Here is a 72,089-nt window from a genome sequence, read left to right on the forward strand (position 1 = left end):
CACAAATCTGGAGTTCAGTCCTATGGAAAACAGCATCTTCTTGTGACACTGTGCCTGGGCCCCAGAGGTAGGGCTGTTCCTTATGTCTGCATTTCCTGTTTTTCTTTGATTTTCTTATGTCATGGTACCTTGTTCATAGCAACTCATAAAATCATTAAACTTTGTGTTGCAATCTGCAATTATTGCCTGGCCAAACTCCAGGAGTGGCAGGAGCCTGCTGTGTGAGGCTTTAGGGCAGGAATAGACACATTTATCTCCTGGATTAGCTTTACCTGCCCTTTCTCTGACTAAGCTTTCGCCTCAACAGACAAAAGAACAGAAGAGATGTTTCAAGGTTCCAGATTCATGTTTGCAGGGCAGACAGAAGTTACACATATAGAAATGAGAATGACCGATAACTGGCAAAACTTCAAATGTCACTCAACATCAGGAACACTGGCAATATGGTGAGATGGTGTAGGAGAATGAATGGACGCCTATCACATAGCATGGACGTCCATCATACCCATGGTTCTGCGTGAAGGTGGAGTGAAAAGTCCTCTCTGCACAATTCCATTAATACACAATTCAGAAACCAGCAGATGTTGCTGTTAAGAGAGCAGCCATCGTATGCAAGTGAACACACAAGAGAAATACTTTCTATGCCTTTTCTAGGGAACCTTCCCTAGACTCTGGGTATGTAACCTATGTGAATCCTGTTGTTTTGGCCTCTGCATTAGACAGGCCTTCAGCCACACCTGGGGTTGGTCAAACATCTTTTGGATTCTGTAAGACCAGTTGTAAGTGGACTTCATCCAGCCTGATTCCTTCTCTGAGAATGGTGCCAGTGTGGGGACACTTTTTGCACACAGTTGTTTTAGTCCAGGAGAGAATGTAAATGATCAGAACCAGTTTTGAAAATAAGCTTGAAACACACTTGCAGTGATTTTGTGGTGTGTCAGAACCTTCTCTGAGTTCTGAGCTTCTAATGAAGCTCCCCCATGGGATCTTTCATCATGGCCACCTTGTACTTTCTGGGAATTAACAGCCCATCTAAGGCTGTGGTGGCATGACATGGCCATTGCCCTCTTGAACTACCAGGAGCTGTGATTCTGAAGGACGCCTTTTACAAGATTTTACAAGACTGAGTTGGTCAGATTTCTGTCATGAAGCAGCAAGAGGCTCATGAAGAACCTCCCTGAAGATGGATAGGCGGTCGTTAATGGTTGCTGAGAGAGACTTTGTTTTCTTCATCATGTAGCCACACATGTTCCTAGAAATAACACCAACTAAACTCGCAGGGTCACCAAACTGCACCTGGGTGGAATCGCGTTTGTTTCTATCACTGGTGCCTATTTGCAACGAGAAGATGTTTATTCAACTCTGCCCAGAGGAAAGTTCATACACTGAAGGCCACATTTCTGGAGAGCAGAAAAGGTATTGTTTAAGGCCACGTAAACCAACATCTCGGTTGGTAGCCACAACCAGCGAGTTCTCTGCAGCTCCCTGCATTCTAGATTGAAAAATTAAACAGGGAGAGAGCAAGGCACCAAGAAGCTGGGGACAGAAAAGGTTCGGCCCACTTATGTCAGGCTTTGGTGCAGAAGGGGGCTCATCTCAAGCCTTGTGTGAGGGAGTCTATATAACCACATCAGACCTCTTTCTGGGACCGTGAGGAGCTGGGGTGTAGCAAGAGCCCCCAGCTCTTCTATCCTTCTATTCTTTCTCAGATCCTCCTTGGTGTAGTTTCCTGGTCCATTAGTTCCTAGATGAGCAGGTTCTTCTGGCTCCAGTCCGCTGACCTGGGTGGCTATGTAAGTGCACAGACCAGACCACTGTGTCAGATGCAGTGTAGAAAAAGAAGGTAGAGGCAGCAGCCCCTAAGACTGGGTCAGGTGCTCCTCACACAGAATTTCAAGGGAATTTCTCAGAACGGCAGGTCTCATGGGCCTCGAGATCATGATTTCGCTGTGGCTGGTGCTACTGACAAGCCTGTCCATCTTTGTCCTGCGAGTGTTCGCATGGGCTGTCATTTGGCACTTTCTTACTGTAGAAATCCCTTCTGCCTTTCATTGTCTGACACTGTTTGCTCCTACTCTGGCGAGTCTGCTTTTGTGGGAACTGTGGGTTAAAGGTATTATCTGTAGCTCTTTCCTTCTTCTCTTCCTCCTCCTCCTTCCATTCCCCTTCCCATTCTTTTTGTACTTCTCCAAGATTGAGTTGGGGGAAATTTCATGTTCCCCCCTTCTCTTTCTTCCCTTCATTTTTATTCCTACCTCTTTCCTTCTCCTTTCTCTTTGTTCTCCCATCCCATTTTTTTGACACAGAGTCTCACATTCTAGCCTAGCCTGACCTTGAATACACAACCCTCAGCTTCCTGCTCTTGAGGGTTGGAATGACAGGCATGCATCACCACTATAGTGTACTATGCTTTTCTTCTGAGAACTGAGAAAATAATTTCAGACCAGTTGAAAGTCAGTGAATACTGTCAGAGGTCTAACATCTTCAACAACAGCCTGTTTCTCCCTCCCTCCTACTTCCTCATCTCCATGTGTTTCCTTACATGGATGTGAGATCCTATGGCCAGGGACTACCTTCTTAGCCTTGTCCTGAGCACAGAGAAGGCATTGCTTGTCATCAAATTACCCATGTGACGTATTCAGCCAGTCTTTCAGCATGGGTGCACTGGTCAGCTAAGTTGGCTGACTAACATTGGTTTGGCCTCGGAAGGGAGGCAGGGAGCTTGAGTTAATTACAGATGTCCTAATTCTCAGTGGAGACCCAGCAGGAGCCAGAGAGTTCACTGTGGATTCCTCAGGGGACATTTGGGAAGGAGGAGAGGGATGAGAATTTCTTGTCCAGGCTGTCTTGCATGCAGTCTTATTCTGCTTTCACTGCCCATGATGGATGGGAAGTTAAGGCAACAGGGTTGAAGCAACAGGTCAGGTCACGTTGCATCCACAGTTAGGAAGAACGAACACTGAATGCATGCTGTGATGTTTTCTTTCTCCTCATACAAAGCTCAGGATCCCAGCCAGGGAATGGTACAACATACAGTGGACAGGCCTTCCCTCCAGAATTAGTGCAACGAGCACATTCCCTTACAGCCCTTCTCAGAGGTCCGTATTCTAGATTCTAACAAGTTGATAATTAACGCCATCACAGTATCACGCCAATCACTGAGAAGGCATGCTTGGGGCCTGTGTACACGGACCTGTGTACACAGTTAATATTCTCCCCTTTCGCAGCGCTAACCCTTACCTCTTATAAGGTCATCATTCTTATCTTCACCCTTTGGGCTGAAGTTCCAGGGAAGAGTCTCAATAGCCCCAGAGAGTGAGATCACAGCACAACTAGGCAATGGATTATAGAGCGGTTCCCATCTACCAACCAAACTTTCTCAGCAGCAGGCGTTCACTTTGGGGGTGCTTTCTGCTTGGGTGTATCTGTTCTTCCAGTTGTGAACAGTTATGTATCAGAGGCTCTTAGGACAGAAGTAACAAAGTGGCGAGGTCGAGGCTCTCTCTTCTCAAACGAATTTGAATTTTTAGGGGATGTTTTTGATGGGCCGGGACTTATCCCCAGGACCCTTTCTTATTGTCCCAATACAGAGAAGGAAGTTTCTGTCCTTTCTTTTTTTTTTTAATTTAAATTTTATTTTATGTGGATTCTGGGAATCAAATCTGGGTCTTCTGCAAGAGCATCAAGTGCCCATCCCTCTGTGGTGGCAAATGCCTTTAATCCCAGTGCTTGGGAGGCAGGTATCTCCAAGTTCAAGGTCAGTCTAGTCTACAAAGCAAGTCCAGGACAGCCAAGGCTACACAGAGAAACCCTGTCTCAAAAAACAAACAAAGCAACATCAAGCACCCTTAACCGTTGGGCCATCTCTCCAGCTCGAGGGCGTTTCTCCTTAATTGTGATAATCTCTAACAATTACATCTTCTTTCTAAGCTCCATCTTTTCATATAATTTAAAATTATTTTCTTTTCCTACCGAAAGGAACATTTTCCATATTCTTTTGTGTCCCTTATTCTCTCTGTGTGTCATTGTAGCGCTGGATGAGGATAGTGAGTGGTAGCCATTCCACAGCCTGAGTGCCGTCCTGTTGTGAAATTTCCTCTTCCAACAAATTAATCCTTTATCCTTATATTTAGCCTCATTCAGGTTCTCAGGACATAGACAGAACACAGTCACACACACACACACACACACACACACACACACACACACACATATATATTGGCTAGAGTATTATGTGAACGCCATCTAAGTTTCCCAGCATAGTGTTTTCTCCCTTCTGAAGCTTCACAATCTGGATCCCCACTATTTGCTTCTAAACTTACTCACCAGAATGGCCCTCTAAGTTCTTCTAAGAACATCCCAGGACTTTCCTCACTTAAAGTTTTCCACATTCTTCCAGCAATCCTGTTCTAAAGGCCTCTAAACCACATGGTCACGTTTATCACAGCAAGGGCTCCACTTCTCTATGTCAGTTTTTGTATTAGTCTTTTTCTTTTTGATACAAGAAAAATATCTGCTGAGATGGCTCAGTGCTTAAGAGTGTGCAAGTTTGAAGAGGATCCAAGTTTGGTTCTCAGCACTCCTAACAGGCAGCTCACAACTGCCTACAACTCTACCTCCAAGAGGATCCACAAGGCCTCTGGCCTCCATGGCCACCTGTGCTCAAGTGCACATACCTATAGACAGACATGTACACACAATTAAAAATATATCCTGAAAAAAGCGAAAGAAAGATGAAAAGGTGTATTTTAGTTCATGGCATGGACATTTTTCCATCTTTTGATATCTTCTTCAATTTCTTTTTTCAGAGACTTGAAGTTCTTATCATACAGGTATTTCACTAGCTTGGTTAAAGTTACACCAATATACTTTATATTACTTGTTATTGTGAAGGGTGTAATTTCCCTAATTTCTTTCTCAGCCTGTTTGTTGTTTATATAGAGGAGGACTACTGTTTTGTTTTTGTTTTTTCAATTAGTCTTGTGTCCAGCCACTTTGCTGAAGGTGTTTATCCTCTGTAGGAGTTCTCTGGTGGAATTTTTGGGGCCACATATGTATACTGCCATATTATCTACAAATAGTGATACTTTGACTTCTTCCTTTCCAATTTGTATCCCCTTGCTCTCCTTTAGTTATTTTATTGCCCTGGCTAGGACTTCAAGTACTATATTGAAGAGCTACAGAGAGCGTGGGCAGCCTTGTTTTGTTCTTGATTTCAGTAGGATTGCTTTAAGTTTCTCTCCATTTAACTTGATGTCTTGCTGTATATTGCCTTTATTGTGTTTAGATTTGTGCCTTGTAGGCCTGATCTTTCCAAGACTTTTAACATGAAGGGGTGTTGGATTTTGTCAACTGCTTTTCTGTCATGTAATGAGATGATTGTGTTTTTTTTCTATCATTTTGTTTTTATGGTTTGGATTATGTTGATAGATTTTTGTATATTGAATCACCCCTGCATGAAAAGGCTGATTCTTTAATTATATATGTATTAGAAATTATGGTTCTTATGGGAATACCTGTTCAAATTAACATTGACAATGCTCTAGCATATGTCTCTAGTAAAATGAAACCGTTTTTTTCCATATTACAACATGAAGCATATTACAGGTATATACCATACAATCTTACAGGACAAACAGTTATAGAGGGATCTAATCACATTTTAAAATTTATACTTAATAAACAGAAAGGTAATAAACCCTCAGAGATAGATTCTACAGAGCTTTATTAACTTTAATTTTTTAAAATGCTCACAAGAAAATAACAGAAGCAGTGGAGAGATTTTTTGGATAGTAGAAACAAAAAGCTGCTGAATTAAACAGCCTGTATATTTTAAAGATGTGTTGAATGTGCTGACCTCAAAATAAAAACTGAGATATGTGTTACCTTGGGGAAAAGGTTTTTGCCTTTGTTTCCACAGGAGAAGAAAAACTGAATATCACCAAGGTTGAAAAAGATTAGATTCAAACAGGAGAGACCTCCTGAATAAGGAGAGGCAATGGTTCATCAGACAGCTTGGCCATTCAGTCAAAACCAACTTATAAAGACTAACAAATACCTTTCATTTGATCAGGCATAAAAAAATAAAAGTAAAGAAAATATTTTCAAATGATAATTTACCAAAGGTACGCTTGTCTTACTGTCATGAAATGAAGACTAGGTTTTCTTGAACCATGTGTCTTAATTTCATGTTAGATTGTCAATTGCCATGCAGCCCACACCACCTTAGACATCAGCTTTTGAGTTTTCTTGTTAAATAAAAAGAATATTTTAGTTGTTTGTATTAAAAGCACAATTAGGAGATTTTAAATGTTTTAAATAAATTCAAAGTGTTACTACAGTTTAAACTTGTTCTCTAAGTCTCTAAGAGCTTGAGTAACTTGGAGCTAAGATAAAATATCTGAGCTGGTCAGTGGTAGCTCATGCCTTTAATTCCAGCAGAGACATGCGGATCTCTACAAATTAGTTTTCTAAATTTTAGAGTTACAGTGAACAAGGTGGCCATGGTGAATGCCTTTAATCCTACCATTCAGGGACAAAACTCAGATACAGTTCCTAACTGGTATGTTTGCACACTGGAGAAATCATCTAGCATCTTTACAGATTGTTATAAAAACCTTCTACAGGGTTACTGTTGGCCTTCCTGATCGGGTGGGAAGGTGTCCAGGAAACCCACAACTCCGAGGCTTGGGGAGGTATCTCAGTTCTGAGGGGGGGCAGTGTCCCAAGGGAGGAGTATCCTGAGACACTGGAGCCCAGGAACCACACAATGTCCCCAGGGTATCCTGAGACATGGGAGCCCAGGAACCACACATCTCTGAAAGGAGGCCTCCTCAGCAGAGGTGTGGCAGCTCCTAGGTGGAGGTGATCCCGACCTCTAAAGAGCTGAGGAGCTTAGAAACCTTAGTTCTGCTCCTCCTTCATTTCTTCTCTTCTGGGCTTCTTCCGATGAGAGAATCACACCAGACAGAAAATCTCTTAAAAGAGATTTCTTGGAGGGACAAATCCATGTGTGGTTGCTTCTACTCCCAAGTGAAGAGAGCAGAGAACTGAGCAGACACAGGGTTTATAGAGGATTTCTTAGGGGGCAGAGCTTTCTAGGGTTGAGATTTCCAGAGTGAGGAATGGTGGGGTTTCAAGTCCTGAGCTTGGGAGAAGCTTAGGGGTTGGTGGGTTTTGTCCAGCCTTTTTACCTAAAATTAGCATAAATCTGGGAGGGGTCCCACTTAAGGGCTAGAGATGGCCCCTGTGACAGAGGCTGGAACTGCAAGTTTGACAGAGAGGTGTGGAGGGGGGGCCTATTAACTCATGCCCTAATGGTTTTACACAGACTTGAACTCTAAACTAAACAAAACAACTTTCCTTAGCTAAACTATGAACTTATACCAAGGGGTCAGATTTCTAGTTCTGGTCCCTGGCTGGCAGTGCCAGACCTTGTAAAGCTCCCTGCCTCAGAGGAAGGGCTAGAGTGTACCTTGTTGCCACAGAGACGGCACCTGGAACTCACAGACTAGCTCCAGTTAAACATACCTCCCTCCCTCTGAGTTTCCTGTCAGCAGCAGCCATAGCTCAGGCCTCAGGTGCTGCTGCTTTCTCTATGGCTTTAGCTTCTCAGTTTCTCTAGGTGTCTCATCTCAGGTCCCAGGGCTGTGGAGATTTAGTCTCAGCTGCTCTGGAGTCCTGAGCTGTTGCTCTCTGGAGGTGTAGAGAGGCCAGCAGCCTAGCCTGAAGATCCCAGCACCCCTTTCAGGGACCACAGAGGCTGGCACCTAGGAAAGCTGAAGATCTGAGGAGGGGGTACCCAGGGAAAGATGTAGGGGAGCCCAGAGGCAAAACTTGAAGTGGCCTGGCCTGGCTGCTCTGAGTTCCTCAGCAGGGGTCCTGACACTTTCCTGCAATGTATACAAAGTTTACAAAGGATGCAAAGTAAAGAAAGGGAGTCTGGTAGGGAAGGCTTTCTTGGCTATGAATAGTCTACAGTTACTGGAAAGCCATCTAATTTCCAATTGGGACAGGAACAAAGAGCAGGTTTTGTGACTGCCAGTAAGCTCATTTCTGTGCCTGAAAATCTGACCAACACTAAACCAGATGATGTCCTAATTATGGATATCATATTTATTGGTGAATTGGCAAGTGGGGACTCTTCATAAAGCAAAGAGGAGTCGACCAACATTTTCTGCTGGCTTCTATTGTAAACCCTTTCCATATAAAGCAAATAAATATTCTATCCTTGAGAAACAAATCTGGACATTTTACGAGGCACGGAGAACCTTATACTCAGTTACTGCCGAGCACCCTATGGTTATAAAAGCATCCCTTACAATGATGGATTGGACCCATTCAAATGCAGAGACCTTCGTAGGCTTAGCCATGGAAGGAGAGGTATAACAATGGAACTGGTACATATCTGAATTCCTTTGTGACCAGGATGTGGCAGCAAAGGGGTCTGTGCCTTCCCACACTGAAGAAATAACTCTTTTATTTAAACTGCTCTCTCTTCCTCCCCAACCCCCGAAAAACACCTATTGAACTGTGGGGGCCGATGGAATGGTCACAACATTTGGGTGATGCATGGTTTACTGATGGTTCATCAACCACTGATGGAACCCAAACAATAGAAAGCGGCAGCCTATAGACCAGGGATGGAATGGCCAGTACTGAGGAAGGAACCACAAAATCAGCACAGCACTATTGGCTACAAGACAAACAACTAGGAAAGCAAAAGGAAAATCTCTGTCTTCCCTAATTCATGCTGCATGTCAGTGGTATATTTATATGGTCATCAAAATGGAAAACTACCAACTGGTGGATCAATAGCAAAGATTTGGTCACCGGAGGCAGGTATGTAAATGGCAACACTTAGCCAAACTTAGCAAAGACATAAAATTTTATGTAACTCATATAGGCAAGACAGACAGAATGTCTGAAAATAGTGCAATAGCTGACAAATTGGCAAAATGTTTAATAAGACTAGAGTATTAAAATTTACCATGGAACAAATTCAGAATAAGTCAGCAAGACTAATAGATTACACATTCAAAAAAAAACCCTGAAAGTTTACCCCTAACACTAAAAACTAAGGGAAACTGAAATGAAAGTTTCTGGTTTCTTTGAAGACTCAGTTGAGCCATGTGATGTTTTGCTGGAGGCTGGATTGTGAAAGGGCACATGATGTTTTGCTGTGAGCTCTCTCATGCGAGTGGTGTGACTTTGGCCAGCTGAGAACATACATGGGTGAACTCTAGGGAGGGGAGATATACAGAAGCCCACAGACAGTGAGCTATCAGTTTTTGGATCAACATCATTGCACTGATCTTTGTGCTTTGACACTTCCAAGAGAGAAACGGTCCAGAGAGCTTCTCAGGGCAATCCAGCCAAGTCTTGTAGCTTTCGCTGACCTGTCCTGATCTTCTGAATCGTGCTGATTTGTGTTGCTGCTTGGTGTTGGCCTTTGGACTGGACTGCTGGTGTCTGGACAACAAAGAGTGAGTGGACTCATTCAAAGGAAATACTTCTAGAAAGGTCTACAACCCCCTTTATATAATAACCTTTTTTCCCTTCCCCCACCTCTGGTCAGCGGGTGGAAGGGAGGTAGAAGCATTTAAGAATACTAAATAAAGTAGGTTTGTTGAAAACTCTAAGCCTACAGGAAACTGAGAATGAATTTAAACCAGGACAAATCAATGAGAGTAACTATTATAAGAAAGGTATAGCTAGGTGGTTCACACCTTCAATGGGAGGCACACTCCTTTGATCCCAACACTTGGGAAGCAGAGGCAGGCACATAAGAATTTCAGTGGTTTAAATTTAAAAGCTGCTTGCAGAAGGCAGATGGAAATTCAAAGTGAATGTCCTTTGTGATCTAAAAATATATACATTTAAACCTAGAGATTTGTATATAAAGACAAAGAGGAATATACGTACATTTATCTACACATACAAAGGTATATTTAATTTCAAAAGAATTTTTTAAAATTTCAGCTGAAAGAACTTTTTCTGCCACCCCAAACAAACAAACAAAACAAAACAAAAACATTTTGCCCTAGGAAAAATATAACCTGTCAAAAAAGGAAGCCCCCAGAGTTAGGGTTGGGGCAAGGTTTTGATTTTATCTTTCTAGGAGACTAAAAGCATCCAACTAAGGAATCCAGAGACCACTGGGTAAGTGAAATATTTAAAGAAAAGGGACAGATTATCAAGAGAAAAATGTCCAAAGAGAAAGAATAAATTGCCAGGTGGTATTGCCCATTTCTGTTTGACTTGAGCCCCAAACTAGCACTGTCACCCATGCCACCATCTTTCCAGAGCAGCTACTCCTTCTCACTGGACAACCACTGGATGTGGACCAGGGGTCAGATAGTCTGGGAGGGTGCTCCCTTCTTTCTTCCCACCATGCAGCTGGCCCGCCCATGGCAGATTCCCAAAAACTTGTCTCTGCTGACTTCTATAGACATGAGTGTCAAATGGTCTTTATGTGGTCCCAATTCAATTAAAAATTAAAACTGGCTTTCTGCTTGAATATTGTAAACAGAAATGTATTACGTCAACCATAGGTCAAGAGGCAGAGCAAGCAACCAGTTGACAGAAAGTGAACATAGGATTAAGAATATACCACAGAGAGTAAGAGGGAGTCAGGAGGACAGAAAGAGAGACACATAGGAAGTAGATAGGAAGAACATTCAGTTTGTAGGAGGTTGTTTGAGATGGCATGGGAGATGGGACATTCCTTCTGAGATGTTGGCTGAGAAGGAAGGTTAGCTGGGTACTTTCTCTGCGTGTCTTAGCTAGAAGGCTTTCCTCCCAGCATCTGACTCCCAAGTCTATTGGTAAAATCGAATGACCGAGAGTTTGTTAAAAATAACACCCTCTATTGGATCTGGAATTGGTAAAAGTATTTTCCCATTGTGTAGGCTGCCATTTTATTCTATTGACTGTGTCCTTTGCCTCACAGAGCTTCTCAGTTTCACGAAGTCCCATTTACTAATTGATCTTAGTGCCTGCACTGTTGATGTTCTGTTTAGGAAGTTATCTCCTGTGTCTATGCATTCAAGTCTATTTCCCGTGTTCTCTTCAATCAGGTTCACTGTGTCTTGTTTCATGTTGATGTCTTTGATCCACTTGGACTTGAGTTTTGTGCAGGGTGATAAATATGGGTTATTTATATTCTTCTACATGCAGATATCCAGTTAGACCAGCACCGTTTGTCAAAGGTGCTTTTTTCCCCCATTGTGTATTTATGGCTCCTTTATTAAAAAAAAAAAATCAGATGTCCGTAAGTGTGAGGATTTAGTTCTGGGTGTTCAATTTCATTCCTTTGGTCAATAGCCCAGGCATATCTACTGGAAATGCTGAAACTCATGAAGCCAGCACAGCTATTTGACACAGTTCCAGCAAAGCTGAGCCAAATGCTGTAATCACTGTCATTCTGTCTCTCACTTTTAAGCTGTGGTCTCTTTGTGTTGCATTCTTGGGGACTTTTTGCATTGTAATTTATTTTATGACTTTTCCTGAGAAAATTATGTTTGTATTTTTGGGAAAGTTGTGACTTACAATCTCTTCTGCTTTTATGTAAATAACTATTTGAAAATCTTTATGCCCTGGAGATTGTGATATGCACAGATAAGCACAAAGGCCCCCCCCCCTTTTTTTTTTAAATGAGGCCATAATTTCAAGAATCTTCTTGGGGTATCTGTCCCTAAGCAAACTCAAACACCATAATTTGAACAGGGAAAACTTAGAGATAGTTGACAAACTTAGGCTGGTCAGAAGAATTGGTAACAAATTAAGGCCTCTTTTTATAATATTTTTACACCCCTCTGAAAATGTAGTTTAAAGATAGGGGATCATACAGGGTACACCTCTAGAGGAACTAAACTCAGCAAATGAGATAGATTGACTAAAATAATTTTTCCTACTTAATAGCATAGATGATGATATTATATAAATAAAAGGAGTTAGATATTAGCATTTGCTATTCATAAAAAGACTATTTCAGATATTTTCTATCTGTCTGAAGTAATTTCAAACTGCAAATACTGCCAGCTTAAAAGCAGGCTGTCACATAATAAATGAGTTTGCTTTGGCAGAAACTCTCTTTGGATTCACTGAGTTGGAGTTATAGGGCTGGTAATGAAAAATGAAATCTGTTCTATTTGTACTTTCTAATTGTGGCTCAACTTGTAACCCTGGACATGTAATGAAAAATCAAACACACATCCTAAGACAAAATGATACAATCTGTACTTATTGCATAATTATTATTTATAAAGGTTTAAACCTGTTTAAATAAAGAAGTAAACTGATTGCTTGTCAGTCAAAGCTGCAAGATTCCCGACCACAGTACCAACTTAATCCTCCCTCGCCCCTCCTTATCTTCTCTGGGGAGCTTTGTCAGTTGCTGGGGCTGGCTCCCTGAAGATCAGTCTGTTTGTTTTCATGCCAATCCTCTGTGGTTTTTATTTACTATAGTTCTGTTGTATAACTTGAAATGAGGAATGGTGATACCCCTGGAAGTCATTCATTCATTCATTTATTTATGTGTACTGATGATTTATTATTATTAATTAATTCAGTTTATCTTGGTCATAGGTCTTTCCCTCCTCTCCTCCCAGTCCTACCCTCCCTCCCACATCTCCTCTCCTCTATTCTCAGGAATAGAGGAGCCCCCCACCCACAAATCCCAGCTCATCAATTCACTTGAGGACTGAGTTCCTCTTTCTCCTCTGTGGCCTGGTAGGGAAGTCCCATCAGAGGGAAGTGATAAAAAAGCAGGCAACATAGTCCCTGTCAGAGATATTCTCCACTTTCCTAACTAATGAGTCCACATGAAGTCTAAGATGCCCATCAGGCTTATGTTCTTGGGGTCTGTGCATTGTAGTATATCTATCCTGTGCTATATGACTAAACTCCTCATATATATATACCATATATGTCTTTTTGTGTCTGGGTTACCTCACTCAGGATGATCTTTTCTAGTTCCATTCATTTGCCTCAAATTTCATGATTTCTTTGTTTTTAATGGCTGAGTAGTATTCCACTGTGTAAATTCAGCACAGTTTCTTTGTCCACTCTTCGGCTGAGGAACATCTAGGCTGTTTCCATTTCTGGCTATTACAAGTAAAGCTGCTATGAACATGGTTGAGCAAATGACCTTGTATGGTGGAGCATCTTTTGGGTGTATGCCCAGGTGTGGTATAGCTGGGTCTTAAGGTATGGCTATTCCCAGTTTTCTGAGAAAGCACTAGATTGATTTCCAAAGTGGTTGTACAAGTTTGCACACCCACCAGCAATGGAGGAGGGTTCCCCTTTCTCCGTATCCTTGTCAGCATGTGTTGTAACTTGAGTTTTTTGATCTTAGCATTCTGACATGTGTAAGATGGAATCTGAGAGTCATTTTGATTTCCATTTCCCTGATGGCTAAAGGATATTGAGCATTTCTTAAGTTCTTCTCCACCATTCAAGATTCCTCTGTTGAGAATTCTCTGTTAAGTTCTGTATTCCATTTTTAATTGGATTATATGGTTTGTTGGTGTTTAATTTCTTGGGTCCTTTATATATTCTGGATATTATCCCTTTGTTGGATATAGGATTGGTGAAGATCTTTTCCCAATCTGTAGACTGCCATTTTGTTTTATTAATGTGTCCTTTGCTTTACAGAAGCTTTTCAGTTTCAAGAAGTCCCATTTATTGATTGTTGCTCTTAGAGCCTGAGCTGTTGGTATTCTGTTCAGGAAGTTGTCCCCTTTGCCATGGAGTTCAAGGCTCTTACTCATTTTCTCCTCTAGCAGATTTAGTGTATCTGGTTTTATGTTGAGGTCTTTGATCCCCTTGGACTTTTGTTTTGTGCAGGGTGATAAATATGGGTCTATTTGCATTTTTCTACATGTTGCTATCTAGTTAGACCAGCGGCATTTGTTGAAGGTGCTATCTTTTTTCTATTGTATGGTTTAGTCAAAAATCGGGTGTGCATTGGTGTGTGGGTTTATCTCTGGGTCTTTGGTTCAATTCCATTTGATTAACCAGCTTATTTCTATGCCACTGGCATGTAGTTTTTTTTAACATTACTGCCCTGTGGTATAGCTTGAGTTCAGGTATGGAGATACCTCCAGAAAGTTCTATTATTATATAGGATTGTTTTTAGCTACTCTGGAGTTTTTGTTTTTCCATATAGTTTAGAATTGCTCTTTCAAAGTCTGTGAAAAAATGTGTTGGTATTTTGATGGGGATTGTAGTGAATCTGTAGATTGCCTTTTGTAAGATGGCCATTTTTACTATGTTAATACTTCTGATCCATGAGCATGAGAGATCTTTCTATCTTCTGGTATCTTCTTCAATTTCTTTCTTCAGAGACTTGAAATTCTTGTCATACAGGTCTTTGACTTCCTTAGTTAGATTAAACCTAGGTGCTTTATATTATTTTTGGCTATTGTGAAGGGTGTTGTTTCCCTAATTTTTTTCTCAGCCTGGTTGTTGTTTGTATACAGGAGGGCTACTGATTTTTTTTTTAAAAAATAATCTTGTATCTAGCCACTTTTCTGTAGGAGTTTATCAGCTGCAGTAGTTCTCTGGTGGAATTTTTTGGGGGGTCACTTTTGTATACTATCATATCATCTTCAAATAGCAATACTTTAACTTCTTCCTTCTGATTTGTATCCCTTTGATCTCCTTTAGTTGCCTTATTGCTCTAGCTAGAATTTCTAGTACTATTTTGAAGAGCTGTGGAGAGAGTGACCAACTTTGTCTTGTCCCTGATTTTAGTGGGATTGCTTTGAGTTTCTTTCCATTTAGTTTGATTTGTTGGCTATTGGCTTGCTTTATATAGCCTGTATTATGTTTAGGTATGGGCCTTGTATCCCTGATCTCTCCAAGACTTTTATCATGAAGGGTCTTAAATTTTGTCAAAGGCAAATGAGATGATCATGTGATTTTTTTTCTTTCAGTTTGTGGTGGATTACATTGATAGATTTTGTATGTAGAAGCATCCCTGCATCCCAGGGATGAAGCCTACTTAATCATGGTGGATAATATGTTTGATGTGGTCTTGAAATCGGTTTGTAAGTATTGTATTGAATATTTTTGCATCAATATTGATAAGGGAGATAGGTCTGAAATTTTCCTTCTTTGTTGAGTCTTTGTTGGTTTAAGTATCAGGGTAACTGTGCCTTCATAGAATGAGTTTGACAATATTCCTTCTGTTCCTATTTTGTAGAACAGTTTGTGAAGTATTTGTATTATCTCCTCTTTGAAAGTCTGGTAGAATTCTGGGCTAAAACCATCTGGTCCTGGGATTTTTTTGGTTGGGAGACTTTTGATGGCTATTTCTATTTTCTTAAAGGTTATAGGGCTGTTTAAACTGCTTACCTGATCTTGATTTAACTTTGGTAGGTGAAATCTATCAAGAAAATAGTCCATTTCCTTTAGATTTTTCAACTTTGTGGAATACCTGAAGTAAGATTTAATGATTCTTTTGATTTCCTCAGTGTTTGTTATATTCCCCTTTTCATTTCTGATTTTGTTAACTTGGGTACTGTCTATCTTTTAGTTAGTTTGGCTAGGAGCTTGTCTAACTTGTTGATTTTCTCAAAGGACCAAAACTTGGTTTCATTGATTCTTTGTATGGCTCTCTTTGTTTCTAATTTATTGATTTCAGCTATGAGTTTGTTTATTTCCTGCTATCTATTCCTTTTGGGTGTATTTGGTTCTTCTTCTTTTTTTTTTCTTTTCTAAAGCTTTCAGGTGAACTGTTAAGTTAATATGGGATCTCTCTAATTTCTTTATTAAGGCATTAAGTGCTATGAACTTTCCTCTTGGTACTGCTTTCATGGTGTCCCATAAGTTTGGGAAAGTTGTGCTCTCATTTTCATTGAATTCTAGGAAGTCTTTAATTTATTTCTTTATTTCTTCCCTCATGCAGTGACCATTGATCAGGGAGTTTGTTCAGTTTCCATGAAGGTGTTGGCTTTTTGTTGTTTCTGTTGTTGAGGTCTAGCTTTAATCCATGATGATCTGATAAGGAACAATAGATTAATTCAATTTTCATGTATTGATTGAGGTTTGCTTTGTGACTAAGTATATGGTCAATTGTGGGAAAGGTTTCATGTGGTTCTGAGAAAAAAGTATATTCTTTTGTGTTTGGGTGAAAAGTTCTGCAGACATCTAGTTGGTCTGTTTGATTTATGGTCTGTTAGCTTCATTATTTCTCTATTTATTTCTATTATTTCTGTCTCTCAATGATCTGTCCATTGGTGAGAGGGGGATGTTCCACTATTAATGTGTTGGGATTGATATGTGATTTAAGCTTTATAATGGGCTTTTTGTTTGTTTGTTTGTTTTATGAATGCGGGCGTCCTTGTTTTGGGGGCATAGATGTTCAAGATAGTTATGTCCTTTTGGTGGAGTTTCCCTTTCAGGAGAATGAAGTGTCCTTCCCCATCTTTTTTGATTAATTGTTGAAAGTCTTTTTTATCAGATACAACTTCAGCTTGCTTCTTTGGGTCCATTTGCTTGGAAAACATTTTACATCCCTTTACTCTGAGGTAGTGTTTATCTTTGTTGCTGAGGTGTGTTTCTTGAATGCAGCCTAATGTTGGATCCTGTTCCCACAACCATTCTGTTAGCCTGTGTCTTTTTATTGGAGAGCTGAGTGCATTGATGTTGATAGATATTAGTGACCAATGATTGTTAGTTTCTTTTATTGTGGAGTTGGTGGTGATTAGTGTGTGTGTGTGTTTTGGTTTTGATGTTATGAAGTTATTTATATCCTGTTTTCTTGGGTGTAACTGACCTCATTTTTTCCTAGTATCTTCTGTAGGGCTGGGTTGGTGCATAGATATTGTCTAAATTTAGTTTTGTCATGGGATATCTTGTTTTCTCCATGGTGATTGAAAGTTTTGCTGGGTATAGTTTGGCATGCTGGTTTGGCATCTGTGGTCTTTTAATGTCTACAAGAAGTCAGGTGTGATTCTGATAGGTTTACCTTTGTTAGTTGGCTTTTTCCACTTGTCACTTTTAATATTTTTTCTTTGTTTTGTAGATGTAGTATTTTGATTATTATGTGGTGGGAGGAATTTCTTTTCTGGTCTAGTCTATTTGGTATTCTGTAAGCTTCTTGTGTATTTAAGGGCGTCTCTTTTGATTTTCTTGAAAATATTATCTGGACCTTGGAGCCTGGAATCTTCTTTTTCATCTATTCCTATCATTTTTAGGTTTCATCTTTTCATGGTGTCCTTGATTTCTTGGATGGTTTGTGTCAGTAGCTTTTCTGTTTTAATGTCTTTGAGAGATGTATTGATTTCTTCAATTGTATCTCCAATGCCTGAGATTCTTTTCCATCTCTTGTATTCTTTTGGTGATGCTTACCTTTGTGGTTTTCTAAGTTTTTCATCTCCAGGGTTTTCTTTATTGATTCTAAAACTATTTTCAGATCTTGAACAGCTTTATTAATTTTTTTCACCTGTTTGATTGTGTTTTCTTGTCTGGCCTTGATGGTCTCTATTTGTTTGGTTGTATATTCCTATATTTCTTTGAGAGATTTCTTCTTTTCTTCTTTATATGCTTCTAATAATTGTGTAAGCACAGATTTAAGTTCATTTTCCTGTGTTTCAACTGCATTCAAATATCCATTGTTTTGGGGGCTTTTTGGTGGAGTCACGGTGTTCTGATTTTTATTGATCATGTTCTTATGCTGGCCTTTAGCCATCTGGTTGTCTATAGCCTTGGCTTTTGTTCCTTGAACCTGCACTTAATCCTGGATCCGCTTGTGTCTGGAGTCTAGAGTAGTCTTCAGGATGACGAGAGGTCCAGGGGAACACAAATGGGTGCTATCATTTTGAATGCAGCTACACTGGGCCGTGTGTTTCAGAAGGCAGAGAGTGGGCGCAGGTGCCTTGAAGGGCGCCACTCAGGCTCGGGTGTCTTGAGTGGGAAGGGGTATGGGCACAGGTGCCTTGAAGGTTGGGGTGTGGGTACGGGTGCCTTGAAGGGCAGGGCATGGGCATCTCAGGTGGTAGTTGAGGGGGCACAAGCTCCTTGGGTGGAAGGTAGGGGTGGGAGGAATCTACCTCACATGGCACCTGCGGGGGATTGGTTGCCTCAGAAGGCAGCTGAACTGCAGCTTACAGGCCTAGAGACACTGTGCTCCTGGGACTCAGATTTGCCTGGGATCTGCCATCTTAGATCTAGGATCTGTATGATTTTATTGTCCACCTGGTCTCTACAGGGGCATCAGTAGAACTATGGTATAGAGCTTGGGATGCTGCCAGGAATCCAGACGCTGCCCCCAGGGAAGCAGGAGGGATCTGATGTCTGGCTGCTGCAGTGGAGGGTCCCTGGACCTGGGGGCCTGCAGTCTCTTGAGTATGTGGAAAGGGCAAAGACCTTACAGTTTGTGACTCCTGGACCTGGAGACAGCCACAGCGGCGGGGGTCTGCTCATCCCCAACTCCCGGGATGTCCCTCCCGTCTGGGAAGCACCAAAGTCGGTGTTTTGGATCCAGTCGCCCGCGTACTCACCAGTTTCTCAGTCTGAGTTCTTCCGCCCTTAAATACGGTGCACACTGGTCACCGCCATCTTGGAACCGAGTGGTTAGTTTTTATAAGATTAGGATTTGCATTTCTATTCCTGTTAAGTTTAGCCTTAAGACATTGCTATTTTTGATTTTAAGTAATTTTAGTATCAAAATAAAACTTTAGCTCAGAAATACAGTCCATAGGGACACTGGTAGTTTAATTTTTATGGTCTTTTCATAGTGCACCATTACAGGCTATCACAGTTTTTTTTGTATGACTCAGTTTATTAAAATAGCTAAAGTTTAACATATTTAGCAAAGACGAGGAGACTAGACATACATTCTTTTTTTAAATTTTTTATTTTTATTAATGACAGTTTATTCACTTTGTATCCCACCTGTAGTTCCCTTCCTCCCTCCTTCTTCTCCACCCATGTCCTTCTCCCAGTCCACTGATAGGGGAGGTCCTCCTCCCCTTTTTTCTGATCCTAGTCTATCAGGTCTCATCAGAAGTGGCTGCATTGTCTTCCTCTGTGGTCTGGAAAGGCTGCTCCCCGCTCAGGGGGAGGTAGACATACATTCTTAAGTTAGTCGCTGTTAGGCTGTATAGGCCTTAGGTTGGGAGAGACATTCTATGGGTTCTTTATCAGACTGCTTAGGTTTTTGTCTTGCTGAATCATAAGATTTGAATAGTTCAGTTTCTGGTGTTTAGTTTTTGGTGTTCATAGCTCTGGTTCTAATATTTGAGGTTTTTGGCTTTTTCCTTTCCTTTTTTTTAAAGATTACAAAAATCACAATATAAGATATTTCAAAAAATTAAAACTCTATAGCTTTAGAAATTTAAATAGTTTAAAAGTTGTTTTTTTAAAAAAATATTCAGTTTTAATAATCTAAATTTTCTTATAAACTCCCAAATTTTCCTTAAAAAAAAAAAGCTTTTTATTAGCCTAGCAGTGACCACACTGGGTGTTTGGGCGTTCAGTGTGGCCCCAGTCCTTTCTCAGGGTGAGTTTTTAAGAATAAAAACCACGTGTTGGGTTGATGTGTTTCACTTAACAAGAACAGTTAGCCAGAAACAGAACTACAGAAGTAAACAACAACAACAACATTAGTATCAGCACATTTCTCACATGTATAGACTTTGATGGATTAAATCTTGTGTTCATTTTGGCTGGTGGTGCTGTTTATGTGCTGAGTTTTACAGACTTAATGGTACTTCTATTACGGAGTCACTTGTGCCAAGGTCTAGGGGCCTACTAAGGTCTAGGACCTTGTTATAGCTCTCAGTTGTGGATTCCTGTAATAAAAACAAACAAACACCTTTTGTTCTTCAAGAGGGAGGAAACAGGGCATGATTACAATCTGGATGTGGCAAGAAGAAACACCAACAGTGTAAAACAACTCAATGCTCAATCCTATCTGGAATTCATTTATGGTCCGTTGGCTCCCTCAAGGGGCTCGGGTATCTCTCTGGTTCACCCTCTGCACCACATACAGCCTGTCGCTTAGGCTCCATCTGGTTCCATTTTATTGTGGCTGCTGTTCTTGGTGGTCATTATATGTCACTGGTATTTCAAAAACTGCTAGTGTCCTTATTGCATTTGGGCTGTGTTTTTATGATAGTGCCATGTGTCAGCAGCTTTTCGTGACACCAACAGTGTAAAAAAAATTCTCAAAGCTTAATCAATATCTGGGATTCATTTATGATCCTCTGGGCTCCTTCAAGGGAGCATACCAGAGTATCATTAGTAGTGTCAGGGGTTTTCTCTGTCCCACGCGGTGGGTCTCAGGTTGGGCCAGGCATTGGTTGGACCTTCCCTCAATCTCAGCTCTATCGTTATCTCTGTACATCTTGTAGACAGGGTAAGTTTTGAGTTTAAGTATTTGTGGGTGGATTAGTGTTCCCATTCCACCACTAGGAGTCCTGTCTGGTTAGAGGGTGCCCTCTTTCGTCTCCATGACCCCTGACACTAGGAGTCTTGGCTAGAGTACCCCCATATCCTCCTAGAAACCTATACTGCCTTAGCTCTCCAGCTTGTCATAGAGATGCCTCTGCTCACAGTTTCTCTTCTTTCTGTAGGCATTCTGTCCTCTCAACCTGGCTCACTCCAGGTCTGGTCTCTGCCTTCATTTCTCTCTGTGCTTCCTCTCCTACCTGGTTCTCTCTCTTCAACCTCTTCCGTTGTCTCTTCTATTTCTTGGGGTCAATTTTTTTTATAGTTCCTTACAATTAGTCTCTTTTAGTCACTCTCCAAAAAAACAACCAGAAACTCAAGTTTTATAGTAAATAGAAATTTAACTTACAGACTCAAAATGACTCCTGCAGTCAAAATGGGATTAGACTGGTTTCTCAGTTAATTTGGAGGAGAATAACATTATTTTTTATGTCAATGATTCTCAGGTCTTGGGTGACCCCACTGCTGATCACATTGTTCCCCAGGCTAAGATGGTTAACGTTACAGGGGTGACCCCACTGCTGATCACATTGTTCCCCAGGCTAAGATGGTTAACGTTACAGGTCAGCTTGTGGGAATGCCTGCTTGTTTTATGTCAGTTAAGGATTTTCAGCTGTGTTCATATACAGGATCCCAAGTTCTTATGACAATTTTTCATCTTCATCAAGTTGTAGAAATGTCCTGAATGATTGAAATGGAAAGGGATACGCTTGGTGTATAAATTCTTCACAGAGCGTGATTTTTCCTTGAATCTTGTGCCATTCCTCTGAATTGTCCCCGTTGGAGGCACATGGTTTTGCTAAGACAAGTACATCATGAAATACACTGGTCTCATGATGCCAATTTGGACTAGTCTGTTCCTGACCCACAAGCTTCAGATGATACAGAAAAAATTTCACCTGTTCAGGATCTACTGCAGGACCTTGATGGATAAGTACAGCCACGAACATGGAAATTAATTGCTGCTACCCTCTACATTCTAGTTGCTTTTGGAGCACACAGAGTCTCTGGTAGCCTAATGTCAGCTGATGAAAATATCTCAACAAAGCATGTGAGAGCCTGAGGAGTATCTCCTTACCTACTGCCATTTGGGAAAGTTAATCATGTTGAGGTTTCTGATGGTTATGCTTAGTGGGATATTCAGTGCACTTGTCATCTGCACAAACCTAAGCCAAGATTATTGGTTATTGGCTTTCTCTCTGTCATTGGACTTCTCAACTGTGGTCCACAGGAATTTGGGATTTTCCTTTTGATTGTATCGGTAATTGTAATAGCCTTAAAATTCATTTCTTCCTCTATATCTGTTTTGAAGATTGATGTACGTACCATAAAATTAAATAGAAAAGTGGGAGTTGAAGGGAGGAATAGAGTTGGTTTGGTCCAGCTGCCTTGAAATGCATACATAATGATGCTTTTGAGGTCTGAGCCTGTGGCTCTTCAGGAGTGTTGTGTGCTTTTCAGTTCTTGAGAACCCAATGCCTCTCCTCAGGCAGCGAAGAACAGAGACTGCCTGTGCAACTCCTTGTTCTGTAGAATTCAGCAAAGCATGCAAAATGTGGCTGAACATATATTGTCAGACATGAATCTTGTATACCCTGTCTGGCTTGAAAAAACAACCATTATGTTCTGTTTTGATAAGTTTATAAAAAGGCTGACTTCTTGAAATCAAACTTGTCTCCAGCTTTCTGAGAAGAGTCCAGCATGATCCAGTTCATTCCCACTGGGGGTATCAGGAGACACTGGTTTAGTCAGGAAGCACTGGGACGTACAGAGTACCGTGCGGGTGCTCCGGAGCTCTGATGCCAGCTCAAGGAGCAGGTGGGCCTCCTGGAACTGCAACTGCAGCAGCCTCCAAGTGGCTGAGCAGCTCCCTGCTTGGTAGTACCTCTGTAATTGTTTCATTTGTTCATCTTGTAATTGATAGATGGCTTTCCAAGATGCTTTCAGACCCTGCTTCCTTTTGTCGGAGGATTCTTACTGTCGGTACGTATTTTCTATTGTTTCAGGGTGGGAATGTGTAGATTCCTTTTAATGTTGCCAGCCACCTGACGTGGGTACTGAGAACGGAGCTCAGGTCCTCCACAAGAGCAGCATTTGCTCTTCACCACCATGTCATCTTTCCAGCCCTGAGAAATAAAAATGCTCCGTCAGTAGTGGTGCTTCATAAAAGGACCTGATATTGAAGCAGACTTGAATGTATGTGTTTCCTGGTGTGTGCAGGAGAATCCAGAACAGGGCAGGAAAATTCATAGCTAAAGTATGCATTCATCACACTAAAGACAGGCCTCTGTGTCTTCATCATGTTTCCATCTTCTGTAGCTTTCTATCTGTGGCCCTGCGGTTCTGTGTAAAAGGATGCCACCTTGTGGCTTGTGTCTCTTGTGCTGACAGAACATCACTGAGAGATGGTGTAAGACAGCGTGACCATGAATTAAGGTGGCCTTCCCAGGGTGAGACTCCCATTGCACTCTGGATAGGCAAACTTCTGGCATTTCCCCCAAAGTGGGAAACTGTTACACAATCCTGGTAGTAGAGAAGTGTCTCCTCACTCTCTGTTATAGCTGCTGGGGAGCACGTGGATGTGACTGTCCTGTGCATGCACCTCAAGTCCTGTTGATGTCCACGGTCCATGCTGCTGCTGCTGTCCTGTTGCAGCCAGGGCCTGTGTTGATGTCTGTGGCCCTTGTTACCGCCAAAGGCTATGTGGATGTCTGTGGTCTGTGCCAACACCTGAAGCATTGTTACTGTCTGTGAGCTGTGCTCTTGCCGGAAGCATGTTGATGTCTGTGGTCCTGCTGTAGCTGGGGCTGCGTTGATATCTGTGGTCTGTATAGCAACTGAAGACCATGCTGCAGCCGGTGGCTCGCACTGACCCTGGAGTCCATGTGAATGTCTGTGGTCCTTGCTGTCACCAGAAGCCACGTGGAAATCCATCACCCATGCTCCTGCTCACTGTAGAGGGCAAGGAAGCAGCTTTTGAAGCAGCATTGATGATGCAGACCCATAGTTGAGAAAAAGGGATGTAGAAACTTCCATGACAGTGCTCACCATGCTCTCCACTCCAGAAGCAACAGCCTAGGTATGAAGCCATTGAAAAGAAGAACTCTTAAAGGGCGAAAGATTTATACAATCTGTTGAGAAACCAGAGTATAAAAGAGTGGAGATCAGACCTGGGGAGAGAGAGGGAGAAAGGACAGAAGGCCTTCAGTGAAAAGACAAACTGAGGGTGGGGTGTCTCTGTGACAAGCTGGAGACCTTACTCAGGATAGGCTCCTGGGAGGATATGAGGGGATTCAAGCAGAGATTCCTAATAGTGGAGGCCATAGAGACTGAAAAGGACACCCTCTAACTAGACTAGTCTCCTAGTAGAGGGAGGGGAACACCAACACACCTGCAAAAACTTTGACTTAAAATTCACCTTGCTGTCAAGATGTGCAGGGAAAAAGGTAGAGCAGATAGAGCAGAGATTGAGGAATACCCAACCAATGTCTGACCCAACCAAATACCCATACCATGGGAGAGTGCCAACCTCTGACACTATGAATGATACTCTGATAAGCTTCCAGACAGGAGCCTGTCAGAGATGTCCTCTGAGAGACTCTATCCAGCAGTGCCTCAAAACAGATCCTGAAACTCACAGACAAACATGTGACGATGAGTAGAGTCTTGTGGAAAAGTGGGAGGAAAGAGAAAAGGACCTGGAGGTGACAGGAGCTCCATAAGAAGGCCAACAGAGCCAACCAACCAGGACCCAGAGGTACTTGCTGAGAATGAAACATCAACCAAGGACCATGCATGAACTGGACATAGGCCCCCTAATAAGATGTGGCAGATGGGCAGCTTGGCCTCTAGTAAGGGAAGACGGGGCTGCATTGGACATGGACTCACTTGCCAGCTTTTTGATCACTTCCACCTGGTAGAGCTGCCTTACCAGGGCACAGGGGAAGAGGACATGCTCAGTCCTGATGAAACTTGAACTGGGGTGGATGGGAAAGGGAGCTCCTCTTTGCTGAGGAATAGGTAAGGGTGGAGGGTGGAGGAAGGGTAGGTAGGACTGGGAGGGGAGGAGGGATGGGGCTACAACCAGGATGTAAAGTGAATAAAAAATAAATAAAAATTTAAAAAGACCTCTTAAAATTGTAATAAATATGCTGAAGTGTAGATCTCTACAATTCATGGCTTTTGGTAGGGGTTGCAGATGGGAAAACACTCAGTTCCTTAAGGGCTGGCTACTAGGAGCTTGAACATGCTCCAGTGAGTATATTGGCAACACAAATTGGACTTGTTTCTTTCTTCTCCCTCTTCTTCCTCTGGGTCATCCTCTACCCCCTCCTTTTCTTTTTGGGGGGTGTGGTCACAAGAATGCAGGGCAGATCTGGGAGCACTGGGGGGGTGAACGTGCTTGAGATGCATTATGTGAAATCCCCAAATAATCAATCAAAATGTGTTGGAAAAATTATGCATTGTATGTGTCTGTGTTGCATGTATGTGAGTGTGAACACGCATGTGCCACAATTGTGCATGTTTCTACAGCTGATTTTCACCTTTGCTCTTGAGGCAGGCTCTGTCTTATTTTTGCCACTTCTGAGTGCTTCTGGCTACTTGCCCATGAACTTGTGGGTAGTTCTCCTATCTCTGCTTCCTAATTCATGGTAGGGGTGTTGGGATTACACAGGCAAACCTCTGCATCTGACTTTTGAATGTGGCTCCTGAAGACTAATCTCAGTTTACCATGTTTGTATCGCAAGGGCTTTACCTGCTGAGCAATCCTGTCAGCCCAGCTGCTGGTTGTTATTGTTCTACTTAAAAAGTACAGCTTTTAAAAAACCTGAGCCCAGGGGGTCCTGCAGAGACCAGCGCACCAACCAAGGACTGTGCATGTAGTGGACCTAGACCCCCTGCTCAGATGTAGCCAACTGGCATCTCAGTCTCCAGTGGGTTCCTGAGTAAGGGGAGCAGGGGCTGCCTCTGTCATGAGACATGTCTGCTCTTTGATTATTTATTTGCCCCGGGAGATGTGGCTTGGCCAGACCACAGACCTGGCAAGTCCTGATGAGACTTGATAAGCTATGGGAAGATGGCAGAGGAGAACTTCCCCTTTCAGTGGACTAGGGGAAGGGGATGTGGGGATGGGAGAGGGAGGGTGGGACTGGGAGGAGTTGAGGAAGGGGGCTTCAATCAGGATATGTAATGAATAAATTGTAAAAAATAAGTACAGTTATTTATGTGTAAGTGTGTGAGTTTGTTTGCATGCCTGTGTGTGTGCATGTGTGCATGCATGTCCATGTGTGTATTTGTGCATATGTGTCTGTGTGTATGTATGTATTTGCTTTCTACAGTACACATGTGGGGGTTGGAGGACAACAAGTGGCAATCAGCTCCTCCCTTCCACAATGTGGCTCTTGGGTATCAAACTCAGATTGTCCGGTTTGGTGGCAAGTGCCTTATTTACCTGCTGAACATCTTGCTGGCCATTAATGGATGATTTAAAGCAGTTTTCCTGCAGATGTCTGTGTCTTGCTTTGGAACACTAAACAGCAGGAAGGCAGTGATGTTTTTATGCAGCATATATAACATGGCTGGACATGAATAAAAACTGGTCCAGATAAAAGAGAACCAGAATTAAGAGATATAAACCAACCGTAGAAAATGGGAACACAGTGATATAAATCCCGGGCTTGTTTGCCCGGTGTGTGATCCCTTTCATGTTGACATCATCTCAGGGATCAGGGATGGAATTTGGTGAGCGTGTAAACAGTGTGTGCCAATAAGCATGTGTTAGAGGAGATTAACAGAGAAGGCCAGAAACCAGCCGGTTTAGACAGATAAGGAGGCGTGATACAATAGAATAATGACATGCTTAAAAATTAGAGGTATAAAAATCCAAAGCTCGGACCGAACGAAGAAGCCCTCTTCCTCGAGAAGTCTCTCATGAGCAGCGGAATATACTGATGCTCTGAGGAGAGCTTCCTGTCACCCTGCAGCTTGGAACCAATTGAAAAGCTTACTTATCTGCGAGGCCGAATTCTCACCTTACCCTGGAAGCCCAGGAGCTGCCCCAGCCTTAGAATCCCAGAAAATAGGAAGTGTTGTGAGTCTATACCTTTGGGCCGTCATCAGCCACAACAGAGCCTCCTGTCCATGAGTCCAGGAGAGATACCCCACTATGAACACATTGGCTCATAGTGATTGGATGTGTGTTAGCTGGATTGATGTTATTAAAGTGCTTTTGTTAAACTGAAAACAAAGCCTTTAGCATAATCTATCCTGGCCGGCATCCCACTCCGGGATTGGCAGTGGTGTGCTGTGACACAAGGAATGGGAAGTGCATTGCTCACGCTAGCCAGACTCTTGTTGAATCGGGTTCATGCTGTATCATACGGTTGAAGTGTCAGGCCATTAGGACCACACAATCCACATCAGACATCTTCTTGGTAGCCACAGTTGCTGGGATGTGAAAGTGTGTGTAATCCTGGTGTTTGTGGAAGTTCTAGTCTCAGATTCTCCTTGGTGGGTTAGGTAAGATTTCCCCGTCTATCTTTCCAGAGCAGAGTTCTCTGTCTCTTATTGGCTTGGGTGGAGTTCTTAGAGACAGGTCAGGTGACTGTCAGGCATACTCTGGAACAAGAGAGAGGGTAGAGGCAGCTGTCAGTAAATCCAGATCCTGTGCTCTTCACACAGGTTCTGAACTTACTTCGTCAAGGCAGCTGCCCCCAGGGCGCTCTGGAGCATCTGGGTGATGCTGGCAGGACTGCTCACATTCTTACTGGAATTCTTTGCGTGGCTTGTGGTCCAGCAGCTTCTCACTGTTGATATCCCACCTACCTTGAAGCATCCGGCCAAGTTACTGTTTTTGCATTGCATGTTGCAGTACCTGATAGCTTTGGCGAGTCTTCCCCTGGGCCCCACCATGAGTGCTCTTTGTACCCAACTCTTCTCCTCTCATTTCCTCTTCTCTTTCTCTAGAGTCTCATACCACTAAGTTGAGGCAGTCTCTTGTATCCTACCTCTCACTCCCCCATCTCTTTTCCTCCCCTTTTTATTTTCTATGCATTTCCTCTACTTCCTTCCTCCCTTTCTTCTTTACTCCCCTCTTCCACTTTATGCTTTTCTTTTCCACTGAGGTAGGATCTCACAATGTAGTCTAGCCTGGACCTGGCCTTGTACTGGTCTTGTTATTCCTGAGAGCTAGAATTACAGGGTACACCACTAGCTTTATCTAGGAAGCTCTTTTCTGAGGACCAAAAAAATGATTTCAGACCTAGGTGCTGCCCAGTAAAGCCTGATAGATGTAAAACCACCTTCAGCCACAGCCTCCCCTTCCCTTGTTTCCACAAGGATGGAGTGATTACTTCCATCTGTGTCAGACCCCGAGGGCAAAGGATGATTTATTGAGCTTTGTCCTGAGCACAGATGAGGTCCTGTCAGATAACGTCCATGTGATGGACTGGACAGTGTGTTCTGAGATGGCTTTCTGGGCTGGAAACTGGGGACAGGGATCAGCATATGCTGATAGGTACAGCAGATGTGGGGAACATAGTTTGGCCTCCTGTGAGAAGTAGGCAATTGGATGGGGTCCTGTTGCCCCAGTTCTGAGTCGAAGTCTGGTAGTGACCAGAAAGTTCACAGTGATCACTCAGAGGACAGCTGAGGAAGAGGTACAAAGGAAAAGGTGATGGATGTTCAGCCAGGCTGTTTGAGATGGCTGCTGTGTTCTCACTGTCTCAAGTGTCCCTTGGTTAACTTGTCTGTGCGTCAGAGTCCTCATCTGAAATGAAGTAATGATAAGTGAAACACCAGGCTGGTGATAGCATTAGATGGCCCTTGACAAAGCTCATAGGATTTGATAAGTGATGAGAACATATAGTCCCATCCTATGAAGATTTTTTTTTTCACCATGGACAAGGGGGACACTTTAATGAAATAAGCAAGGTGAAGGGACACGGGGTAATTTAAGCAACTAGCACTACAAATGAGGCTCTTGGGTTTCTCCAAAGGTACAAAAACATGTGGATCTTTCTAACCTTACTGCTTCACCTTAAAATAGTTTCTAAGCTAGCTGGGGTGGTGGTGCACATCTTTAATCCCAGCACTCAGGAAGCAGAGACAGGCAGATTACTGTGAGTTCAAGGGCAGCTTGGTGAGTTCAGGACAGCCAAGGCTACACAGAGAAACCTTGTCTAGGAAAAACAAACAAACAAACAAACAAACAAACAAACAAACCCAAACAAAAAGTCCCCAATTTAAGCAGCTGTGATGCTCGCTTGCTACATGAGCTCGCAGGAGATGTAGAGTTGAGTCTAGGGTTGACTCTGCAGCCTGTGTTCTGTGTGGAGACACTGCCTGGTCTCTGTAGCCCAGAGCGCCCATGCACCCTGCTTCTGAGGATGGCAAACATGAAGAAATCCAAGGGGTGAGTGTTCACATGTCCCTAGATAGAGAAAGGAGAGACAGGAAGTCTGTGGAGGAGAAAGGATTAGCTGGTCAGTGCTCTATGGTCCCCAGAAGAGAAGCTTAGCCTATCTGTGTAGCCTCAACAGTAACAACAAAAGAATACTTACTTATTCTTTGAAAGTTTCACACAAGGCATTGCATTGTTCAAAAAATTTGGACAGTCACTTATGATTTGTTGTAGAGGTGGAGGACAGAGTCACATGACATGCATGCAGTTACTGTCACCAGAAAACTCTGGCTCAGTGGAAGGGGGACATTTGAGTCATTCTACGCTTGCAATAGCATCGTAAATGCTTTCTAATGGAGTCTGGGTAGGATAGTGATGGCTTCCAAGGAAGAAGCAGCCACTAGTGAGGAGGAGGGTACTTTTCTCAGGTTTTGGATGTTCATGCCACTTGGAGCCTTCTGCAGCTTGCCAGGTCAGAGAGCCCAACTCGGCACCTCTGCTCACAGTCCCCTCCCCTCCTCCAGCAGCTGAGGACTGCCTCCAGAAAGCATTCCAGGCCCACAGTTTTTAGAAATGTGATTTTTTTTCCTTGCCTCTTGAGTCTCATGTGTCTCCTGCTCGCTGTGTAGGGAATGTTTCCATACACAAACTGCACAACTCCCCACCTCTTCCTCTGCCTTTTCCTTCCATTCTTCCTGCTTTCTTCTTTCCGAGTCTTTCTTCATCAAAGTTCTCTGATCCTCAGAGGGGCTGATAATATATGTCTATCTCCAAGCCACTGAACTACAGCAACAGCTGCTTGTTCTTAGGAGTTTCATTGGTGGTTGGTGGTCCTCTATGATACACCACCCACTGCAAAAGTTCTGCAGCAATGATCGATGGCTTCACACTCAAATGTTCAGTAGGCGGTTTGATAAGCATATTAAATCTATTGAGGAAAACAGTATCTGGGGCTTCCCCTCTGGGAACTACGCTCTCCCTCGCCTTTGGCTTACGGTACCAGACATAAACTCCTGGTGGACTTGGCTTTATATGTTCTTGATTTTCCCACAATTAGTCATGCCTCTATTTCAGAAGCAGGTACACTTGCCTGGCATTTGGTACTGTAGCAAGCATGGACCATACCTGAGCAGGCCTTTTGGTGACATCTCCCCCAGCAGCCCACGTAGCATATTTTTATTACTATGAAAATAGCCAGTGAGTTGGCAACTTCCACCTATGCCCCAGTTTTATTTCTCCATGTACAGCAACCAGACCACATGGTGTCTTTAGCAATAGCCTCCCATCTAGGCCTGGCATGCATCCCACACCAGCTGCAAGAGCCTTCATGTTTTATGGAGCCTCGCATGCCTTCCTGGCCAGCAACTTGTAGGGAGTCAACACATCTCTGGCACCTGTGGCTTTTAATTTAGCTAACTTATGGCCTCTGGGAGCGCCCTTTTCACCTCAGCAGGTTTTATCTTGTACTTTAACTCTTTAACTATTGTTTTAATGATCTAATAAAAAAAAATTTCACCCAGGCTCAGTTGTGATGCAAAGACCCTGCTGTCTGAGGTTGCGGTCCTCCCAGTTCAGATAGTCATTCTGAGCTAGGGGTTCAGTGCAGAATTCACCCTCTGCAGCAAGGCCTCCTACTCTCTGCCCGGCTCCGTCTGGGGAGTGTCTTTAGACACAGATGCCCTTTACCACATTTGATATATGGCCTTTGACACAGTTCCCTGCTAGCTCTCCCTTCCCTTTGCCTATAGGATAATTAGGTATGTGTTTCTGTTGATATGATAGGAGCATGCTATTTAATGCAAATCAAACATCCTTGAAGTGTCTAGTTCTAACCAATTATGGACACCTATCCTTGGAGCCCCCACCCACCCCTCAAGGGATATATAGCTTTTGCTCTCTGGAATTAAAGTCTGTCTCCCTGAAGTGGATCCCAGCATGGTCATTCTCTGTTGTGTGAGACAGTCTTCCAAGACCTGCATCTTGCTTTCTGCTCTTCCTGCCTTTGTGGGCTTATGGCCAACAGCCCCCTACGGGAGGAGGAGAATCACAAATTTGGCTGTATGATGCGTGGGCCTGTCATTGAACCTGCTCGTATTTACTCCAGCTTGGCATGCCAGTTTGTGGAATGATTACCCTTGTGTGAGATGCTTCCTGGAGGCTTTGATAGCTATTTCCTTGGAAATGCTTTCAGGAAGCCTGTGGTGATGTTCACAGGGGCACATCTGCACCAATCCCTGACCTTTGTAGGCTCTCTAAGGTATACTTAGTAGTGTTGTATGTGCCTCGTTCTGATACACTTTGAGGACTGATCTCTCATCCTTCATCCTCATTTCTTTAGATGCTCCTATATGTCATTTAGATGCTTTTCTAAATTTGTAGACCACCAAGAGAATAGCAATCTGTCACCTATAAAATGGAGTGTTTTTTCAAGAGCTGGGTGGGGTAATAAAGCATGGTCCTGGATCTAGTAGATAGAAAATGTTCTATTGCTTGCCTCAATTATCTGGCTCTCACATTCTGAGATCTCTGTCCACTTTCTCACCTCTGTGGCCTTGGTGGGACCGCCTCAAGCTGTTTGGTTTAGCCTGGGACAAGGAGGAATGGCTGTACCCATTCTTGGGGTTTGTGATACCCTAGAGCAACGGTACCAGCACTGGGCCATCTTATGTCATGTGTTAATAGAAAAGGCAAGTGTGCCTATGCTCATAAGAGAAAATCCAGCTGAGGTCACCCCTCAGGAGCCTGTTGTGAAGATCCTTATCCCAGTCATCCCATGCAGGACTTAATTAACACATGAGCACACCACATCATGACCACTTTAGAGGCCCATCTCTTAACCCAGACCCTGGCAGTGGAATTCGAATGTGAGTTTTGAGGGAGGCCAGCACCTCAACATCAGCAATGTCATTATTCAGTCAGGAGAGAAACATTTGGGCACTCTCTCCTATCTGACAAGAATTTACAGCCATTTAAGTCCTCATGACTCCTTTGCTCATGTGTGAAGCAAGTGAGAAAGGAGCACACCTGAGCAATGCTCAGTGGCTTCAGTGTGTACATGCCCACCTCACACCCACCCGTGACTCCCTTTCTGTCCTTTGCCTACTACAGGGGAACATACTAGAGAAACTGAGAATATGTGCCATGCCCAGATTTCTACAGTTTCTCCAAGGCCTAATCCTGATAAAGAAGGATCCTAACGTGTTGGTGACTGACATGCATTTTGGGACAGTCCCCGTGAGGCTGTTCAAGCCCAAGGAAGTGTCTTCCAAAGCCCAGCGAGGTATCGTCTTCTATCATGGAGGAGGTTCACTTGTTGGAAGGCTGGGTTAGGAGCTTCCCTGTATGGTGGGGAGGAAGGTCCTCTGCAAAGGTAGAGCCATGCACATATTCTCATGAGGACTTGTGAGGAGGGTGGTACTGCAGTAGAAGCTGGAGTCTGTTAAAGAGAGGTTGGGTCCAGAGCTTGGGGCTCACCTCAGTCAGTGGGTCATGGCTTATACAGTGTTTTCTATTTTGGTCTAAGTCTAGCTTGAGATAGTAATGTAGGGCTGTCCTGGCACTGGATTTGATTTCTTCCTTGTGACTTCCTCCCCAGTCATAGCACTGGCCGTTTCTGTCCTTTCACAGCACTCTCAAATTCGGGCCCTTTCCTCAGTGTTGGTGGCACATGATGGGGAAAATCCATTTATTTCATCCTCTTTGTTGTTGAACCTAAAGAGTCGTGTGCTGCCTCCACCTCTATTTCCTTCAGTGTTCTCTTCCTGCCAGAAGGGCCCTCCCAGACACACCTCAGAGCTTGCCACTGCTACACTGCTGCCTCTCCCAGGCTCCTTGATGCCTTCTCTAATCTTGTCGCTTATATCTCTTCCTGCCGTCTACTTGCTATAGCCACTGAACTTCTCTGATCCTCTGCCAGAAGCCAGCTATGCAAGAATGGGCCTGAGGCAAGCAAGTGAGCTTCTAGGAGGCAGCCTACAATATTTTCACAGCTACGATGAGTAAGCACTGGTGAGGCAGGGCTCTCGGGATTTTGTCTCCAGATTGTTTCCTGCTGCTTATATGCCTTATCATGCTTGCCATTACTGTGTTTCTCATATATCTGGCAGGATATAGAGCAATTCTCACTGCCTGTGCTGTGGTGTGTTTGCTTCACCCCGTTGGGCAGATTTTCTGCAGATCATATTGAAGATGTAATAATGATGTTTAGATGAATTGATGATTTTATACTTCCTGATAATGATATGATAGGAGTTCTGATTTGATTCCAATGATTTTAAACGCCCCTGAAGAAGAGCAAAAACTGCTAGGGACTCAGTGATTCTTCACGTATCACTGAGGCATGAACTGCACTAGGGAGAAGACAAACAGGAAGTAGATTTAGGTCCAAAGTAAACTTTCCTATAGGTCAAGTCTCAGTGTACACTAGGACAAATAAAAATTGCTGCTTTAAATTTTCAGTGAACTCATAGATAGCTGAAACACCATTAATTCGATGCAGTCTTGACAGAAAGACATGTAAACAAAGTAACCCCTTGGACTCTGAACCTTAAACCATGTCATGAAATACTGTTGTTCTGGATTTACAATGAACTGTGGAATGGAATCACAGATAGATAATGCTTAGACAAGTGATCGAGAATCCTGATGTAACTACATTCTATCTGTTTTTGTGATAATTGTTTTTACGGCCATTTTTCTTCTGACTGTATTAGATGGCATTTAAGGACAAATGCAAAGAATAAAGTATGTGTGCGTGCGCTAGATCCTGCTGTCAGATCTTGCTCTATCCACCACCAACTGTCTAATTGTCTGTATATATCTTCTATATGTAAGTATATATGTATTTTTAGTTGTATGTCTGTCTGTATGTGCATGTATGGGGGCTCTCTTGTCTTGTCCATTGATGTGTGTATGAGTGTGTACATGTCTGCATGTTTATCTGTGTGTATGTACAAGCCGAGACAGTAGAAGTGGGTGCAACAGCTGGCTAGGATTCCCCCAAGGGCTGCCTAGCTTTCTTGCCAACTCACTAGGAGTTAAACTCAGAGCCACTAGCAGATTGGTAGGTTTGCACTCTGTGTAAAAGAGCCAAGAAATTTCTATTGGCTCAAGCAGTCTTTTTTTTTTTTTTTTTTTTTACAGTCTGCTGTTATTCATCAGGAGGCACCAGCTAGAGAAAGCAGCTCTGGCTGCAGGAGAGTAAAAGAGCCTGGATAGTTCAGTCTTCAAGGCATCAGACTTTCAGACTGAAGGTTCAGGGTTCAAGTCCCAGCTCTCTGGCCTCATTCATTGATTCTACATCCACCTGCTTCAGTTTTTCCCCTGGACTAATCCAATCTGGGCTTTGATAATCTTCAGAGAGGAGATGTCATCTCTGGGTCCATGAAGCAGCTGCTGTCCCTGGGGCTGTGGTGGAAAGTGCTTGGTTCTTGTCATAAGAGCATACCAGTGGGTCTTCTCTTGCAGACAGCTATCATGGCCTGTGCAGCTTCGTGGCCTGTGAGACTCAGTGGTGCTGTTGGTAGGATGAAAGGCCTGATAGAATTGGTAACTTATTAGTAGAAGTGAGTGTTAGGTAATCATCTTTTTTTGACTGGAAACCAAAGAAGGTGGCTCTTATCTCACAGACTCTCTTGCACTCACACCCTACTCAGTCCCTGTCAACTAGCAGAAGGCTGCCTAGATTCCTGTTGCTTGTAGTGCATGAAGTAGTGGCAGTAGAGAGAGTATGAGGCTACTGAGCTCTGTGCTCCTATGCAGAGTTACTTAGCCATAAAGTAAATAATCGTGAAGGACACACTGTGTCATGAAGGAACCTAGGTAGTGTAAACTCGATGGTAAGACCTTAGTAAAAACTTTATATAGTGGCTGAAATTTATTTGTAAAGTTAATTAAAACCAAAAGACTGCATTCTAGAACTACACCTAATTCCATGAGACACTGAAGGAAGACAGGGATGATGGACACATACCTTAGCTTGGCCCCACTCTTAGTAGGGCATGGCATTGAAATTATGTAATGTTGTGGGGGTGGTCAGAGCAGGCTGAAGGTCAAGTTGAAGAAGGAGGTTTCTGGGGTGATACTTTGGAAGGCTTCCATTGTTCTTGACATGCTTGTAACAGAGAGTTTTGGTTTCTGTGTAAACTCAGTTATGCTATGTAAATATGTTTTTGTTTTAATCCCAAGTGTGGGATTTCAGCTGGGCGGTAGTTTGTCCACAGCTGTTAATTGTCTCGTGTAGGATGCAGCTTTTGTCAGCCAGTAACTGCCTGCCTTGTGTGGCACGGAGAAGGGCGTGATCTAGGGCTCCGAGGATATAAATCCGAGAGCCCAGAAAGAGAAGGTGTGGAGTAAAGTTTTGGTATGTGGCATGTGGTGTGTGGTGTGGTGTGTGGCATGAAGCAGTTTGGAGAGACCTGAGAGACAGACTGTATGGTGGTTTGGAGCAGACAGACAGACAGACAGACAGACAGACAGACAGACAGACAGAAATGTTTCAATGTAGTGGCTTGGAGGAGACCACTGGCTGCAGTTGCTGTTGATGGAGATTGGTATAGAGCCCCAAAAGAACCCATTGACCCTAATGAGCCAGGAGAAGCAAAGAGTTCTGTGTCCCTCCCCCCCACTAACCTTCTTTCTCTCCTACTTAGGGTTGAGGGGGTTGGTGGAAGGGAAGTAGAGGCCTAAACACCCCAAGTAAAGTAGACTTTCAAAATGAGCACTATGCATGCTCTCATCTCCACCACTGTATTTGTTAGTGTTTCCTGCAGTTTCTGCAAGTCTGCCACTGTTGCCATAACAGCCTCTGGCTGCGCCTTTGCCTGGCATCCACCTGTGGTTGTCATGGCTCTGACTCCACTGGCGTCACCCTATCCTACTTGCACAGCTCTGCCTCTGCTACTGTTCTGCTGCCACAGATTTGATGTTACCATTGCCACTGTTTCTACCAGCTCAACTAAAAGACCTTCCCCACCAAAATAGGTGAGAAAAGACCCTGAGAGTGGTTGGCAGTCATTTTCCCAGTGCTCAACTCATGCTCAATACCTCAGGGTGAGTCCAGGAAGAGATGGGGGCCAGCAAAGTTCCAGTGGCCTTCTCTGGAGCTTCGTTGGGTTTTTCACTTTACATCCTGATTGCAGCTTCCCCCGCCCCATCTCCTTCTAGTCCTTCCCTCTCACATCTTTTCTCCCATTCCTTTGGCTTCCCATGTATGTCAACCCTCTTCTTCATATCAAGCTGTAGTAGGACTAGGTGCATCTTTTCCTATTGAGGCTAGACAAGGCAGCCAAGTTAGGGGAAGGGGATCCAAAGACAGGCAGTAGAGTCAGAACCAGCCCCTGCTCCTTCTGTTAGGGCTCCCACATGAAGGCTAAGCTGTGCATCTGTTACATATGTGTAGGGGGCCTAGGTCAATCCTATGCAGGCTCCTTGATTGGTGGTTCAGTTTCTGTGAGCACTATGGGCCCAAATTAGTTGATTCTGGCACTTTTCTTGTGGTGTCCTTGACCTCTCTGACTCCCTCAATCCTTCCTCACCCCTTCCACAAAACTCCCCAAGCTGAGCCTATTGTTTGGCTGTGGGTCTCTGCATATGTTTCCATCAGCTGTTGAGTGAAGCCTCTCAGAGGACAGTTATGCTAGGCTTCTGTCTGTAAGCATAGCAGAATATCATTAATAGTACCAGGGGTGGCCTCTCTCTTCTCTCTGTTCTCTCTCTCTCTCTCTCTCTCTCTCTCTCTCTCTCTCTCTCTCTCTCTCTCTCGGCATGGGTCTCAAGCTGGACCATTCTTTGGTTGGCCCTTCCCTCAATTTCTGCTCCCTCTTTATGCCTGCACATCTTGCAGGCAGGACAACTTGTGGGTTGAAGGTTTTGTGGCTGGGTTGGTGTCCATATCCCTTTACTGGAAGTCTTGCCTGGTTGCAGGAGGTGGCCGTTTCAGGTTCCATGTCCCCTATTGCTAGTAGACTGTGGGTCACTCTCATAGATTCCTGGGAGTTTTCATTGTTCTAGATTTCTAGCTTGTCTCAGAGATGCCCCTACCAACCCAGCTGTCTCTGCCAGTACTTTTTCTCCTTGTTCTGTCCACGCTGATACCTCCTATTCCTAGCCTCATCCTATCTCCCACCCGCCTCCCTCCCTCCACCCACCTAGAAGGTCTATTTTTCTTTCAGTAATATTCAAGCATCCCCCCTTGAGCCTTCCTTGTTATTTACCTTTTTTGGGTCTATGGATTGTAGCCTGGTTATCCTGTAGTTTATGGCTAATATTTACTTATAAGTGAGTACATACCATGTTTGTCTTTCTGGGTCGGGATTACCTCACTTAGGATGATCTTTTCTAGTTCTATCTGTTTGCTTGATAATTTCATGATGTCGTTGTTTTTAATGGCTGAGTAATACTTCATTGTGTAAATGTATCACATTTTCTTTACCCATTCTTCAGTTGAGGAGCATCTAGCCTGTATACAGTTTCTGTCTACTATGAATAAAGCTGCTATGAACATAGTTGAGAAAGTGTCCTTGTGGTGTGGTGGAGCATCTTTTGGGTGTATCCCCAGGGGTGGTGGTATATCTGGGTCTTAGGGGAGAAATATTCCTATTTTTTTTAAGAATTGATTTTCCAGATTGATTTTCAACAGTGGTTGTACAAGTTTTCACTCCCACTAGCAATGGAGGAATGTTCCTCTTGTTCCACATATTTGACAACATGAGCTATCACTTGAATTTTGATCTTAGCTGTCTGACAGGTGAAAGATGGAATCTCAGAGTCGTTTTGTTTTGCATTTCCCTGATGACTAAGGATGTTGAACATTTCTTTAAGTGTTTCTAGGCCATTAGAATTTCCTCTATAGAAAATTTTAATCTGTTTAGATATGTACCCCATTTTTAATGAGATTTACTTGGTTTGTTGATGTCTAATTTCTTGAGTTCTTTACATATTTTGGATATCAGCCCTTTGTCAGATGTAGGGTTGGTGAAGGTGATCATTTCCCATTCTGTAAGCTGCCATTTTGTTCTTTTAATGGTATTCTTTGCCTTACAGAATCTTTTCAGTTTCATGAGACCCCACTTCTTAATTGTTGATCGTAGTGCCTGCACTCTTGGTGTTCTGTTCAGGAAGTTGTCTCCTATGCCAATACATTCAAAACTATTCCTTGCTTTCTCTTCTATAAGATTTAATATAACTGGTTTTATGTTGAGGTCTTTGATTTACTTGGACTTGAGTTTTGTGCTGATAGATATGGATCTATTTTCACTCTACATGCAGACCTCCAGGTAGATAAGCACCATTTGTTGAAGATGCTTTCATTTTTCATTATATATATATGCATGTATTTCTATGTTTTTTTTTGTCAAAAATAAAGTGTCTATAGATGTGTGGGTTTACATCTAGGTTTTCAGCTTGATTCCATTGATCAACCTGTTTGTTTTTTTGCAATACTGTGTGGTTTTTATTACTATAGCTTTGTAGTACAGCTTGAGATCAGGGATGGTGGTACCTTCAAAAGTTCATGTTCTTTTATTGTACATGCTTATTTTTGCTATCCTGTGTTTTTTTTCCTTATGAAGTTGAATATTGTTTTTTCAAGGCCTGTAAAAAGTTGTCTTGGAATTTTGATGATAATTGCCTTGCATCTGTAGATTGTTTTTGGTAAGATGGCCATTTTTTACTATTTTTATGCTATTCATCCATAAGCACAAGATATCTTCTGGTATCTTCTTCAATTTCTTTCTTCAAAGACTTGAAGTTATTGTCATGCAGGTCTTTTCACTTGCTTGGTTATATATACCAAGATATTTTATATGATTTTTTGCTATCGCGAGGGGTGTTGTTTTCATAATTTCTTTCTCAGCCTGTTTATCATTTATACACAGGAGGGCTGTTGATTCTTGAGTCAATTTTGTATCCAGCCACTTTGCTGTAGGAGTCTTATGTAGAAATTTTGGAGTCACTTATGCATACTTATCATATCATCTGTGAATAGTAATACTTTTCCTAGCCCTTTAATCTAAAGTCATGTCTATCTTTGTTGCTGAGGTGTGTTACCCATGTGCAGCAGAATGGTGGAATCTGATTTAGCAAGCATTCTGTTAGCCTGTCTCTTTTTATTGGGAAATTGAGTCAATTGATGTTGAGAGATATTAATGACCAATGACTGTTGAGTTCTGTCATTTTGATGTTGGTGGTGGTAGTGTGTGTATGTGTGTGTATGTGTGCTTCCTTTCTTTTGGTTTTGCTGGCATGGAGTTATTTCCTGTATTTTCTTTGATGTATTTTACCTCCTTGGGTTGGAGTTTTCTTTCTAGTATCTATTGTAGGGCTGGATTTGTGCATGGATATGGTTTAAAATTGATTTTGTCAAGGAATATTTTGTTTTCTCCCTCCATGATGATTAAGTTTTATTGGGTATAATAGTTTGGGCTAACATCTGTGGTCTCTCAGAATCTTCAAGACATCTGCCCAGGCCCTTCTGCCTTTTAGAGTTTTTGTTGAGAAGTCAGGTGTAATTATGATAGGTCTGCATTTATATGTTACTTGGCCTTTTCCCTTGCAGCTTTTTATATTATTTCTTTGTTCTGTACATTTAGTGTTTTGATTATTATGTAACAGGAAGATTTTGTTTTTGGATCCAATCTATTTGGTGTTCTATAAGCTTTTGGTACTTTTATTGTCATCTCTTTCTGAGGATCAGACTGAAGGTTGCAGTCACTGTGGTAAAGGCTCTGAAGATGTTCATTGCTCCTCTGCTGGTGCTCTTACAGCCCCACCTCTGCTGCCCTCAGGACCACAACAATTCTGACATGTCTTCTTCCGGTTGCTCCTGGTGCCTGGCTATTGCCACTGTCTGGGTCATCTGAGGTCCTCATGGCTCTGCACCTGTTGATGTCTGCACAGCCTGCTCTCATGGCTCTGCCTCTGCTGTGTCTCTTCTTTCACCATTGCTGCCACCACTTTTACCTTCCTGGAACTTCCTAAGATTTTTCTACTAAAAATAGGCAAGAAAAAAAAATACTAGAGTGAAATACTTGAAAAAAAAAAGTTTTTCTCCATTTTGTATTATTATATGTATAGGTACTTTGCTTTCGTGTATGTCTGTTACCATGCATATGTAGAAGAGGACATTGACTCCCTGGCACTACAGTTACCAGTGCTTGTGAGACACTATGTTAGTGCCAGAAACCAAACACAGGTCCACTGAAAAAACAGGCAGTGCTCTTAATCACTGAGAAATCTCTCCAGTGACTAGAGTTAAATAACTTATTAAACCTAATGTTGAAAGGTTAAGGAAAATATCCTGGAGCCAGCAGAACATGAATAAAAAAGCCTGCTTATATATGATGAAGCATGTATGTGCTCTACTTTCAGCACGCGAAAAATTATATTTCTGGGAATCACATCTTGGTTCTTTTTGTACCATTCCAAAGAGTCCCTCCATTAGCCTTGTAGGATCAGATACTCTCCTCTGGCCTTGGTGGGAAGAGGCAGGAAAGGTTCAATACAAGCTGTTTGAAACAGTGCTGGCTTGGCTGCAACTGTAAGAGTTAGAATCATTAGTTAGTGGCAAGTGGCTGTGGTTGTTGTGTAGTTTCCTCAAGGGGCACGTGGTTTTCAAAGTGCCCAGAGCAGAAGTAAGGGCAGGCCAACTGGACATTTGATTATTAGTCACTTCCTCAAGGCAGCCAGGGAAACAGGAAAGAGTGTACGAGCTCTCAGTTAAGATGTGAAATTTCCCCTGTTCTTTCTTTCTTTTTCTTTTTCTTTTTGTTCAATTATAGGAAAATAAACACCAGAAGAAATGTTTAAGAAATGACCTTAGTATTAACATCGATATCTATTTGACGGGTTTTAACAATGATCAACACATGTCAGGTAGCACATCAGGAGAGGCATTTTCTGAGTCTGTGTCAAGAGAAGTGGCAGTAGTTCCAAGCACTTACCTTGGAGTGTTTGGTGGATGTTTGTCTCCTAATGGCAACAGATTTGAACTTGCATGGTTCTATGTGGGGTTTGTTGTTTATGAAAAGCATGGTGTGAGATGCCTGGAGAATCCTTGCCTCAAATCCAGACAGAGAAAAATGAGGACAGCCATTTTCACTTGGCAGAGTCATTTTGAAGATTTTGTCAGGGCTCACACACCAAAGAGTGGAGGATGATGACTGAAATAAATGTTCTCCAGTGACCCCAGTTGTAGTGTTAGCTCTTTCCTACTTAGGTACCACAAGCCCTCCAACCTCTATTGCTCTGCTATTTATAATTGTCTGGATGCTCCCATCCATTCCCTAAAGGCTTTGGAAAGCTGTGGGGTGGACATCTCCCAGGTGATGCTTTGTGGAGAAATTTTGGGAGTTGGGCTGATGGTCATTGTCACCCAGACCTTTGTTAGCATCTCTAGTTTTCCCCAGTTCTAGGCTCATGTCCTGATGACTTCTCTAGTTCAGGCCATCAGTTTCTACCTATTGTCATATCAACAGAAGCAAAACATTCCACTCCTCACCAGAGATATAATGATTGCACCTATGTGTAAAAATCAGGCCCGTTAACCTCTCCCGGAGAGACACCATGTTGAGAGACACATAAAATATTCTGACCCAAAGTAACTTGAGGAGCAAAGAGTTTATTTGACTTACACTTCTAGTTCACCATCCATACTGAAAAAAGTCTGGGCAGGAACTCAAGTAGGAACTTGAAATGGAAATCAAGGATGACACTGTCTCACTCCCTGACTCATGCTGAGCTTGTCTGCTGCTCAGTTTCACGTCAACTAGACACAAGCATCTAGTTCAGTTTTTAAATTTATTTTTTATTAATTACAGTTTATTCACTTTGTATCCCAACTGTAGCCCCCTTCCTTGTCCCCTCCCAATCCTGCCCTCCCTCCCTCTTCTCCATCCATGCCCCTCCCCCAGTTCACTAAACTCCTGATGAGACCTGATAGACTAGGATCAGATGGAAGGGGAGGAATACCTCCCCTCTCTTAGTTAGGTTTTTATTGCTATGAAAAGACATTATGACCATAGAAAATCTTATAAAGAAAAATAGTTAATTGGGGTTGGCTTACACTTAAGAGGTTTAGTCCATTATCATCATGGCAGGAAGCATGGTGGGGATGCAGGCAGACATGGTGCTGAAGAGGTAGCAGCTGAGAGTTCAACATTCTGGATTGGCAGGCAGCAGGAAGAGAGAGTGTGACACTTGGGCTTCTGAAACTTCAAAGCCTACTCCCAGTGACACAATTCCTCCAACAGGCCACACCTACTAATACTGCCACTCCCTATGAGTCTTTGGGGGCATTGTTGGGATAATTTTTTTGTACACTCTGTGCAGATGTGTCCTTCCTCACCTGCCTAAAGCACCTTCTGGCTGGTTTTAAAAAAGCTGAATGGCCAGTAGCTAGGCAGGAGAGGATAGGCGGGACTTTCAGGCAGAGATAGGAACTCTGGGAAGGAATATGAGGTGGAACATTCGCCAGACAGATAAGGAGGAAGAAACAGTGCCAGGACTAAGACTGAGAGGTAACGGGCCATGTGGTAGAACGTGTAAGTACAAATGGGATAATTTAAGGTAAGAGCTTGTTGAGAACGAGCTTAAGCTAAGGCCAAGCTTTCATAATAAACACGAAGGTTTCTGTGTCATCACTTGGGAAGCTGGCAGTTCAAGAAAGTCCAGTTACATTGGGCTCCCAACAGTTACAGGGCATTTTTTTCTTCAAACCACAACAAACTCGAGTTATTTGAAAGGAGGGAATCTTAATTGAGAAAATCCCTTCACAAGATCTGGCTGTAGAGAATTTTCTTAATTAGTGATTGATGGGTAAGGGCCAAGCATATTGAGGTGCCATCCCTGGGCTGGTGGTCCTGGATTCTACAAGAAAGAAATCTCAACAAGCCACATAGAGCAAGCCAGTACGCAGCACCCCTTCATGGCCTCTGCATTAGCTCCTGCCTCCATCTTCAATTCCTGCTTGAGTTTCTGCCTTGACTTTCTCCATCAATGGACTATGATCTGGAAGTATAAACCAAATAAACCCTTTCTTCCCCAGCTTGCTTTGGACATGCTATTCCATCACAGCAATAGAACTGAGACAGCTGGCTTTTTGTACAGGGACCAGCTGCCTATGGATGGTTGTGCTCACTGTGACTAAGTCTAGGTCCCTCCAGCATCAATGAATAATCAAGACAATATTTCAAGACAGGCCTGCAGACCAACCTAATGAGGACAGGTGATTCTAGGCTGTGTAAAGTTGAGAGTCAAAGCTAACTTAGAGGGCTGGAAATCTACAGGAATCTACAGTAGCAAGGAAAGCTACAGGAAAGAAAAATATGTGGGGAGCAGACAACACACTGTGATTCCATAGTGATAGGGTTTTGAAGAACTTGAAGAGAACTATAAAACACAGGAGAACTGAAAGAAAACAAAAATACATCAAGACCTGCAGTGTATAAAGAAACTAATCTTAAGTGGGAAGTTCGTAGTTCTAAGTGCCTACACTAAAATCAGAGTAATCTAAAACCAATAAGTTAATGGTGTACCTTAGAGCCCAGGGGGTGGGTAGGGGGAAACAAGCTAATCTCAAAGGCAGTCAATAAAAGAAATAATTGAGACCAGGATAGAAACTAATAAAATAGAAACGGTAAGAACAATACAAAGAATCAATGAGATAAACTCTTTTGAAGATAAAAAGATTGACAAATTTAGCAAAAGAGAGAAATACTCCAAGAATAAAGTCCTGTGAGAAGAATTCTGGGCACTTGTGAGAAAACTGGATGTAAAGGAGATAAGAGTTTTATGACCTCAGTTTCTTCAGAACATGGAATTGTTCACAGAATGTGTTTTTGTGCGGCTCCCTATTGTGGCATATAGGAGTGAGTTCAGTTCGGATTACTCATTGCCTGCTGTTGTTATTCAACTAACTGTTGAACTGTTCTTTACGTGCCTCTGTGGAAAAACATGCTTTTGCCACATGTGACTTGTCCTTTTGGATGTATACAGATCGGATGCAGGAGAACTTTACTCATGTGACCTGGCTTAACCATCAGAGCATAAACTGATGTTCTGAATAAAGCTAGCTATTGCATGAGATTTTAGTCCACCCATTACCAGCTTCATTCTCCCAGCTACCATCGCCTCTGGAACAACGACAGAGGACCCAAATCAATAAAGTTATATGTGAAAAGAGAGACATTACAACAGATACCAGTGAAATTCAGAAAACGTAAGGATATAGCGTAAAAACTTACATTCCACTAAAACTTTAAATCTATAGAAAATGGATGGGGTTTTTGATGCATATGACAAAATGAAGTTAAACAAATTAGACAAGATGTTTAAACATATCTGTAACATACAATGAGACTAAATTAGTAATGAAAAAAAATCCTTGCAATTAAAAAAATGTCTAGGCCAAATGGTCTCACTGCTAAATTCTCCCAGATCCTTAAATAACAACAACAACAACAACAACAACAACAATAACAAATTAAAAATATAATAATATAATAGTATAATAATAATCCTCTAATTATCTCATAAAATAAAAATGAAGGGATGCTTCTAAACTTTTTTTTTTACAAGTACACTATTACTTTGATGCCAAAACCAGATAAACATTTGCACACATGAAAATTACAGGTCAGTTTCATGTGTGTTCCAAATGTGAGACCATATTTCAAGAGTATGAAGACTTTAGGAAGTACTAGCTTGTGGCTTGAAGCAGGTCAGTAGTAGAAGGCATTTGATGGTTATACCCACCAAAGATTATAGCCTGCTTTCTTTGCTTCTTGGCCTACCATGCTATGAAGACTCTCCATGATATATTGCCACCACCATGAACTGCACTATCCCTTTCATACGATGATGGAACATGAGGCAAAATAAATGTTTCCTCCCTTAAGCTGTTTTACTGTGTCTTGCCACATGAGTGCAAAAGTAATTAAGGTACCAGGTATTATTCATTGTCATTTGAATTGGCTTTCTCTGTTATGACTGCTGATCATGAAGTTCTTGCTGTGTACAGAGCACAGCTTTCGGTGGTTCGTATTTTTTTTAAATTAATTTAACCCCCACTGTTGTAATAAATTAAAAGGGGGCTGTTGGGATATATAATGTTTATTATTATTTGCCCTATGATTATTGCAGCAGTATTATTTAACCTACTATCACAATCAAATAAGACACAGACACCTGTTAGATTTTATAATTACCTTACTTACCTTGGGCTGGACAGATATTTTACTTATGTTGTCTCAGTAACCCTACCATCCACCTCCCAGCCAATGTCATCCATCCTTAACCATCCTCATCTGGGCTATCTTCCATCTGTAATCTTATAAATTCTTGGTATTCTTCATTTGGGCTTTTCCACTCCATTATTGATTGGAGTCTTTCCTCCTTGACCCACATGGTTTCTTCTCGACCCTAACCCATTGTGGGGTTCTCCTTCCTCCTCTCTTTTCATCTGTCTGTTTCTTGTCATTCTCTTGAACCCAAAGCCCAGGAACCTTAGCCACAGCTACCCCATTCTTCCCTGCCCAGGTTTCAGGGCAATCAATCAATCAATCAACCGATCAATCTTAGGTCTTAGGCAGGTTTACACAACAAGGATAGGTCTTGAGGGCCAGTGATTAGCATCAAAATGCAAGCATCAGGCCAACACCAAACACTCCAGAAACCTGTGGTTACTGTTATCACACTCATGAAGTGAGAGGTCAAGTGCCTCAAGGTCACATGGTTTGGTGCCCACTACCAAACTCTTGGTTTCTGTTTGTGGAGGTGTTTGTAGGAGGTTATTGGACTTTGAGGAGGTTAAGCCTTGATGAGTAATGTATGTCTGTGGGGGCGGTCTTTGACCTCTTGGAGCATTATTCCACTTCTCTGCTTCCTGTGTGTGTGTGGGAGGTGATCAGCCAGCTTCCCCATCCCAACACTTGTTGCCATATCTTTCCCATTGAGAAAGACTCTAAATCCATGGGACTGTAAGCCACACTGAAGCCTTTCTTTTTTAGGTAGCTTTTGGTCATGATGTTTTGTCACAGCAACAAAAAAGCAATTAATACACACAGCAAGTGGAAACTCAGGTCGTGAAATCATCCGGATGGATGCAACATCAGTTGCTGCCTTCCATGCATAAGGAATGCCCTGGGATGTCTTATATCATCACCTAATTTGGGATCTACTACCTTTTCAATAAATGAGCATTCTGCTCCCTCTTCCTTTCACTTCCTCACCATTGTCATTCAGTTTCTCTAAGGCTTGAACTCTATAATGAGGTTTTATACATTGTAGAAGTTTTGTTAATATATATAGTTTTTGCTTTCTCAGGAGAAGGGATGTTAATGGGAGGGTGTTGTGGTGTTTTAGCTTACCATAAGTTCATTGAACACAGCCTCACCTTCTTCTATGAATATTTTCTCAACAAACAAACAAACAAACAAACAATCTACCAGCATCCATAATGGGAAAAAGCCTGGAAGAGATCCAAGGAATAAATGGCATAACCAGATTGGATTGCTGTGGTAAAAGAAGAAAAATCAGAGATGGAGGAGAAGAAAGGATGCCTCCTGAAGATAACAAGCTCTCAACAGCTGCAAAAAGGAAGCTCAGTTTTATTATTCATCCTTACAGAGTTGCGTGGGTAGACAAGCCATCTGAGCTGTTCTTCCTGTCGCCTGCAGGAATGGCCACTTGTGTAGAGATAGTCATAAAGTGACTATGATCTTTGCTCTTGTTGTTCTTTGTGCAATTTCTTTGTGTGAGCTAGTCTTCCTTATTGCTTCTTCATGAATGTGACAAAAGTGATTACATGCCTATGATTCCATTATAGTAGATCATGTTTATTGTGGCACTCTGTGTGTCTGTAACTGCTACATCCATCAAAACTATCTGTGTTAGTTGAAGGAAAGATGAAAACTTTTCATGATAAAAACACACTGAAGAATTCACAACCATTAAATCATCTCTACCAAAGACATTTAAAAGACTTCCTTGGATTTTAGTTGAAAAAACAGACACATTCATATTGCCACAGGAAAGAATAAACCACACTTGAAAACTATTTAAGCAAGAGAGATGATTAGGAAAACACCAAAGATTGTACAATCAACAAAAAGATAAAAAAAAACCACATTCTAAATGTTTATAATCTCAATTTCCTAACTAAATGACACAGAATACCAGATTATATTAAAGGGATGGATCTATATATTTCTTGTCTCAAGAAATATGATAGGACAAACAATATTTTAGGATGAAGGAATGAGAAAATGTGCTCTAAGCAAGCGAATCTACGAGACAAGCAGAAGTTGTTCTAATATCTGACAAAACTTTAAACCAAATCTAGTCAGAGGAGATAAAGGTCAAGGTCAATTCATACCGATTAAGGGAAGAATCCACAAAGAGTACATTTAGTTCAAAACATGCACACAGAACCTGGGCACACCAATTTCACAAAATAAGTATTAAAAAAAAGGCAAAAGTAACAGACTGTACTCAGCACAATAATAGTGGGAGACTTGAGGACCCTACTCTTACTAGTCAATGGGTAATACAGACAAAAAAAAAAATAGAGAAACATCTAAAATCAATGATTTCAGACCAAATAGATTTGACATCTATAGAACATTCTACCCAACATGGCAGAATACTTCCTTTTCTCCAAGGCCCATGGAATTTTCTCAAGAATAGACCATATATTAGAACACAAAGCAAGTATTAACAAATATGGAAGAATTAAAATATTTATTTGTGTTTTATCTGATTAGAGTGAAGTAAAACTACAGCTCAACACTGAGAAACTGTAGAACTATTTACAGGTTCATGAGATTAAATTGCATACCATTGAATACTGAGTGGATAAATGGCAAACTCAAGAAGAAAATCAAGAAATTTATGGAAATGAATACAAATGAAAATACTATATGTCAAAATCATACATTATATTTAAAGAAGCCCCAAAAGAAAATAATAGCACCAAGTGTCTACATTAAGAAATCAGAGAAATCTCAAATAGGTAATGTTTTGCTTTAACTTGGGGCTTTAGAAAAACCAGAGTAGAACAAACCTAAATTCAGTAAATAGAAAGAAAAATATTAAGATCAGGGTAGAAATTAATGAAATAGAAACAAATAAAATATAAAGAATAAGACAAAATGTAAATTTTTTTATAAAGATAAATAAGAGCGATCAACCTTTAGCCAAACTAATCAAGGGAAAAAGACCCAAATCAACAACACTTAAGATCAAAAGAAAGCCATCATGACAGATACTAAAAAAATTCAGATAATAATTAGTACAGTCCTTAAAAGATTATATCCCATTAAATTGGAAAGGATAAGTCGATTAATTTTATATATGTATTATTTATCAATATTAAACCAAAAGATAAATAATTTAAACAAATCTATGATAAGCACCGAAATGATGGAGAAATAAGAAGTCTGCCAACAGAAACAGTTCAGGCCGAGGCAGATTCACTGCTCAGTTCTTCCAGACCTTCAAAGAAGAACTAACACCAACGCTTTTCAAACTATTTCATAAACTAAGAAAGGAACAAATGCAACTGTAGTAGTTACTTTTCCGCTGCTCAGATAAGAAAGACATCATGACCTAGGCAACTCATTGAAGAAAGACTTTCTTTGCACTTAGAGTTCCAGAGGGGTTCGAATCTGTCATGGAGGCTGGGGAGAGGGGGGTGGCAGCAGGCAGCAGGCAGGGGCAAGACAACAAGGGATCACATCTTTAACTGTAGTCAGGAAGCAGAGAGAGCAAGCTGGAAATGGTACCAGTCTTTAAATTCTCAAGGACTGCCTCCAGTGAGACTGTCCCTTCTAAATCTTCTCAAGCAGTTTCAACTGGGGACCAAGTATTTACACACCCAAGCCTATGAATGAGGGGAGGGGCATCCTTATTCAAAACTTCACAGCTACCGAACTCTTTTATGAAATCAGTGTTATCCTTATATGAAAACGTAAACACACACACAGACACACACAAAATAAAATTATACACCTCAATTTTTTTGGGGGGAGATTACTTTCCCATTGTTGAGATGGAATAGTAAAGTTACCCACTGTTAATCTATTAAGGTTAATATGTAATTTTATATTTAGTAATATTTGTTTTATGAAGTTAGGTGTACCTGTGTTTAGTGTGTACATGTTTAGAATTGTAGTATGCTATTCATAAGTTGTTATCTTAGTCAGTAATAAATTACCTTTATCTTTTATGACCAGTTTTGGTTGAGTATAATTTTTCAGATTACAATAGTGGTAGCGAAGCCTTCTTGTTTCTTGTTTCCATTGGCTTGGAATAATTTCCACCATTTTACCCTATGATATTTGTTTATTTACCATAGGTTAGGTGTGTTTTTCTTAAGGATTCGTATAGACCGATTCTATTTTTTCTCTTTAAAAAAATTAGTTCTTATATTGCGTGTTTACGATGTGTCTGTGAGTGTGGACATAGGCATGCCACAGTGTGTTTGTGAGCACCAGAAGATAACTTTTGGGGACTGGATCTTGCCATCCTGTTGAGCCAGGGTCTCTCTAATTTCTGTCATGCTGAACACTCCGGGAGGGCTGGCCCAGGAGCTCCTGGATGATTCTGTCTCTGCCTCTGATTTCATGATAGGAGTGCTGGTATTACGGATGTATGCTACAGCATTTGGCTTTTTTAAAATAGGGTATCCAGGGATTGATCTCAGCTTTACAGGCTTATGTAGCAATCATTTTACCTGCCGAGCTGCATCACCCTCATGGCTCATTCTTTAAAAGCACTTTTATCTACACGTGCATGTGTGTGCATGCCCAGTGCACAGACAAAAGTCAAAGGACAAGCTTCAGGACTTAAGTCTCTCTTTTCATCCTGTGAGTTTTGGGATTGGACTCAGGATATCAAACTTTACCCCAAGTACCTTGCCCTGTTAAACTGTCTCACTAGCCCTAAGTTGATGATTTTAACCGGAAAATTCTCTGCAAACCTCTGTGTCCTGGGTTGGGGCACTGACTAGTGGGAAGGCAGTGAGCCAAGCAGTTGTTTCATGTGAGGTCTTTGCTCACCCTAGATAGACACTGGTGTGGAAGAGGGCACTTCTCGTGTGAAGGGTCAGGGCAGAAAGACTATGTCTTGTAAGACCTGGGGTCTCACAGCTCAGGAGTTCAATCGCGCCCTTCCCAGAAACTCCCCCAGACCAAGACTCGTTGCAAAAGCAAGAGGTTTATTAACCATTGTACAACGGGGTCACCCCTGCTGGTCAGCAAAGAGTGGCACCGGGAGACAAAGGCCTTTAGGTTTTTAAAAGAAAAATTGCAGGAGATTTGAAGTTCTAGTTTTGGCAATTTAGGATTGGATGAGGAAGCTATAAAGTAAGATAATTGGTTAGTCTTAGGTGCTCAAGCTTGGCCAGTCCTGCCAAGTGTGGATGCAGCTGCAATTTAAGGTGGGGTGGTTAGCTCATCCTTGAAGATTAGGGGCTACAGACTTTTGGCTGGAGGTCAAAAGCTACTCAGAAGAAGTCTAGGTTCGTTGCTAAGAAACGCTATCTCAAGGACAAGGGTCTGATCCTTCTTTTGCTGAGTGAAGGTCATTGCTTGCTTGCCCTTTTTTTTATATCTGTCCTCACAGATAGGGTCACATTCCTTTACTCTCTGGAAAGGTACTAAGAGGCTTTAGCTTAACCTGGACCTAAAACTCAAAAGTATAGGCTTTAGAAGACATATAGGTTACAAAGTAAGTCTAACCCTTTCATCACCACCGCTCAGACATGGGTATAAGCTAATAGAAAATCTTTGTCAGCCGGCCAGCAATTACACTGGGCGTTTGGGATTCCAGTGTAGCACTGAACCTTTTTTAGATGAACTTTTAGGCACAAAAACCATGTCCTGCATTGGCATATGTCACCTTAACAAGAAGAGTTACCAAGTAGTAGAACTATAGGAGCTAAAAAAGTAAGGAGACATGGGGAGACATATCCAGAATATATGGAATTTGATAGATTATATCTTTGTTTTCACTTTGGTGGTGGTGCTGACTACTTACTGAGTTTTACAGCCAGAATGGCACTTCTATCATGGAGTCAGTTGGGCTAAAGTCCGGGGCCCTGTTATAATACCACTATTACTATCTTTTGGTATAATGTTCTTTTAAAATGTATACACCTTACCCTTGTTCATTCAAATGCTGATTTCTCCCCCCCCCCCCACTCTCTGGTTTCAATCTGGATATTGCATTGTGATACTCATTCTAAGCATCCTGTCTCAACTCTTGTGTAAACAAGACAAAATAAAGCAACTAGACACAATGTTGAGCAGGGAGGAGCCAGAGGACAGGAAAGAGGGGAGGAGCCAGAGGGCAGGAAATGAGTGGGAGGAGAAGGTGTGAGAGGAGAGCTTGGAGAGAAAGCTGGAGGACAGATCTTGGAACTACGTGAAGAGATGGACTGGACCTAAGATATCACTAAAAGCAAGTATAATGTGGGAAATCTAAGAGTTAGGAAACTATGAGGGCTTGGAGGTTTAGGATGCAGTAACTATTGCCCATATTGTGTTCTAGGTTAACTAAGTAAACCCAGTCTCTGTGTGATGATTGGGTATACAGCTGTGTAGGACTAACAGCAGCTTTACTAAAAGATAATCATTAGTAAATATTAAATGCCACCACATACAACAAGTATCTTACCAAATCCCTAGAGACAAAGACCCAGCATTCTCTGAAGCTGTTATTGATTTGAAGGTTGCTATGAATGACTTCAGCCCTTCTACAAGATGTGAAGAATTGGAAGATGCAGTTCAGAGTTGGAGCCTTTGCCTAGCGTGTGTAACCCAGGTGACGTCAACCCATCACTAACATATATACAGTGCATATGTATATTTACACACACACACAAAGAAAGATATAAGGAGCACAATTGATTTTTTTTATTGTTTTATTTTTATTTTTTATTAATTACATTTTATTCACTTTGTATCCCCCCATAAGCCCCTCCCTCTCCCCTCCTGACCCCACCTTCCCTCCCCCTTCTTCACGCATGCCCCTCCCCAAGTTCATTGATAGGGGAGGTCCTCTTTTCCTTCCTTCTGATCTTAGTCTATCAGATCACATCAGGAGTGGCTGCATTGTCATCTTCTGTGGCCTGGTAAGGCTGCTCCCCGCTCAGGGGGAGGTGATCAAAGAGCAGGCCAATCAGATTATGTCAGAGGCAGTCCCTCTTCCCATTACTATGGAACCCACTTGGATACCGAACTGTCATGTGCTACATCGCACAATTGATTTTAAAGATAATTTTCTAAGAGTGTTTTAGTATCTCTCTGAGGTTTGGACCACAAGTGTTCCTAAGATATTATATATTAATAATACAATAATGGCATCCTTTCCAGCTCATTACATTACATTTCTCACCTTTCTCTCTAACCTGTGAATTTTGACTTTTCCTTTAAAAATGAAGATCAAGTAATAGCCATGCCACAGACTCAATGTTATGCCATTTTAAAATTTCCTTCTCCAATGAAATCAATCTATTACTCTAAAATTTCTACGCATGTCCTTAGAACATGTGTAGAAGAGAGCTTGAGTCCTTGTCAAAATATCCCATGAATAGCCTATATCCAGGCTGTTAATGTAGTCTTTATTTCCTCTTGCGTCAGGCCTGTACATCCTGTGTTACCCTCAGCACCCACTGGAACAGTCTGCCCTCTCTGCTAATGATACACAGTGACTTTTTTTTCTGTTTCTTCATTCTTCTTTCATACAATAAATCCAGACTGTAGCCTCTCCTCCCTACCCTTCTCTCAGCTGCCCTCCCCACCTCCCTTCATCCCCAGATCCACTGCTTCTCCAGTTCCCTTTAGAAAAGAGCAGGCCTCCCAGTGATATCAACTGAACATGGCATAACAAGATGCAATAAGAGTGGGCATAAGCCCCTCACACCAAGGCTGGAAGAGGCAACCCAGTATGAGGAAAAGGGTCCCATGAGCAGACAAAACAGTCAGAGATACCCCACTCCAACTGTTAGAAGTTCCATTAAAACACTACACTTAACAACCACAGCATGTATGCCGAGGGCCTAGCAGACCCATGCAGGCTCCGTGACTGCCACTTCAGTCTCTGTGTGGCCCTACGAGCCCTGCTTAGTTGATTCTGTGGGCTGTGTTTTCTTCTCCAGGTGTTCTCAGCCCGAGTCTTCGGCTCCTAGAATCTTTCTCCTCCACTTCTACAGCAGTCCCTAAGCTCCACCCAGTGCTTGTCTGTGGGTCTTTATATCTCTGATGATGATTGGGCTAGGCATTGGTCTATGAGTAAAGCAGGCTGTCATTAGAAATCAGTTAATTGACTTTTGGGGGTGGGGTGGAGTTGGGGGTGGGGAGATGACATGGTTCAGGTTTGGTTCTATCCTTGGTCTCTGGGATCTCCGGCCTTTGGTTTCTGGGCATCCAGGCAGTGTCAGGCATGGCTGAGTCTCATGGTTTAGGCCTCAAGTTGTGGAAGTCATTCACACAATGACTTTTAAAGTCCAAACTTCTGAAGTTTTCCTCGAAAAACAATGTGGTTGCCATTATCCTTGGTACCAGCTCCCATTAATTACTTTTCTGTTGCTTTGGCAGAAACTTTCTGACCACAAACAATTTAAGGAAGAGAGGGTTTATTTTGGTTTCTGGCTTCTGAGAGTCAGAGTTCATAAGGGCAAGGGAGGAAGTATGGCAGCAAAAGCTGGGAGAACACATCTGAACTACACATGAAAAGCAGAGGGAAAAAGAAACAGGAATCAGAGTGAGTCTGTAGGCTCTTAATGCCTGCTCCCCATGACATACTTTCTCTGGCAAGACTCCATCCCCCCAAATGTTCCCTAACCTTCCCAAACAGCATCAACAACTAAAAACAAGTGTTTAAATACATGAGCTCACTTACCATATGTAGTAAAAAAAAAAAAAAAGTATATGTTTGAGTCTTAGCAGACATTTGTGCAAATGAAGAATTATACTCATGAGAATTGTTACATTGTCCCTCCTGTACCTGACTAAAGAGTCCTTCCATTAGGGTCAGGGCATCTCTTCTGGCTTTGGTGGAAAGTCTGATGCAAGCTATTTGAAAGAGTGCTGGCTGGGTTGCAACTTCAAGAGCCAGAGTCCTGAGTTAGTGGTTGTTGTGTAGTTTCCTCAAGGAGTATGTGGTGTTCAGAGTTCTCAGTACAGTCCAGCTGGAATTTGTGACTATTAGTCACCCCCTCACAGCAACAGGGCAACAGGGAACTCTCACATTGCCCCCCTTTTACCTTAATTAGAGGACAATTAACAGCAGAAGGAATGCTTATGAAAAGACTTTAACATTAACATCTGTATCAATTTGAAGGGTTTCTAGTTTTAACGATGATCAACATGGACCCAGTACATTAGGGAACAGATCTCCCGAATCTGTGTCAGTGGAAGCAGCAGCAGTTTCAAATGAGTTTTCTGGGCTTTTAGTGGCTGATTGGCTTTGGAAGGCAATGACTTCGAACTTGCCTGATCCTGTGTGTGGTACACTCACCTATAAGAAGCATGGTGTGGCTTGGGACGTAGACTCCTGGCCTCCCTGACTTTAGTTCCTCAAGTTCATGTAGGAAAAAGTGAGGGCTGCCACGTTTTCTTGTTAGGATCACTCTGAGGATGGAATCAGATTTGGTACCCTTTGAGAGGAGAGAAAGATGATTGATAGCGCCTTGGGTTTCCCCTTTCAAAAGAGGCATGCCGTGTTTGCTCTTTCCTCACTAGATATTGAAAGCTCCCTGACCACCATCACCCTAGTATTCAGAAGGACTGCCTGAATGCCACCATTCTATTCCTGCAGGCCTTGGAAGCCTACAGTGTAGACTCATCACCGGTGGTGCTCTGCAGAGAGAGAGTTTTGGAGGTTGGGTTGTGGCCGCTGTCATCCAGGTCTTGGTCAGTAGCCCTAGTCTTCCCCAGATCCAGACTCAAGTCCTGATTACTCCAGTTTTGCAGGTCATTAATTTCCACTTACCATCTCATCAACAGAATAAAAATACCCCACTTCTTTTCAGAGACTTATTGATTACAAATCTGTGTAAATACTTGGCCATTGACATCTTCTAGAGAGATGCCATATTGACAGGTGCTGTGGTACCTCTGGGCAAGTGGAAAAAGTACAGAAAAATGGCTCAGCTCTCACATTATTCCCAAAGGGTTCTGGAGCCAAGACTCATAACCTTTATTTCTTGGACACTTTAATGAGGCTCCCTACCTAAAAGCAAAACACATTTCTTTTTCTTTTTTTTTTTTTTTTTTTTGCAGAAATTCCACCTATCATAGCAGGTGACAAGACCGTTGCTCAGCTTCCTGAGCATTCCTAGTGAGCTGTGAGAATGGCTTGTTTCGGGATGATGTCTTGCTCTACAAGAAGCACCTGAAAGACCAGGGGATCCCTGTGAGCTGGTTTCATGTGAAGGACGGCTTTCATGGATGCACAGCACTGTTTGATAGAAAGTTTATGTCTTTCTCCTGTTCCATGAAAGTAGTAAATGCTGTTGTCAGTTACATGAAGACCATACGATAGTCGCCCTGGTCTCCAAGTGTAATGAAATAAATATGTCTTATGCTGTGGAGTCATCTGAGCTTTGTATTTGTTGTGGGAGGAGATGCTTAAATCATGCAGAGCCTAAAAGAGCAGAATGAAGCGGAAACAGAGAGCTGATGGCTTTACAGTAAAGAAAACCCGGCACACGTTCTTGCAATGCTTATTGTTCAGTGTCATATGTTGCAATATCATCTGCTCCTGACAGGTTCCATAAACTTCCAAGTGAGGAAATCTGTCTGGGACTTTTGTGCAGTGTTTTTTTTTTAATTAGGAGATTTGCATTCATACAATGGCAACTAATCAAAAAATGAAAGATGCTAAGATTAAAATAAAAATTAAACTTAATGTGTAGAGTTAAATGTGAAAATTGTGCTGAAGGAGGGTATTGCATTTTCACTAACACCGGAAGAGCAACTACACCTGGATGTAAATTTAAACAGAAATTCTAACAGAGAATAATCAAGAATTTAAGATTTCTCATAACAGATGTCTTAGAGTTTTCTTGTTGTGAAGAGACGCCATGACCAAGGCAGCTCTTCTAAAGGACAACATTTAATTGGGGCTGGTTTACAGTTTCAGAGGTTTTGTCTGCTATCACCATTGCAGAAACCATGACATGCAGGCAGACATGGTGCTGGAGAAGGAGCTGAGTTCTACATCTGGATCATCAGAAAGCAGAAAGTGAACTAGCTTGGGCTTTTGAGACCTCAAAACCTACCCTCTAGTGACACACCACCTCCAACAAAGCCACAGGGTCCCCTGATAGTGCCACTCCTTACGGGTCGGTGGGGGTCATTTTCTTTCAAACCACCACCACTATGTATATAAATTTAGTCATGGCTTTTTGAGTTTTTGATAAATCATAGATATAATTATGAGGTATTTTTGCTGAAAGTCTTCCCTTCCCCACTCCTGGGCTTCTTTTTAAGATTTTAAAATGATCTACGCCCTCACTCTTCCATGTACACACACACACACACACACACACACACACACACACGTATATTCTAAAAACTACACAGCAAAGAGAACATATGTTTTTTTTGTCTTTTACAGCCTGATTTAACTTACTTAATATATTTCCACTTCTGTCCATTAAAATATTTTTATCATTCTATTTTTCTTGATGTCTGAATAAAATTCCATTGTGTATAAGGGTGGCGAGCTGGCTTAAAAGGTAAAGGCACATGGCAGTTCAGTGTCTAAGTGGCCTCCATAGTAATGGGGACATGGACTGTCTCTGACATGAACTGGTTGGCCTGCTCTTTGATCACCTCCCCTCAAGGGGGGAGCAGCCTTACCAGGCCACAGAAGAAGGCAATGCAGCCACTCCTGATGAGACCTGATAGACTAGGATCAGGGGGAAAGGGAGGAGGACCTCCCTTATCAGTGAACTGGGAGAGGGACACAGGTGAGGAAGAGAGGGTGGTATTGGGAGGGGAGGGGGGAGGGAGGAATGGGGAGGATATAAAGTGAATAAACTGTAATTAATAAAAATAATTTTTAAAAATGGTAAAGACACTTGCTGTGAAGCAATAATAACCTGTGTTTGATTCCATGGACCTACATAGTGGAAGAAGACAAACTCCTCCTGATGTCTTCTGACCTCCACATGTGTGTTATGGCAGGTGTTCTGCCCTCAGACACACAATAAATAAATAAGTAATAAAAAAGAAAAAAAACCCCAATCCATTGTGTATGTGTCCTATACTCTCATTATTCATTCATCTACTGATGGACATCTTGAATGATTTTATTTCTGTGCCCCTAGGAGGAGAGCAGTTATTAACCTGGATGTGCAGATACGTCTGTAGGTGTATATGGAATTTTCTGGGTAGATGCCCAGGAGTGATGTATCTGGGTCATTTGGGAATTCTTTTGAAAGCCTACTGAGAAACCTTCACACTGATTTCTTTCATGGCTGCACCAGTTTCTGCTCCTATCTGCAGTGAGCATTTCTCTTTTCTTCACACCCTCTTTGGTATTTGTTATTAAGGAAAATATTTTGTATGGTAGCCATTTTTGCAAGAATAAGATATAATTCAGTTTGATTTAATTCTTCTGATCCTGATGGCTCAAGATTTTGAAGACATTCAAAATTGCTTTTTGGCCTTTTGTATTTTCTTTTTGAAAAATTCTGTTTTCAGTTCTCCAGCCCATTTTATGTTATTACTTTCTTGTTTGGATATTTTAAGTTCTTCGTATTTCCTGGATATTTATCTTTTATCAGGTTTACAACTTGCAAAGAATTTTTCTCACTCCATAGGTGGCCTCTTCACTTGATTACTAGGATTTTTGTTTGTTTTGTTGCTTGTTTTGGTTTTTGCTGTACACAAACACTTTAACCGTAGAAGGTTCCCTTTGTTGGTAATTGGCCTTCTTTTCCTGTTAGTAAGTCCTTCCACATGCTTGGGTCTTGAAGCATTTCTCTCACTTTTTTATGAATATCAGGTCTTAAGTTGAGATTTTTGATCTATGGGGAGTTGCTGTTTGTGTAACTGGAGGGATAAGAACCTAATTTTTAGTCATTTTTCTACACACAGATACCTAATTTTCCAGCATAATTTGTTGAAGAGTCTTATCTTTTCTCCAGTGAGTATTTTTAACATCTTTGTCAAGAACCAAGTGGCTGCACATACATTGCTTCATGTCTCAGTCTTTTATTCTGTTTCCTTAGTCTTTCTGTCTGTTTTTTTTTTTTGCCAGTAACACACTTTTTATTACATAAGCAGACATATTAACCAATAGAGCAAAATAGAAAATCCAAGTATGACCTCATGTAACTACAGCCATCTACTTTCGTTAAATATGTCAACTGTCATATACACTAAATGAAAGGCAGCATCTTCAACCAACGGTGCTTGAAAACTGGATGTCCACATGCAGAAGAGTGAAATTAGAACCATTTCTATCACTGAGCAAAATCTTGACTCCAAATGAATCAAGGTCTCAATGTGAAACCTGAAATGCTGAGACTTCTAGAAGAAAACATAGGCGGGGCAGTAGGCATAGCGCCCTACAGAGTATAAGTGCAGGAAGGGGATTTCTGAACAGTACTCCCTTTGTTCAGTAATTAAGACCAACAATTGACAAATGGGACCACACAAAACTGAAAGGCTTTTGTACAGCAATGGAAATAATCAGTTGTGTGAAGAGGAAGCCCATGGAGTGGGATGCATCTGACTGAGGATTGATGTCCACCATGTACAAAGAACTCTGCTAATTTTTTTTTTTTTGCCTGGACAAGCTGTTTATTGATTAGGGTAGAGTTCCACTGTTCTTCCACTGTTCTTAAGATGGGTTAATATGTGATTATTTTTACTTCTAGCAGAATATATCTTATGAAATTAGAGTGTTCATGTCTTCTGTGTATGTTTAGAATTACAATATACTCTTGATGGATTGTTCTCCTAATCAGTATGAAGTAAGTTTCTTTATTTCTTCTGACTAGATTTTGTGTATAAGTCAAATTTGTCAGCTATTGGAACAGCAACTTCTATTTGGGATATGTTTTTATATTCTTTTTTTTTCTGTAGTTTATGGTGCATTTATTGGAGACAATGTGTAATTAATACTCCAGTGATAATCCATCATTAATTTTAATCCAAACTGTTCTTCTGTTCCATTTGAAATGGGGAGATTGAGACCATAAATATATACTGTTATTATTGAAAGATGTGTATTAGTTCCTGTCATTTTGTTGGTTGTGCAGCTATTTGTTCTTTTTTATTCCTTCATGCTTAATGTTTATCTTGGAATGATTTGCTCTTCCGTGTGGCTATAAGAATGTATTTGTCTATCTGTAAAGTCTGAAGAATTCTTTCAAGTATCCTGTAGAGCTTGCAAAATGATCACGAATTTCTTAAGTTTTTGTTTTTATTGTAGAAACTTTTGCCTTCTTCAATTATGATTGATAGTTTTTCTGGGTATAAAAATCAGACTTGGTAGTTGTCATTCAAAACTGTGGCAGTACAAGTTTGCACTCTCACCAGCAATGGAGGAGTATTTTTCTTGCTGTACATCTTTGTTGGTGTGTGCAATAAACTGAGGCTTTGATCTTAGCCATTCTGACAGGTGTAAAATAGAATCTCAGAGTCATTTTGATTTGTATTTCCATGATGACTAAGGACATTAAGCATTTCTTTAAGAGCTTCTTGGCCGTTAGGGATTTTGATGTTGAGAATTTTTTGTTTAGATCCATACCCTCCTTTTAATTTTTTTTATTTTTGTTATTAGTTATGTTTTATTAATTCTGTATCCCAGCTGTATCCCACTCCCTCATTCCTTTCCAATCCCATCCTCCCTCCCTCATCTCCTCCCTGCCCCTTTCCAAGTCCACTGATAGGGCAGGACCGCCTCCCCTTTCATCTGACCCTGTTTTATCAGGTATCTTCAGGACTGGCTGCAAAGTCCTCCTCTGTGGCCTAGCAGGGCTGCTCCTTCCTTGGGGTGTGGGGAGGTCAAAGAGCCTACCATTGAGTTCATGTCAGAAATAGTCCCTGTTCCCCTTTCTAGGGTAATCCACTTGGTTACTGAGTTACCACGGGCTACATCCAAGCAGAGGTTCTAGGTTATATCCATACATGGTCCTTGGTTGGATAAACAGTCTCATAAAAGATCCCTGTGCCCAGATATATTTGGTCCTTGTGGAGCTCCTGTCCTCTCCACGTCATACTAACTCCTCCTTCTTTCATATGATTCCCTGCACTCTGCCAAAGGTTTGGTTATGAGTCTTAGTATCTGCTTTGATTCACTGCTAGGTAGAGTCTTTCAGAGGCCCTCTGTGGTAGGCTCCTGTCCTGTTACTTATTTTCTTCTACATCCAATCTGGCGCTTTCTCAGACAATTAGGAATAGTGCTTCCTCAAGACCCAACTATACCACTCCTAGGCATATATCCAGAAGTTGCTCAAGTACACACAAGGACATTTGCTCAACCATGTTTGTAGCAGCTTTATTGGTAATAGCCAGAACCTGGAAACAACCCAGATGTCCATCAATGGAGGAATGGATACAGAAACTGTGGTGTTTTTACACAATGGAGTACTATTCAGCAATCAAAAACGAGGAAATCATAAAATTTGCAGGCAAATGGTGGGATCTAGAAAAGATCATTCTGAATGATGTATCCCAGAAGGAGAAAGACACACATAGTATATACTCACTTATATAGACCTATAAGATATGATTAACATAATGAAATCTATACACCTAAAGAAGATAAACAAGAAAGAAGACCCAGGGTAAGATGATCAATCCTCCCTTAGAAAGACAAATGGGATGGGCATTGGGCATAGGAGAAAACAAAGTAACAGGCCATACCCCATTTTTAATTGGATCATTTGGTTTGTTGGTGTTTAATTTTTGAGTTCTTTATATATTTTTAATATTAGCGTCTATCAGATGTAGGCTTGAAGATCTTTTCCATTCTGTAGGTTGTTTTGTCCTATTGACAGTGTCCTTTGTCTTGCAGAAGATTCTCAGTTTCATGAGGTCTCATTTATTAACTTGATCTTAGAACCTGCGCTGTTGTTGTTCTGTTCAGAAAGTTGCCTCATGTACCAATGAATTCAAGGCTATTCCCCACTTTCTCTTCTATCAGATTTAGTATATCTGGGGCAATGTTGAAATCTTTGATCCATTTGAACTTGAGTTTTGTGCAGAGTAATAAATATGGATCTATCTGCATTCTTCTACATGCTGACATCCAGTTAGACAAGCACCATGCTTTCTTTTTTCCACTGTATGATATGGCTTCTTTGTAAAAAATCAGGTGTCCGTAGGTGTGTGGGTTTACTTCTGGGTCTTCAATTCCATTGATCAACCTGTTTGTTTTTATACCAATACCATGTGGGTTTTTTTTCCATGTGGGTTTTTATTACTATCTCTCTGTAATACTGCTTGAAATCAGGAATGGTGATGCCTCCAGAAGTTCTTTTATTGTACAGAATTGTTTATTCCACCTTGGCTTTGAGCTCAAATAGTCTGTCCTTCCTCTTGATCCATTTTCCTCTGTGATGACACTGTCCACAGACTTTTAAATTTTGACTTATGTTATTTCCATTTCATCAGTTCAATTAGCTTATTATTAAATATTTCTCTTTATTAAATTCCTCTTTTATGCTATGTATTATTTTTCTTTTTAAATTCATCTACCTGTGTTCTCTTAAGGTTATTTCAAGAACTTATTTTCTTAGAGTTCCCTAAAATACACATAATCTTTTCTTGGTTTCATATGTCACTTTTAGAGGAGCCACTACTGTGGAATTAGTGATTTTTGGAGGAGTTAAATGGCCTTGTTTCCCCTCCCCCCATATTATTTGTGTTTTTGCATTAGGATTTGTGCATCTGGGGCTTGGAGGCTGAAATATATATGTATATGAATGTATGTAGTCTATGGATGCTACCTGGGCAAGTGTATAACACACTGTGACTGAGGGGAGAGCAGGCAGAACTTCAGCCTCCCATGCTTGCTGTGCTCATTTGAGTGACATCAGCACTGGAGCCTCTTAGTTGTGCTATGCTCCCTGGGTCAATGGCAGGGCTGTAGCCTCTTGTTAGGTCTGAATTGTCCAGATGTGTGTGCTGGCTGGGACTTAAAGGTTTCTTTGAAGAGGACACCTTGCCTGTGTTGAGTTTTGTTGACACTTCGGTGGTTGCTTCAGAAGGCAGGGACAAAGAAGCAGCTCTTCCACTTCCAGGACAGGACCAGAGTCATCAACATACTGTGTGGGCTCACTTTAAAATTCTTCCTCGCGCAAGGGCCATGCTAACCTTCTCTGTATCGTTCCAATTTTAGTATATGTGCTGCCAAAGCGAGCACGGCTCTGCCCTGCAGACTATCAATGCAGATGCTGAGACTTATGGGCAACCGTTGGGCAGAGTGCAGGGACTCTTAGGAAAGAAGTGGGAAACAGTAAGATCTGGAGAGGACAGGAACTCCACAAGGAGAGCAACAGAACCAGAAAGTCTGAGCACAGGGGTCTTTCCTGAGACTGATACTCCAACCAAGGACCATGCATGGAGATAACCTAAGACCCCTGCACAGATGTAGCCCATGGCAGTTCAGTATCCAGTGGTTTCCATTGTAATAGGAACAGGGACTGTCTCTGACATGAACTGATTGGCCTGCTCTTGAATTACCTCCCCCTGAGGGGGGAGCAGCATTACCAGGCCACAGAAGAAGACAATGCAGCCACTCCTGATGAGACCTAATTGACTAGGATCAGAAGGAAGGAAAAGAAGACCTCCTTAAGTCTCAGCTGAAGCTGCTGATGTTATTCTATGTAACCATAGCTCTTCTGGGATCAGCTCTCTTGCCTGCGAATAATGGATAAATGAAATTTGTTTGTAATTTAGATATGCTGAGGTTCCTGCCTGAGAGACAGAAGGAGATGGTCATCACTGAGAGAATTCATTCTGTGAAGATTCCTCTGGCTTAACTTTTATGATTTTATATGTACTTTGCATGCCCACATGTGCACAACAGATGCATTCTAGACAAAAACACTTAAAATGAGTGAATATTTGTGTACATAGGAGACTATGTTAGCGTTATACATCATAGCAAAAAAGTAGAGGAAACATAAATGTCCATCCATGGATAAATGGATAAGGGAAATGTGGAGTCTGGGGTGGAGTTCGGTGGTAGAGCATTTGCCTCATACGTTCAAGGCCCTAGCTTTCATCTTTAGTAACCACAGAAATAAAAAATATCAATAAAGGGAGGTGGCATCTACATGAAGGACGATTATTTAAAAAAAAATGCTGCCCGCTGCAGTGCTGCTAAGGTGGAGGACAATCTGCTAAGTGGACTGAGGCAGCTGCAAAAAGGCAAGCGTTGCATAGGTCCATCATGGAGGTGCCTAAGATAGCCAGGCTTGCACAGAGTAGAATTGTGGTTGTCTGGGCATTGCAAGGAAGGAAGGGCAAGGATGTGGATTTATTGTTGTAAGACATCTGTCGCATTTGACACATCCAGTTAACTCTGCTGCATTGCACACTCAGAAGCGGCTCTGACAGGACGTTTTGTGTTATGTACTTAAAGTTTATTATATCAATTTATATTGTGCATATGTGTGCACATGCGTAGGCACACAGGGAGGTCAAATGACAACACGTGGTACTAGGGTTTTCTCCTCCCATCACATAGATCCTGGGGGCTGAACTCAGGTCATTATGCTTGATGCTTTAACACACCTCATCATCCCTGTCATATACTTTCTGGATGACAATTAAACAAACACATGGAAATAATAGTCATGTGCTTTTCTTATCGAATTTTCCCTGGACTTGGAATATGTAGCCTGTGCAAAACTCTGCCCATTGGACCCTCTAGTGCTGTTTGGGTGTCTGCATCCCTGGGACCTGCAGCCACACCTGGGCTTGGCCTGGAAACAATTCACCCATTACACATTCAGAGAGAAGAGAGCCTATCCAAAGCCAAATGGTCAGAAATGAGGAGAGGCTGGGTTCTGGTGGGCAGTTAAACAAATATTTACAAATTGGATGACTTCATAACCAAACTAGTGCAGCAGGGTTCATGTCCTTTCATGCTCGGTGAAGGGCCAGGCCATAGGGGTTATGTAGAGAGCTTTCCCCCTGTGCCGCAGCAGATGGATATTGTGAAAGCTCACATCCATTTCATCCTTGGAATCCTGTCTCTCAAACTACCTTGGTCATCCAGGTCAGCTTTCCTAGTACCTTTGTTCCTTGGGGAGCTGGTTCCTCTGGCTTGTGTTGATTTGTACAGGTATCTCAGAGGCTAGGTCAGGCCACTGAGTCAGGGACAGTCTGAATGGAGTAGTGGAGGTGGTAAGCCATAAAACCGGGTCAGTTGTTCCCAAGAAGCGCAGTCTGTCTGGGCCTCAGACAGCAGTCTCTCAGGGCCTCAGGACCATGGTTCTCCTGTGGATGCTGCTGCTTGGGAGCCTGTCCACCTTTAACGTGGGAGTCTTCACATGGGCTGTCATTCGGCACGTGGTCAGTGTGAGAATCCCCTCAGCCTTGCAGCATCCCATCAAATTCAGATTTCTGCATTGTGTGGTACTGTACATAATTGCTCTGGTGAGTCTGCTCTCGGGGCATTGTGGTTTTCAGGGTTCATGTCTGTAGTTTTCCTTCTTCTTCCATTGTCTCCTCCCTAGATTCCTGCCCCCACCCAAGACTAAGGTAACTACACTGTGGTGTCTTAGCAACATGGAAACATTGTGTCTGTCTCTCTCTCCCTCCTTCCCTTGCTCCTTCTTCCTTCCTACCTCCTTGCCTGCATCCTGTCTTTGTTCTTACTTTTTTTATTTTTTTAAAGACAGCATCTGGTGGAGCTCAGGCTGGCCTTGAAATCACTATGTAACCAGAAGTGATCTGAGGATCCTGATTATCGTGCTGTTTCCTCCCAAGTGCTGGGGTTAGAGGTGTACACTATCATGCTCGGTTTATGTGGTTCTGAGGATCAAACCAGAGCTTGCATGCATGGTAAGCACTCTATCCACTCAACCACACCCCCAGCTCTTCTTGTCTTTTTAATTTTTTGACATAAGGGCCTCATGATTTTTGAGTGGTTATCTTTTGGCTCCTACCTCTTAAGGGCTGGGATGGGAAGCAGGAACCACGACTCATCTACTGGGCTCTTTTCTGAGGACTTAAAAATTGCACACTCAGTTTCTACCCATGGCCCAATACTGTGACACCTCCTTCAGCAGCCCCCCTCTGCCTTCCACTTACTTCTCTGTGTTGTGAACACCTTGAAGCCACAGACTATTTCCCAGCAGGAGCCCTTTGCTGATGAAATCGTCTATGTAATGATGCATATATCCAGCCTTTTGGCATGGCCGCCTTGGGTGGCTAGACTCTGAACTTACCTCTGTTGCTGGTTGGGATAGGGACCATAGTCTGTCCACAGGCACAGTAGGTTGGAAAGAAAGCCTGTGTGGGAGGTAAGTGGTTTGAATAAATGTAATGTCCTAACCTTGGCTAAGAACCTCAGAGGGCAGCTGTAAAAGAGGAGGTGGAGAGGAGAGGAATGAGAAGCAGCTACAGCCAAGCTGTTTGCCAAGCATTTCTGTTCTGTCCTCACTGGCTGCAGGAGCCCTTTGCTTAACTGCTGACCATGTTGAGTCTTCATCTTCAGGTCAGGGAACATTATCTGTCTTGTGGGGTTGATAGACATATTACATGACATATGATAAGAAGGGATAACAGGATTTGATTTGTGACTTAAAAAAGTAACGTGCTCCTGTGCAGTTGAGATTTTCCTGCCCGATGGTCCATGCTTTGTGGAATGAACAAGGCTTGTTCAATACAATCATTGAAAGCTTCTGGCCTCAACCCCTCATTTGTTTATTTATTTTTTCTGCAAGTGTTTTTCAAGAGGCCAAGCTGTTTCAAGCTCACAGACTGTGTGGAATTACAGGACAGTGTAGAGCTCTGGAGTGGTAAAATGATGGCCTCCGATAACTAAGTTCCCGAGAAACACCACACTCTCGGCAACCCGCAGTTTCCCTTCTACAGCATCATTTCTGGTTCATAGCTGTGAGAAGTGTGAATTTCAGAAAAGGCAAGCCCGCACAGAACAGTTCAACTCTCTGATGTATCTAATGGGTTCTTTTTTTTAAAGGATGTGGGTCTTAGTTTAATATCACACACTGTTCAATATTATCAAACAAATATTTGTTATTCCAGAGGTGGAGGCCGAGAGAGGAATAGGATGAGATGGTTGACATCAAAGATACATCATTGGGTGGTATGGGTGATCATGTTTTGGCAGTGAAGTCTTAGGCAATTTCTGAGGAAGCCTGGCAAGTACAGTGAAGGTATTTAAGGAATGGACAGCTATCATCACAAACGGTGTTTGTTGGGAGCCTGAGAACAGGTAAGAAAGGCTCTCAGGCAAAAATGGGAGGCTGCATGAACAAGAGGTATAGTCAATCTGCTCTTGAGGGAACCAACTTGTGCCATCAAGGATGCCTTGAAATTTGAGGGGGTTGAGAGCTGAACTGCCAAAGGTCTAGGCTGGCCTTGCACTCCTAGCGGGACACAGGTGACACACCTTGCAGGCTAAATGCTCTTAAAACTCAAACAGGAAAATCATCATTTGAGGTCCATTTGGGGAGCTCTTTCCTAGAATCCTGGGGCACCCCACTGGACTCTGAACTAAAACAAATGCATTTAACCAAGACCTGGGACTGGCCCTGTTGGGACTTGTCAGTAAGACCTTGTCTAGGGGTAGTTCCACCTAATCCCTGACCTCTTCCTTGGGTATCACTTTTCCATCTACAAATGATGGAGGATGGTGGCCAGTATTTTTCAGTTAGCTGGTGGTTGCCTCGGCCTTTAGCTCATGTCTGCTTTGCTCTGGTGCAAGCCTTTTCTATTTTCTCAGTCAAGAACTCACCTTCTGGGAGCCTCCTCCAGAGGTAGCTATCTCACTCTATCCATTACGACCTTTATCTATAATGGGTGTATCACATAATCACCACTTAAAAGACACATTTTTAAATGAAATTATTTCTTCTATTTTTTTTTGAGATTATAATTACACAGTTTTCCCCTGGTGATCTAATACCAAAGACATGTTTTAAAAAAAAATGTGGGAAGGCCCAGTGCACAGGGTGTGACCATCCCTGAGTAGGCAGCTGAGAAAACAGGGGGCGGGGCAAGCTATCTATCAGTTTTCTTCCACATTTCCTGCTTCAGTTCCTGCTTCCATGCTCCTGTTTTGAGTTCCTGCCTTGGTTTTCCTTGATGATGAATTTTAACTTGTAAGCCAAGAAAACTGTTTTCTCCTCCAGGTTGCTGTGGTTGAGTTACTTATAAATAAATAAATAAATAAATAAATAAATAAAATAGGACAATATGTATTTCTCCATCAGACGCATCACCAGCAAAGGCTGTTTTCCATTCTATAGTTTGAGTCTTCAGTTAGTTAAAACTGTTTCCTTTGTATATGGAAGCCTTTTATTTTCATTTGTCAATAGCTGGCCTTATTTCCAGAGGATCTGGAGTCTTGTGCAACAAGTCTTTATCTTTGCCTATATCTTGAAGTATTTTCCCCACTGTGTCTTCTAACATATTTAGAGTTTCATGTCCTACAGTACAGTCTTTGATCCACTTGGGCTTGTTTTTATACAAAGTGAAATAGGGATCTAGGACAAATCATTGACATGGGGATATTCAGTTTGCCCATTTGTTGAAGAGGTTCTTCTTTCTCCTTTTAGTCATCTTTGCTGAAGCTCAGGTGGCTGTGACCATGTGAGTTATATTTAGGTCTTCTGCTCTATGCCATTAAACCAAACTATGTGTCTGTCTTGTGAAGAGACCATCTGAACACAATGATAATAAAATTTTATGAGTTTTGGTTAAGACAAATAATCAAATCACAACCACATCATTATCTAATCTGTATGTTTTGGGTAGAAACTCTGAAAACCCATCTTCTCTCTAAGCAGAATTCACAGCCAGTTGTAGCCACATGAGTCCACTGTGCATGCAAGAGTCAGGAGAGAAATGGTCAACTCATTTTAGTGATGCTAAGTGGCTGCAGCATTTATATGCCTACCTTAGAGTCTTCTATGCCTTCCTCCTCCTCTTCCTTGCCTATTTCTCTTTCTCCTCCCCTCCTCATCCTCTCCCTCCTTCTCTTTTATCATCATCTTTTTTTTTCTTTTTGACTTCTACAGGGAAATATATTACAGAAACTGAGAATTTGCTCCATGCCCAGATTCATCCAGTTTTTCCATGATACACTAGTCATAAAGAAGAACCATAACTTGGTAGTGACCAACTTGAAATTTGGGACCATCCCGGTGAGACTGTTCCAGCCCAAGGCACTGTCCTCAGAGCTCCGGCGGGGCATCATCTTCTTCCATGGAGGGGGCACCATATGTGGCAGCCTGGGTGAGTAGCCTGTGTGTTGGGTGAGAGAGGAAAGTCCTCATGACAGGTGGAATGTTGCATACATTCCTATGAGAACCTCTTGTTAAGGAGTCAAAGCAAGTAGAAGTTGGAGCTTTTGGGGAGAATGGATTGAGGGCTTGGAAATCATATCATTCAATGGGGCTGAAGCCTCCATATCAGTATTTCCTGTATAATCCATTTGTTTTAGTCCAGGTTTGGGCAGCAATGCCCACTGGAGCTCTCCCAGCACTGGGTGTGACACCTCCCTTTTCTTCTCCCCCCATAGCACTGGCTATTCCTATCTGTCCCATAATGACTCCAAGTCCACGAGCTTCCCTCAACTCATTCTTGATCACCACATCATCTTCTTACCCAAAAGTTGTTTCTTTGCTACAATTATCATTCTTCAGTTTCATCTCTCCCCAACAAGAAGGACCCAGTATTTGTCACTGGTGCACTTTCGTCTCCTCTGAGTCCTTGGCCACACCTCCACCTGGCCACTGGTGCCTCACCTTACCCTTGCTGTTCTGTAGCCTGTGAACCTCTCAACACAACAGGGATCCTGAGCTGCTCACTTGCTCTTCTCTACTTGTTGCTTGTGTAGACTCAAAAAACATTGCTCCTGAACTGAGGGTTACTTACCACCTTCTGGTGACTGAGGGTGCCAAAGCAGTTCTGAAGATGTTACTAAGATGTCTTCCCTTCCCTCATTCATAAGTTAACTATAAGTATATCCTGTGTGTGGTACCCATCCTTATCCAGCTTTTCAATGTCTTTGTTCACTCATTACAGTTATCAGTCCCTGAGATGCTCTTCTCCAAGCTGCCATCCTCTACTCTATTTCTTTAAAAATATTTTATTGTTTTTATTTCCTTTTTATTTTTTTGATAATTCTTTCACTTTATATCCTGGCTGTAGCCCCTTCTCTCATCTCCTCCTGGTCCCACCCTCCCTCCTTTATTTCCAAATCTTAAGCAGAAGCAGGGATAGCTCATCAGATATTTCCTGAACATCTACTTATCCCCAGACCCTCTTCAGGAATAAGGGACACACCAGAAAACAAGGGGAAGAAAACTAGTCCATTAACCTAGGGATCTGCAAGTCAAAGGAGGAGACTAGACCATGCAGGAGAACACAATATGGAGATGGTTTCAGATGTGGTTAACAAAGGGGTGGAATGCAGAGTGAGTCAGTATTTCTGATCAGACAGTTTCTCCAAGAAGGTCCCAAGTTGGACCAAGATGAGCTGTGCACTAATCTTGATGACCTGCCCACTAGTATAAACATCTTATCTGGTCATTATTTATCTCCTCATGGATGTAAATCTAGGAGCACATTAATCCTCCAAGGCTGGATCTGCAAACACATGGATCCCTAGCAATGTCCATTTCAGATCTCCAATCATTCCAAGTCTTTAGTTTATCCACACTATAAAATTCAAGGCTATAGAGAAAGTGAACTACACGTTTCAACAAAATCTTGATATTCAGGAATTGGGGAGTGATTCCTGGCCTTACCTAGGCAGAGCTGGCCAAAGTCACCTCAGAAGAATCAAGAATAGGAACATAGAAAAGATGTTATTACCATGTCCACTAGGACAGCGGCTATTTCTGGGACTGTAGCAGAAAGTGCTGGGCTCTTGTCACACTGCTTAACACCTGGATTCCTCTTGCAGACATGTATCACAACCTATGCAGCTTCCTGGCCCAGGAGACCGATTCAGTGGTGCTGTCAGTGGGGTGAGTGGCCTGAGACACTTAGTGGCTTATCTGTGTGAGGGTGCATTCTGAGGTACAGATTTGGATGAATCTAGGCCTCAGAAAGGGGTTCTAATCTCAAATCTCTCTTGAACACGCTCCCGTGAACATAGCCAGAACACATTCCTGGGAAGTACACTGTCTAACTGTGACAGAAGGAATATAAAATACTACCGAGTACTGGGCTCTTGTGGAACAATATAGAGCCACACAGTAGAGAACTGGGAAGGGTACACCACGGTGTGAAGGAACTCAGGTAATGCAAAGCCAGAAGTGACCTTCTATGTCCTCTTTGTGAAGTTAAATCCATTGATGTCAAAAGAACACTTTCTAAGACATACACAGACCAACAGGCACTGGAAATAGAGAACAAAAGACAGGCTGACAGACACTGAACTCAAGATGTCTTTTTATTTGGTAGAGTAAGGCTGACTTTGGGGATGGTGATGTAACCAGAGTTGGCTGATGGTCCAGGTCAATTGAAGTCGTGAATATTATTGGCTGATGGTACTGGTGCTCAATGCAACAATAAAATGCGTCTGAACCCACCAAGTACGGACCACTTTGAATGAATGTAGAGCGTAACCTAAGACCCAACTCTGGTCTTTTGAAAACGAAGGGCTTCTTGAGAGGATGGAGGACAGAGAGGGCTATTCATCATAGTTTGAAAACAGAGTCCATAGGACAGTTTAAATAACGGAGTGAGAAATTGAAAACTGCCCTGCTAGGTTCCTCTCTGGTGGCTTAGGGAGGGTAACATCTTTCCAGACTCCAGAGACCTCCTCCCACCTAAACTTCCCACAGCATCTGAACTTCAGAGATGTATGGGAACCTGTATCTCTGAGATCCTCCTGAATAGAACTGCAGAGAAGTGGGCAAGCACCTGATCTGAAATCTTGAAGGGTCTTCCTCCGTGTGTCATTCCAGATACTTACAGAGTTCTGACTCATGGGCCAGAGAAGCTATATTAGAATGGCAAGTCGAGTAGGGAAAAGTCATGTAGGGAAAAGGCTTGGGACTGCCAGAGGGCTGCTGTGAGCTAAGCTGATGAAACCAGCAGTCATCTATCCCAGCATTCCTCCTTACCTGGCCCTCCCTCCATTTTTAGGCCTTCCTGTGCACTCCTTCCTGTCCCTCTCCCTCATTCTTTTCTCTTCCTTTTCTTTTCTCTTTCTAACCTTCCTTTCCTGGAAGTAATGTCCCTGGCTCTAAATAAAGTATCCGTGCTTTTATTGACAGAGAGTGGTAGTATCAATCATGGCCTGGAGTTTTTTTCCTTTCACCAGGGTGAAAATTGCAGATAGATGAGGAGATCATCCAACTGGTCCTTCCTGGCTTCATAGCCCTTGGCTTCTGAAGCAGATAGTGGTCAGCAGAGAACAAGGAGCCCCGGGAAGTGCCATCTGTGGGCTCACTGAACTAATTCTTGCTTCTGGTAATGGGACTTTAAACCCAATGGTGCTGAGTGTCACAGCTCCCTTGGATATCTGTGCCTCTCAGGCCTTTACAACACCTATATTCTAATTCTCAGGCGAGGGTGTCTAAAACCCTTAGTCCTTAAGGCAGCAGTTACTGCTTCTGTTGTTTTCATTTCCCATCTATGGCTACTTCTGCCCGTATCCTCTATCGTCTGCTGTTGTGTCCTGCTGCAACTGTTGCCAATGTGTCTTCACTTCTGTTCTCTGCTGCCATTCTTAAAGCTTCACTTCTGGTGCTGCAAGGCCACTTTGCAGTTTCTATGTTGTTAAGGCTTCTAGCTCCTTCTAAGGACCAGCAATTCCCACTGATAAGGGGCCCAATGGTCTTTGTGCCTCTGCCACCATTGGTGTCACTACATGGTGCTCCCTTGCCTCTGGACCTGCTGCAATTCTTGTGCTTTTGCTGTCACCCCTACCATCAGTCCCTCATTCCTGTAACTAGCTCCTTGCATTCATGAGAATAGTGTCATTGTCCCTCTTATTGCCGTTTCAGCATTAACTCTTCTAGGCCACCATGGTTTTGGTGGGAAAGTTACAG

General features: G+C 42.2%; 1 protein-coding gene, 1 non-coding gene and 1 pseudogene across 2 annotated transcripts in view; 2 read left to right on the plus strand and 1 right to left on the minus strand.

Annotated features, from left to right (window-relative positions):
* The first annotated feature begins 1,938 nt into the window (after window positions 1–1,938).
* On the plus strand, window positions 1,939–55,402 carry LOC110539425 (arylacetamide deacetylase-like 4; annotated as a pseudogene).
* Window positions 55,403–62,141: 6,739 nt separating this feature from the next.
* Window positions 62,142–62,245, minus strand: LOC132653256 (U6 spliceosomal RNA). Its single transcript, XR_009591038.1, has one exon. It is a non-coding gene; the product is annotated as a U6 spliceosomal RNA (small nuclear RNA).
* A 2,043-nt stretch (window positions 62,246–64,288) lies between these two features.
* Window positions 64,289–72,089, plus strand: part of LOC110541452 (arylacetamide deacetylase-like 4) — a 9,510-nt gene continuing 1,709 nt past the window's right edge. Inside the window, exons 1-3 of the mRNA XM_060378654.1 lie at window positions 64,289–64,488; window positions 68,100–68,316; window positions 69,992–70,055. Coding sequence (XP_060234637.1) covers window positions 64,321–64,488; window positions 68,100–68,316; window positions 69,992–70,055 — 449 coding nt within the window. The 5' untranslated portion in view covers window positions 64,289–64,320. The remainder of the gene's footprint in view (window positions 64,489–68,099; window positions 68,317–69,991; window positions 70,056–72,089) is intronic.

Source organism: Meriones unguiculatus, chromosome 3 (genome assembly GCF_030254825.1).
Source record: "Meriones unguiculatus strain TT.TT164.6M chromosome 3, Bangor_MerUng_6.1, whole genome shotgun sequence".
NCBI lineage: Eukaryota > Metazoa > Chordata > Mammalia > Rodentia > Muridae > Meriones > Meriones unguiculatus.